Source organism: Meleagris gallopavo, chromosome 2 (assembly GCF_905368555.1).
Source record: "Meleagris gallopavo chromosome 2, MGAL_WU_HG_1.1, whole genome shotgun sequence".
In the NCBI taxonomy this organism is placed as follows: Eukaryota; Metazoa; Chordata; class Aves; order Galliformes; family Phasianidae; genus Meleagris; species Meleagris gallopavo.
Window position 1 is genome coordinate 9,586,150 of NC_139405.1, and position 55,875 is coordinate 9,642,024.

At 43.1% G+C, this 55,875-nt stretch overlaps 2 protein-coding genes across 2 annotated transcripts; one reads left to right on the forward strand and one right to left on the reverse strand.

Moving 5' to 3' along the window:
• Positions 1-262: 262 nt before the first annotated feature.
• On the reverse strand, positions 263-26,742 carry LOC100544747 (calpain-14). Its single transcript, XM_031552316.2, has 23 exons — positions 26,596-26,742; positions 24,768-24,975; positions 22,706-23,039; positions 20,248-20,317; positions 19,212-19,330; positions 18,481-18,617; positions 17,142-17,316; positions 16,370-16,435; positions 15,011-15,096; positions 13,767-13,841; positions 12,963-13,126; positions 12,063-12,226; positions 11,759-11,770; positions 9,232-9,437; positions 8,673-8,709; positions 7,766-7,828; positions 6,699-6,756; positions 5,161-5,225; positions 4,649-4,717; positions 4,458-4,536; positions 3,747-3,863; positions 3,024-3,079; positions 263-2,723 (listed from the first exon to the last, which is right to left on the reverse strand). The coding sequence occupies exons 3-23, from the start codon at positions 22,934-22,936 to the stop codon at positions 2,697-2,699; spliced, it is 2,076 nt and encodes a 691-aa protein (XP_031408176.2). The 5' UTR covers positions 22,937-23,039; positions 24,768-24,975; positions 26,596-26,742; the 3' UTR covers positions 263-2,696.
• Positions 26,743-30,451: 3,709 nt separating this feature from the next.
• Positions 30,452-55,046, forward strand: EHD3 (EH domain containing 3). Its single transcript, XM_010715515.3, has 6 exons — positions 30,452-31,002; positions 37,413-37,589; positions 42,435-42,532; positions 49,846-50,258; positions 51,381-51,545; positions 53,045-55,046. The coding sequence occupies exons 1-6, from the start codon at positions 30,776-30,778 to the stop codon at positions 53,570-53,572; spliced, it is 1,608 nt and encodes a 535-aa protein (XP_010713817.1). The 5' UTR covers positions 30,452-30,775; the 3' UTR covers positions 53,573-55,046.
• The last annotated feature ends 829 nt before the right edge of the window (positions 55,047-55,875 follow it).

Consider the following 55,875-nt stretch of genomic DNA (forward strand, 5'->3'; position numbering starts at 1 on the left):
TTTCACCCCCAGAAAAGCCTCTATTAGCAATACCAGTCCCAACTCACAGCCTCACTTTTCTTCTATTTCTGCTCGAGCAATGCCGCCCACTGCATAGCTCAGCATCTCTATAAATACAATGGTTACAAACGAATGCATCCTTCAGCAGCCTTTTAAACCACTCTTTCCTACAACGCACATTGTAAATGAAGAGTAATATATCTTCAGAATTGCCCAGCAAACGTTACTCTGTTAGCAATATAAAAGCCTCACAGTGTCTGAGTAGGTGCCATTGCCAAAAACATTTTTATTGTGAGCCAGATAATTCAGTTTGAATCGTACATGGTTTGGTATAATCATTCCAGTAAAGCATTCTTTATATTTCTGTAACAGCAAGTCACGTGGCTCAATAAAGTTTATTGCTGCAAGTGCTTAGTGATTCATGGCATGGCACAAATTCTGCTTCTTTCCCGGATCAAGTAATCAATAGCAAAATAATCTCCTTGCTCTGCATTAAATAGGTATGAAGCAAATAAATACGAAATCTTATATATATATAAAACAATATGTACAAAATTGAAATTAACTGCCACGTGGAACTGGGTGTCCTGCACCACAGTTCTGCACAAGGCTGGGGGCAGTGGCTACTGAAGCTTTGTCCAGCATCCTTCTGGCCTTGTAATGCTTCCTGCAGCACTGCCAACAGGCACTGTGTAGCAAACCCAGTTGGGACTGACAGATTTACTTCTCATCATGTCCAGCAGAGCACTGCTGAGAACTCTGCACACTGACACTCATGTCAGCCTAGGGCCCTCATTGGGACCATCTCCTTCAGAGCATGCCGAAAGAGCAAGACCTACGTTCTCTCCTACAACCTTTTTGGTTCTTCTAGTGCTGTTCCTACATGCAGTAAATCAGTGTTTATAACATCACCCACTGAGCTGAGTGCAAATTAAATCAGGCTTATTTAGTTTGCTCCATTGTGTTCAGCTGCAAGTCACAAAAGGGAACAGAGGCATGGCAACTGGGAGAGGGCACGTGCTTTGTAGTGGGGGCAGCTGAAATAGCCTCTTTGGGAGCCCTGCAGGATGACAGCATCATGACATCTGCTCGAGGGTCCTGGATGTCCCTGCTCCTTCTGACTTGTTACGCCCCACAGTTCTGAACCCTTGAGCTCCAGTGACACACAATAACACAGCACAATAACTGATAAATATGTCATGTTATAAACAGTGAAAAATACAGCTATTTATCTCGTTCTAACAGTTTACTCATCAAAAGAGCATGAAAATAATACTCTTAGGAACAGGTTGTTCTGGCGAATAAAGAACACACTGTGCTGTTTAATGCCTCCTGATTGAGAACACGTACACAGTGGAGTTTCTCTCTAAATACGCTTGTTGCACAGGCTTCAGTGCAGTAGAAAGTACATCCCTGGGCTCAGGTTCATGTATAGGCATAAGCCCATGCAAACTTGTTACAACTCCTTCCTACAAAGGCACTACAGTATCTTCCATAATATAATCATTCCTGGAACCCTGTTGCATTCAGTGGTCTAAGGAGACTGTGCACAAGAGAAAGAACAATTGTGCTGTCCTCTGGAATGCAAAAGCCAAAGCAGCAACCTGTACCAAGCACTTAGTGTGGAAATTTCCAGGCCAAACAACTAAATGGTAAGAAAATGAAGAAGGGTCCTAAAGAGAGATGCGTCAGCTAACTCCAACACAGAGTTTGGTGGGAATAGCCTCAAGTATGTTCTCTAACACTACAGCCTATATGCTCCTGAATCACTTAACAACTCACACATAAACATTCTCTCATTCTGCTTCTCAAAAAAAAAAAACCAACAAAAACCCAAATGGTTTACCAGTCTCTTTGCCAGACTGCTCCTGTATTATGCTACACTGAACATCTATTCCCTGCCAGTCTCCAGAGATTTAAAGATAACATTGGATTCATTTATTTCTCACTGTATTGTGCTTTGCAACTCGCGGAGAGAACCCTCTGCTCTGAACTAATCTGCAAGCATCACAATCTCCATCTCAACTAAGAGCTGGAGGCTTGGTCCACAAACTGGTCAGATCACCTTAGGTTCACTTCAGTAGAGCTATGCTGACGCATGAAAGCAAAAGAGATGGTCTGAATACTTGCAAATGATCTTTCCAAGTCATGGCCAAGGAAGAGTTCCCCAGCCCCTTGCCCCGACAACACATAGACTCCAGCTCTCTATCATGGGCCAAGCAACTGCTGAATTTGGATTTTCACTATTAGATGACAAGACACTTCAGGCAGGGGCAGTTTCTCTCCTAGATTCAGAGTTACTTGTCCCAATAAAGCTCCATCATCAGGCACAGCCTTTAGATACTGCCACAGCACGTGCCAATTATAACAGTAACAGAGTAACATTAGCATTAAATAGGTAATTCTAACAATTCAGCCTCTATGCTCCATGGTGCACCCATAGCAGTTGGCATCCAGCAGTTTCTTCTCAGAAGGGTTGTCTGAAGTGCAATAGGACTCAAAACAAATGTATTCATTAGAAAAATATCAGTGCAACAAGTCTGTAGCCAGTAGGTCAAGTCTGCTTGAGGGGGAAGACTTCTTATGAGGTAAACTGCAGGGAAGAGCCCAGACTCCAACGTACACAGCAAGTTGATAGAAAGCAGCCTTCCTTATTGCAGTACAGGTCTTGCTGTCCCCTCCTTTGCAGCACTCCTTCAAGAATACAGTGTCATCATCATCCACTGTAAAATAATGAGGAAAGTAGGATAAACTCACCCATTCCTAAGAGTGCCCTATGATATCCAGAACTGAACCAAACTATAGAATATTGGAGATTTTTTTTTTTTTTTTTTTTTTTTTGTCTTTAGAAGGAGTAGAAGCCACAGGGAGGCACAGGACTTAAGAGCCTGTGCTCCTTTTTGTTTCTGACCTACTCTTTAAGTGATCAGATAGAGATACCTTTTTTAAGGCTGGAGAACAAACCATACAGTGCTGCTTGCAATGAAAGAAGCTGCATTTGTCAGTCAGAGAACAGGCTTTACCTCAGATTCCCGTAGGTATATCCCTTTACCATCTTGTGTTAAGTTGCGAAAGGCCTCTGTGAAAAAAGGAAGTGAGGAGCATTAACCTGACAGCCAAGAGATCAGCACTACCTGTGACCCCTTGTCTTGAAAAGAACGAGTTTATAATCTATTCACAAATGCATGTAAGCCCCCATTCTCACTGGAAGGTCCCTGAGTACTGGGACACCAGGAATCCTGAATAAAGACAGGCACGTTACTTTCTGTCCATCTACTTGTCTCCTCAGATGCTGCTGTCGTATGTCCAAAAGCATGATGTCCCAAGCCTCACAAGCTTCAGTTTCAGACATGTGGGAGGTGTCCATAGCATGAGCTCACAGACAAAAGTATCACCTGTCTCACCATCACAATTAGTCCAACCAAAGGTATATGGAAAATAAGCAGCTTCCATCTGTAATTTTCCTGCCTCCTACAGAGACTGGTGCAGAGCTGCTCTCTGAGGGAGCTAAATCGCTCTGATACATACAGACTTGATTTCTGTAGAAAAAGACTGGCAAAAAGGTAAAAATATAGAGCTCCATTTCCTCTGTCCCTTGCTTTAAATGAATTCCTCCATGTATTCTGAGAAGAAACCCAACCCTTCTATTTTCACTTAGGTACAGCCAGCTGGAACAGTTGTGGAAGGGCCAGGGTTTAGCTGGGCAGCAGAGTTTTCCCTGGCCAGTTGCATAGCATGAGCCTCACCTCCCATGATCTCTACTCGAAGCATGAAACACATGAAGCTCTCAAAGCTGATCTTCAAGTCAGGGTCACCATATCTGATCGCCATCAAATTACAGACTTCATTGCTGAGTGAAATGCCTTCAGGAGAGGGGGAAAAAAAATAAAAACATGAAAAACATTACGAGAGGGCAACTCCCAGTTGTGGGCAGCTAAATGTGTATGCTTCTGGGTGTACATGACTCATTGATCTCAGTTCCTTTCCCAGTCGTTTGCTTTTTCAAACTTCCCCTACGTTTATCAAGTGCTAACGAGCCCAAACCAGCCCTTCAGGTGCAGACAGCTCTTTCAAACTCTAAAGGGGTCAAATCTGGTCACCTATACTCCTGTTCCTGCTAGAGCTGTAATAAAACACAAACGGGCATCATTCACTCATGAGTGAATGGAAGGCAGTAACAGCAGCTGTGTATAAGAGGGTAGGAGAGGAAACAAAAAAGACAATCCAGAGGAAGCTGATAAAGAAAGCATGTCAAGTAGCATTTGCAGGGAATTTGCTAGGAGTATTTCCTACTCATGGCCTGGCTAAAAAGGGAAGCATAGATGGCTAAGATCGTGCAGCTTATGATAATTCCCACTCTCTCTGGGCTCTGCCAACAAGTCAAGATTTTTTCCAGCTCAATTTTTCCCTTTTTGAGGAAGACGATGAGCCTCACCAAGATGTGCTGTGGCACACACCTGTCTCCTGTACAGCTGCACGCAGTTCTACCAGGTCTAGTTTTCCTGATCTGTTAGTGTCTCTTTTCTGGAAAACCTCCTGGTGGAAGCAAGCAAACAAACAAAAGTCAAATTTGTAAACAACAGCAGAGGACAACAAAGGCACTGTGAGTAGGAGAATATTGCAGTGGTACACAGAAATGATTACTTACCAGGTAGAAAAGCAGCCTTTTCCACAGGACTCGGAACTCCTGGATACTCAGTGTGCCAGTGGCATTCAGCTTCATGGAATAATTAAGGTCAGAATATCTTAAACATGAGAGAATGTACATTACATAAAACTAAATACAAATAATAATACAAAATAAGAAAAAAAAACACTGACTGAAAACTCATAGCTACTGTAATAGTCACGGCACAGTTCTAATATGAAGAAGATAACGACTTCTTAGCCAACAAACTTTAGCTCATAGATTTGATTCTCCTCCCATTAAAATCAATGGAAGCCTGGCTGCTGATATCAGAAGCTGCAGGAAATAACCCTTTCTCAAACCTATCCCATTCTGCTGTAACTGAAGTGTTATTATGGAAGATGAGAAGTTCGAAAAGCACAGCCATGTTCCAGTCATTAAGAAACCAAAATGACACTCAATCTGCCCTAAGAAATAATGCTCTGGTGAAGTATTAAATGAGCCAGAAGTATCATTCACGCTAAGGAGGATACATCCAGGAGTGCCAGGATATTCTGGCAGGCGTCCAGACTGAAATTCAGGTGAAAACTCCAAAAATCTGGAGAGGATAAAAAAAAGACTGTTTTGAGAGCACATTGAATATCACTAAGAAAAATGGACTCTGACAAAATTTGTTCTCATCTGAGATGGCTCGGGCCCCAAAGCCCTTGTGTAACTTTTAAGCCGCCTGAGAAGATGCATCATTTATGATGATTAAAATATGATGCAACAGGATGGATTCTACTAGTCTCACAAAACCCAACGTGAGCTCCCTGCAGGCATGTAATACAGAGTAAAACATAGCACACTGTCTCCAGCTATTAAAGGGAATGGAAGGAAAAGACTTCCAAACCTGTAATGCCAAACTGCAGGATCACGAGCAAAGTCATTTGACCTGAAGAGCTCTGGGGAGTTGTGCTGCACATTAATTGAAGCCCTTGCACTAAACATCTCTCTCTTGCTCTCCCTGCCTCATGCTAAGCATCCTTCCTTCCCTCTCTCGCAGAGGCACTGCCAGCTCTGTTAATATGATTAAAAGTACAGACATCACCAAAAAACATGATGCTGCATCTAAGCTTAGCATTCCTGGTTCATACATAAATTAAATGAAGAGTAGCAGAAAGAGACTCTAATCTCACTCCAAATTGTGACTTTAGATCATATGCAGACTTCCACGGAGCAAGAGACAGAACCATAACTCACCAGTGCCTTCTCTGCAGAAAGTGAAGATGTTTTAATCTTGTTAATAGTCCTGTTTATTAAATATGAATTAAGTACTGTAACATTTTTCATGTCTTAACCTTGATCACACACAAAAAAAAGACCGTTCAACACAGTCTTCTCATGGACAAGACAGGGCCTGATGGGTCACTTTGCCAAAACAGAAGAGCTATCTTAGTACACCTCTGCAGAAAAGAGGGCAGATCTAAGTGAAACTGTCACCATATCGGTCTCTTATTCATCTTGTTGCCCATAATGGCTGAATGGTGTATTTTTGTGTTGTGCATGGGTTGATACCACTGAAGAAACTGGGAAAGGAAACTGGATCCATCACTGTATCTGTAACACCATTACTGTTGCTCAGGGAAAGCAGCCACTGCTGAACTGCTACCGGCACAGAGCAGGTGTCACAGACCTCAGGACAAAGACAGCCCCAAACATGAGTAAGACAGGCTACCTGTCTCCCAAACACAAAGACAAACCAAGGAACAGTCCTGTGCACACATAGAAAGTAAGCAAGCATAGGAACAGCAGATATGAACCATGTCCATCAAGACAAAGATAAATTTCCTTGCACTGCACGGCTGCCTACAGACCAGGCTTACGTTCTAGCAGTGGCATTGCCAACGCTGTGGCAGCAGCACAGGATGAAATGAGAGATGGTTTCAGAATCAATGCTGAGGTCATGTTGGGTTTGGAGATCAGATTCAGAGTTTGAATCTGCTCACAATATCTTCATTTTCAGATATCGGAGCTGAAGATTTTCTCTAGAAAGGTTTGTTTCACAGAAAAATTATTTCTCAGCGCTTACGTCTCCAAGATACATTATTCAGGATCCTCTGGAGCTGAACAGCATTTATTTCAGGATTCTGTGATACAAAAGAGAATTACTTTAATCATTAAATCTCTTTTCTCCCTCTTTTGTCTTCCCAGCATGTCTCATCTTAAATCCCAATTTTCTGGCCCCACTCCCGTCACTGTGAAAATCAATAGGAAAGGCTTCCTTTGAATACGACAAGATTCTCAGCCTGCAGGAGCTACAGTCTGCTCCTGGCTAAGTTCTCTGGGGCACATCTGAAAGCCACACCACTCTCAGAATCAAAATTCTACACGTTCAAGAAGCAAAAGCATTTGCTTCTTGTTAGGAAAAGCTTCTGTCAAAATATTGCTAACAGAAATGCTAATATGTTTTGGAGAAAATGTGCTTGCTAAATGCAGGGTATGCTACCGAATAAATGCAACCATCCCTTCTGAAAGGAGAACTGTATTTCAGCTCTAAAAGCAAGGTAGCTGCTATCACCGTGGGATGAAGGAGTAGGAGACATGTTTCGGTTTCTCAGGGTGTGTTGTCTTCTAACAGGTGACTCGCCCCAGTGAGAGCAGAAATTCCCAACAGAGTAGGATTGGTTAACACATCCCACTGTTCTGTCCCTGATACTGGGGACAGGAGTTTATGCTTAAGGAGAGCATGCGAGTCTCATCAGCATCCACACTCTATTCTCATTTCCCTGGCACTCGTGGCTGTTGAAATAAAGATGTTAGAGGGTACATACATGCTTAGTCCTTCAGTATCTGTTTATGGATCTGCTCTCCATCAGTTTGCTAATGCCTTTGGAGCGTGCTGATACTGTCACATCCACAATGTCCCACAGTAGTAAGTTTCAGGAGTTTGCCTGTCTCAGTGTTAACATCTTCCTAAAGCTTTGTGGTCAAAACTGCTGCGTGAAATCAACACTGTACACATAGCCCAGCCTCTCACAGCCTCTCTCTGTCCCCCATACTTCTATATCTAAACATCCCTTGCACAGTTAGATGTTTTTGCTATCACAGAACTACATAATAACTCTGCTTCCCCTGGTGGCGCATGCACACACCTACCTGTTCAAAATGTTTCGTGAAGAAATCCTCCCAGATCTTGCCTTCATACCTATCAACAATTTCCTTCAGGATATTAAATAAAATAAATTAATTAAATAAAAACGCTTAAGGAAGAAAAATGTGGCCACTCAAGATACAGTTATTTGAAGAAGCTTTTCCAGAACTCTGCTCTCCTCCCATGTTCTCCCATCTTCCCCTCACCACTGCAATCAGTGTTACATCACTAATGCAACTCTCTGCTTAGATAGCTCCCTACCCCATAGGAATACTAATTCTTAGAAATCAAATTTCAGATAACACTCAGTGTAGAAAAACATTTCTCTTCCACTCCAAGCTGTGAAAGAAAAAAAAGGATAGGGTTCAATCCATGCCAAAGAGAGAATATATACATTTAGGAGAATGGAAGGGACAAAAGAAGGAATGGCCCTGTTTATGCCAAGGGAATGGACTATGCTATAAACCCTCCCTGCACAAGATACAGTCACACATATATGGCCACTGAGCCTAGCTCTTAAAACAACCTATGGATCACTGTATTGTGATAGTGGGATCACATTCTGATCCCACAGTGCCTTCAAGCCTGTCAAGGCATGAAAGAAGCCGGGAGGAATACAAGAAGTTTTCTAAAAGCTGTGAACAGCAAAGACTACAGAGTAAGATTGTGTCAATGAAAGAAAAAAAGAACAGCTGTGAAACAGTAACTAAAATGGTGTCTAAAAATTTGCCTCAATTGTTCACAAGGTCAAAGAATCTGCCTGTAAACCCAAGCTACAACTTGTAAAGTGTTGCAACATGAACACTCACATTCTCACTCTCCCGTTTCATAGTTCAGAACGACAGGAAAAAGCAAACATCCAAGAACTGAAAACAGAACCATGAGCCTTCTACTCCCCCTATATCCACTCACCTTGGAGAGGATGAAACTGGTGTTCCCACCCATTTCCCTGGGGATGTGAAAGAGAAGACATTAGGGAGATACTGCAGAGTTGTTTGTCTTGATCACAAGTGGCATCCCCCACCCCCAGGTACAGACCCCATGCCACTGCTGTGCCATATGTATTTTCCCCAGTGTTACAGATGCACTAGGGTAAGCCCACCATGTCTATATGGCTCTCCAGTGGCTGCTGGCATTCAAAGTCTCCAAAGCATGATACAACACCTCCACCATTATGAGCAGAGACCCCTGGCAAATCTACGGTGCATTTAAGTGTTGTGCTTCTCCACTCCTAAACATAAGCATGCTTTAAGCATCATTTTTGTGGGCCTAGCTCAATGCTTCTCAAAAGGATAAGACCAAAAAGCAATACTTCAGGCACTGAGCATCCTGAGCTGGGAGAGAATCAGGCTCTCCAAGAGGCAGCGTGCTGCATGCTTCAGTTCTTATGATGCCCCACTAGACTAGAAAGTCCAGATTGTCCCACCAAGCAAGAGAACTGGGTGCTGACAGAGGGGCAGCAGCACCTCACCGAAGGATGTGCTTCCTGGAAAAGACACGTAGAATGAATTCAGACTCCTGCTGAGGCTCCAGAGTGGATGGCACAATCACATAGACACCAGGCTCCAGGTGGAAGTCACAAGTCACTTCCCGTTCATCAAGGAACACCTGGCGCTTGTTCACAGGCTGGTGCCGGGTGAAGAATGCTGGAGGCAGCTTTTGATTGATTTCCTCTTGCTAGGGAAGAAATACAGGATAAATGTGTTCTGTACCAGCTGAACAATGGAACAAATGACACACAGGGAATTCAAAGGCATGGCACAGAGGCTTCAGATCTCAGATATCTCTACTGCAAAAGTAGCTAAGAGAATCCATAAGACTGTCTCCATCCAACCTGCCCAATATTAAAATGACAAAGAATGGAGCTTCCTACAACCTTATCAACATTATAATACTACTTACAAGAAACAGAGCAAGGACTGGGAAAAGATGTGGCTTCTGCCACTTTAAGTTACTGCTGAAGTAATTTGCATACTGGCAGAAAAGACTGCAGGCAGGAAATGCTCTAGAGACTGCTCCTCACAATCCAGAGAGCTCCCCTTATCTCATAAGTACCATGCACTCTGTCCTCAGTTTGTTCTTTGCACTAGGTATCTAGTAGCAGAGCACCTGGGATCTGAATGTACTGCAAGAGCAACCTAATCCCTAGCCTGTGTCAATGAACTACTTGTCATTCTTGGCTCTTACAGACATTTCACTCCACAGGCACTTTTCTACAAAAGAAGGATGGATAAAGTGTTTATCTAGGCAACATTATAAATGAGATTAATAATACTGGGGGCCTAGTGGAATGCCAAGTAAATATCCCCGCCACAAAGACCACTGTCACCTTTCAGTCTTGGCTGTTCTTTACAGTTAGCCATTTTACTCCCCCACTTAGTAATGGAGATGCCATTCCTCTTCTTTGACCAGGGCACATTTTCACAGGGCACCTTTCCTAGCTGGCTCACTCATAACTTGTAAGAACTTATTTTCAACATGCTCTTAGGGATTTCCCAGACTCGCTGGTCACAATAGTCTCAGTTTATGTCCGGGAAGTTCAAGTCTCCCTAAGGACAAGGGCAATTGATTCCAGGATTTCCCCTACGTGTCTATAGAACAGCTCATTCGTGCCACCATCCTGGGTGGGTGTACGGTAAGTGGACATCCAGAATGATAGCAGGTTTGCCATCCATCCCCTTCATCCTCACCCAGAGACTCTCTACCATGTCATCCCTAAAGGCATGGGCTGTATGCCTAATCTCTCCCTTACGTACAGAGCAACATCACCACCCCTCCTGCCCTGCCTACCCTACTGAAGAGCTGGTAGCCCTCCCTCCCAGCACTTGAGATGTGGGATTCAGCCCACCAAGTCTCACTGATACCAAGCATATCATAGCCCTGGGAAAGGACTGAAGCATCCATTGCCTCCTGCATGCACTGATATACAAGCATTTCAGATGTGCTCCAGAATTCACAATGTTCCTTGGAGTGTCCTTAGATGCTCTCAGTTTGCAGTCTCTCTATATTGATCTTGGCAACCACTACAAATTTGAAATTAAACACCTGGCTGCCACCAGCTCCCTCTGGGTACAGCACAGCCGCATGCTAGGGCTATGCTCAGGCTCCCTCTGCCAGGAAATTTAATTCACTTGTAACCCTGAGAGTGCCCAAAACATTTAAGTCAGAAAGGAGTGGATTCTTACCTCATGATTACCATGCTAGAAATAGAGTAACTTGGAATACAACTGCACTGCTCTGATCGTAGCCCAACTAATACTATGCCAGCTCAAATTCAAAGAAATTCTAACTTAAGTGGTATTCTGAGTAGTATTTAGGGGAAAGTGTGCCTTTTCAAGATAGAAGACACTAAGCCTTTCTGTGTTTTGAATAATCCTCTGAGATTTCGTTAAAAACTGGGACATACAACAGAGTTTACCTTCCAAAACTTTTTCTTAGATCAAAAAAGATCCTTTTAAGAGAAAATACTGGAAATACAGCTGGTCTGACAAAGCAGCAAACACCTGCAGTGTCAGCTCCAGAGCATCCTCAGCCAGGAAGGAAGCTGAGCTACCCTACAAGATCCCTGGCCTATATGGGACACAGGCTCAGTTCCTGCCTCAAAGACCGGGAGGCAGCAAAAAGGTGATACTGGCTCCTCTGAAACTTACAGCAAGCCCAGCTCAAACACAGCCAAGGACTGGAATAACAACCCACAATGGTGGGAGGGATACTGCTGATCCAATAAACACTGATGCCACTTTCAACACCTTCAAAGATCTAGTGCAGATACTACGCAATTAACGACCCTTTTCAAGACCACTGAGACCTCCTGACATGACTACTCTTCAAAAGAGTAGGTTGATAGTTCTGCATTAATAGTGACTTACTGTAATGCCCCAGTGAGCTTGAATATACTGCCACTAGCTGTCAGCCAAAAAAACAAAGGCAAACACAACACCTTCAGTGCTGTCAGAACAGGTCTCTCAGCAATCCAGTAGTGGTGACAAAACACTCACCTGTAGGGCCACCTGCAGGGAGAAAATAAACAGAGAACGTGTCAGATAGGGACGTCTTAGTCACACATACAACAAGGCTGTATCTGTGGTGGGGAGCAGCTATGCAGGTGCAGCTGGGGCCTTTGCCTTTACAAACCTCAATCTTTCCCCATGGTCAGTAACTTCAACCTCTAGCTCCACTCAAAGTAAGAGGGGAGTTCTGCAAGACCCTCAGATAAGCAGAGAATTGGTTGGGGAAACTCTCACTTCTCCTAGTGACAGCCACTTATTCCTGGATATATAGGGAACCTGCTATACTTCACACCTTGTAGAGTGAAAAGCCAATGAAGAGGTGAGGAGCTCGATTCCGGTGTTTGCTGCTGTGTTTCTGCATCAGGGATATAACCACATTGCAGGAACCCAGGTTTCTCTTACTGTCTTCACTGGCTAAAACATTCAACCAGTACTGGGGGTTCATCCAAAACATGCCTAAGAAGTAAAAAAGAAAAACACTTAGACATTATTTTCCATCTCAAGATTGATTGCTAGCTTCCCATTTGATGCTTGGGCTCAGACTGAATGAATCCCAAGTTGTCTGGGCCTCCAGAACTCACTGGGATTTGATCTTAGGGTGCAGTTTACAAGTTTACTGGTAAAATTCCTATAAAACTGAAGGAAAGGTTAGGACCAAGGAGCTTCATTTCTGCCTAACTGCTGTTAAAAATTATTTTGTTTATAAATGTCTGATTATTCCTCTATCATATACTATATAAATATATTATATACTATATACTATATACTATGTACTATATACTATATAATATAAAACTGACTTCAGAACTTACCTAACCTGCTTCCAGAAGGCTTCTGAGCCTCTGTGTCTCCTAATCACTTTACTTAAAATACTGCATCCTCATGCTCTCCAAATTTTAACAGACAAGTCTAATGCTCCAAAGAAGGTGGCTGGCAACTGATCCTAAGACTCCTGCAGCTTATTTCATACCATAACCAGTCTACTGCCCTATGTTTGCAAGCAATGCAGCTTCTGTGATGGCAGAAAGTAGACAGTGTTCTTTAGCTGCTTATTTCTGATGCTCGTGTGTTAAGAAATAAGAGAACGTTCTGTTGTCAAATTTGTGTTAAGGAGTACAAGGGTGCTAATAATTGAGTCAATAAAGAAGAGTCACACCACAGAGCACCCAAAAGACTGCTAAGCACCCCTCACCCTTGGAGAATCCCAGACTTCCTCCTGCTGTGCTTCCTTTAACCCATCTCCCATTCTTCAGTGAAAACATCCACTTTTTCCCATCTTCCTGGCTCACCAGGTCTGGAGTTAATTTACAGATCACAACGTCTACAAAATGAATCTTAAAATCTTGCAGAGACATCCTGGGAAAAAGAGTGCCAAAAGACATCTTGTCAGCAGCTTAGTTTAGTCCATATGGCTCACTAAAAGAAAAGGAAAGGGAGCAGGGAACTTCAAAGCCACGCCATTCTGTGTTACATATGGTAATGCTCAAATTTTATTACGTAGTAAAGAAGCAAGCATCTGCTCCAGCAGCAGCATCTATCAGTAGCAAACGCACGACTCAAGTTTCTGCAAAACACAGCGGCAGAGATTGAAGTAATATTGCCACCAAAGGGAACGCAGTGAAAGTACACGAGTGACAACATTGCCACCTCGTGGCACAAGCTGTAGAGAAACGACAAGCAAAACAAGCAGGAGCTTCCTAAAGTTACCTTAAAAAGAAGAGGTAAGACAACAGCTCTTGAAAGTTGCCGTGTCTCCCAGCAGCCCTAGGAGATCTGGCAGTGCCCAACTTCTCCCTCACTCCTGCCTTTTTTAAGAACAGCACTGCCTCTCACATAATCAAGCAGAGATGGAGAGCAAGCAAGCCAGGTCTGTTAGAAAACAGGTCACATATACCATGAATTAGCTGGCATAAGGAGAAAACAAAGTACTGCTTTGTCTGCAGACACAGCCCCAGAGCTACCATCAGAGAGAGGATAGGCAAGACAGAACTGTTACCAGAACTCTCCATCTTCCTTCTTTTTCCTCAGCAAAATTTTCTCCTTTGGGCTCAGCAACTCCCACTTGTAAGAGCTGAGGGCAAAAAGTATGGAGTGACTAAGCAAATGCAGCCTGAAATTCAATACAGAAAACATAGGTCCCCTCTATAAAAGGATGCCAAAACCCTTGTCCCCACAGATCTCCATGTTTAACCCTTGCTGAGCATAGGCCCCCTATGCCTTCAGCCGTTTCAGTCTCTCCACAAGTATACAGGGTGTATGAGATAGCTAAACAGCTCCACTTCTCTCCAGTAGAAAGGCTCCACTTCCACTAGCTGTTCCATTCACTTGCACACACAGACTCCTAGTAGTTAAAATAAAAATATCTAGACCTCCGGTTAATTTTCTGTCAAAAGAGACATAATAGGAAGAGTGCTTGGCATAACGAATGAAAAGGACAGCAAAAAAGGCAGCTGGGAGTAATTTAAAAGGCAAGCCTATGGTATGCTGTTCATTATACTCTCATACCAGCAACAGCTGGTATGTTGTCATTATGCGGCAGACACGCAGAGAAAGTACGGCTCTGCAGACAAGGTGAAAGTCACTCATATTCCCAACACCTCTCTGTGCTCATCTCCCTCCTCCCCATCCCCAAGCTTCAGCAAATGGGGCCTGTGCAGCAAATGAAAAAAAAAGTTGGGACAGAAGGAACATACTCTCATTCATAGAGAATTGGTCTAGAAGTCTACAGTTGCTCACGGTCTGGAATATAAACCACCGTCTTTCACATCAAAAAAATCAAGGCAAATTAAATATATGGCCCATTTGCCTCAATAGTTACATGCTTCCCCAAGCAGCCAGGATGAAGGACTCCTTTAGTCACCCAACTCCAACACTTTGCAGCACATGGAGGTCTTGGCCTGGTCCCACTTGGGATAAAGGGCTGAGTGGCCTTAAATATCCTGTTTAAAGCCTCCTGAATTGTTAAGCTATAACCTGTCACTTTACACACCATCTAGATCACAGCAACACACACAGCATCTGATTTTCAAGTATGTTTCCTCTGGCACTTCAAAGAATTGAAAAGCAGAATCAAGTCTTATTGAAGCTGCATGTGTGAAGTGAGGCCATCTACACAAGCACTGAACGTTGGAGAAACGTAAATCTCTCAAATTGTTATTTTGAGTCTGAAGATGGCAGCATCCTTCCTTTAAGAAACTTTCCCTTATATAGAGCATCAAACCTTCCATTTTTCAACCTCACCTGTCACTCCAGTCTCCATTCCATTCAATTTTCCCCCATGGATTTCTCAGTCTCACTAGGTTTTCTGGTCCATATTGGCAGGTCACCTGCAGAACATACAACAACACTATGCTTGCCAACATCTCAGCAGTTGTCATCTTTTTCATATCACAGATGCTAACAAGCATGATAATAAAAACTACAAACATACAACTCTGAATGCAAGCATGAAGAAACTAAGATGCTTTATCTTAACTTTTCTAGGTGAAACCAGAGATCTCACAGATTCCTAACTTGGAGGCTTGATCCTCCTTTCCAACATCTGTTCATTTCGTGGTTTCATGGAAGCAGAACTGTACTACTGTGAAGCTAAATCCTATACAGTGCAATGGAAGACTATACCTATGGGGTGGCCATATAGAGCACTGCCTCCTGAACTTAAATGCTGTGGTGGGAGAAGGGGGAGGCAGGTTTACTAGGAGTTACATTGGCAGCACACAGCAGAAAGGCTGACTTCAGATCATACCAACAAGCTCAGCTGGTCTCTAACTCCTGCCTGTCCCTTCATCCCATGAGCACAGCTAGCCAAACTGACAGACACATCAATAATGAAGCCTTGTACTTAAAACTTTCCTGCTCTATCTGGGAGACACAGGCATGCAGCATCCAGCTCATTTCGTACAGCTTTCCAAGCACCTATTGAAGAAATGCTAAACATTGCCTTCCCCCACATCCATACCACTGTCCAAAGTCTCAGAAAATCCTTGCCAATCTGTTTTTGAAGCTGGACAAGAGGAGTCTGCCAAGAATCCAGCAGGAGAAAGCTTGAGCTGGGCTCCTTAGGATCTATTATTTTACTGTCCCATTCCATTAGGCAGATATCTTTAGGGCATTCCCCACGACACTTATACAAATCAGTGGGGTTCATCTGCTACTTTGTACAGGAGCCCTGTTTGGTTCCCTTCTCTCAGGCACATCTCCTTTTCCAGCTTTTCATGTTTTGGCCCTTGTGTTCAATTACCTTTTCTTCTCTATGGGTCCTGTACTGACTGCAGAAGAAGGCTTTTTACTCTGAGCAGGTTTCAGCTCATCCTCCCAGCATACACAAATGCCATTTGTAAGTGATGCACTCAGTGAAGCCCTGTGACTCATTCCCACTCATAGAGATATGCTGATCCATAACCACTGCGAAGGTCACATACTAAACTAGACAAACTTGAAAATGAATCTTTACTAAGTCCCACCTCTTTTAACCTTAGACTAAGAGAAAAATATTAAGAAGATATTACAGCTGCCATGAGGGAGGGCTTAACCTAAGTTTGCAACAAAAATTCTGAAATCCAAAGAAGTCTTGACCCAGGATATCAGGGCTATTCTTACCTTTCTAATACCAGTTACTGTGTAAGCATGGCCAGCAACAAGTCCATTTTTCAAGACCTTTGTTGCCTGTATACAGGGAAGAGAAACAGAAGGAAAATAAGCCTTTTATTTCAAACCTACCTACACAGCAGGCTTATACCAATACCAGAAACATACACCTGTATAAGCAGTGACTCTCAAAAGCAAATGGAGATGGTTCTAGTTCAGAACACGAGTTCAAATCGCGGCTCCCAAACCTCATGCTAATACTTCAGCTGTTGGAAAACCCTACTGTTCTGCAAATGAAAACCTAACTTGGACTTTTTAGAAGTGAGAGTGAACTGTGGATCTAGCCAATGATCCACAGTTTATGAGGGAACTTGGGTGATCATGCTCCCAATTCCAAACATACAGCAAAGTATGGCTGTTAGGAAAAATGTGGCTATTAGGAGCTCAGATTTATATTTTTCCCCTTTCAAACCATTTTCCATTTGCTTTCAAGAGTCACCATCTGCAAAAATGGAATAATTGTTTAATAAAAATTGAAAAATGAGAGGTCCCTATTCAACAGAGACTTTTTGATAGATAAAGCATAATAGGGAGGATCCTAAACTCAATAGGGAGCTGAAGAGCAGCAGGGAGGGAAGAAATCCATGTGCGATCTTTAAGCTTAAGAACATGATTTCTACAGCAAGTCATATGTGCCAGCTTGCTTTCTAGGAATCGCAGCATCTAACTGAGCAGAGGAAAACTTGACTGGAAAGACTTGTAGCTGTGAAACCGTTAGTCTCACCCCTAACTGTGTCTGACAGCACATGAGAGATCTGCTGTAGGTTGCTCTTGTCAGGATATCCCACAGATCAGGAGGAGCTGCTGGAAGCTTGATCCTTATATTAACACCACCTGTGAAATCCACCAAGGCTTCTGAAACTTGCCCAATCTGTAGATCTTCATAGGAGCCGTAAAGTCTAGCAAAAAAAGACATCAGTACACAGTACACAGACAATAGGTTGAGAGGTATGTGCCAATGAAAGCATACAATAAGGGGTATGAAGGTTTGGGTTTGTTGTTGGTTTTTTTGTTTGTTCATTTTTTTAAGTATGGTGTAATTCATGTTTAATGTTAGGGAAATATTTGGCATGTAGAAAGAAGAGTATCTAGCACATTGAGTCCAAGACTGGCAATAGGCTGAAAAGAACTGCTTCACCCATTATTGATCTCCTCACTAAGCAGTACCAAGAACATGCCCATCACTGCTTTTTTGATAACTCTGCCTTAGCAAATTTTGCCTGAATATCTCACCAGACAATGTACCATATCTGATACTCCTTAACAGTTCAGCCTCCAATCTGATTTTCTTCACTACTGAAGAGTAACTTTCTCTTTTTGTTCTAGTGCTACCACCAAATGAATATAGCTGAGCTTTCTCTCCTTCTGGATGATCTTTCTCTCAATACTAGCTAGATTTTTTCCTGCTCTGCTTATTTTTCCCAGCTCAGATTATTTTAACCCAAGAATAACAAACTCCATCAGTTATGACTTGTTGCTTTCTTCTTAGTCCCAATAAACCACCCTAGACAAAACAACCCAAAGAAAGAAGCCAATATTTTCAGTATGCCATGTGACTTGTCTAATGCTTTAACAAGTTGAAGGCTTTGTAATATCTCAGAGCAGGAACCTTTATCAAGACGAAAGTAGAACTCATCAACAAACTCCCAAAATGAAACTCCTTGGAGGTTTCTCAAACTGGTAATAGATGAAGACGGGCATCAGCAATCATTCACCTTTGAAAATCTCTATCTTTGGCCTTCCATTCCTCTGCAGTGTTTGCAAAGAAGCCATCATCTTGGCCAACCCACTATATAAGGAACCACTTAGGGAATAATCCCCTAGAATACGTTTGTTTTCATTTCATATCCTAAACCTTTGGATTTATACTCAGGGGCCTGAATTGGCAAGAGCTACTGCAATGGAAGATTTTACTCTTTAAAAATAGAAAGATGAGAACCATTTACTACACTCCAAATGTGGCAAGGCCTAGGAGATGCATTTATAAACAAGTACAAACTGCACAGGCACAAGCCAACATGTTTCAGAGAGACTATTTTAATAACTTAGAATGAGTCACTTACTTAGCATACGCCTTCTCCAAAAGGGCTCCCCAGAACACATTCTTATAGACTGAAGAAACAAAGACCAGCTCCCCCGCCTCGTTCACCGGCAGGCGATCATCAACCACCACGTCAACCCATTCACCAAAGTGCCAGAACTGTCAGGGGAAAGGAATGAACTGATATTTTCCTCAGAAGGAACCTCCCTTCAAAGCAAGGCGGGATTGCTTAGCTGCGGGATCAGGATGAGCTGCCTTGGGTTATGCACTGTACTAGATCAGTGCGAGGTGCTGATTCACCCAAAGATTTAACTCATCAGCTTTACCCAGACAAAGGAGAAAACAAAGTATGTGTCAGGTGTAAAAGAGGGATTAAATAGGGAAATGAGGAACAGTTGAGCTTTCGGGGAAGGCTTTCCCAATTGCAGGGTGGCAGAGCTGCAGCAAGAGCAGAGTAAAAACTCAGGGCCTTTATGACTGCTGCTGCTATGTTAAGACATCTGTCTTGATTAAAATATTGGATAGGGCCCAGCTGGGGAGAAGGAGAAGGGACAAACTGAGGTAGATCCTCAGACAGGTTAACCCCCTTCCTGCATTGCTTTGTGGAAGTAGTGATGGGCTGCCTTCCAGGCCAGGACACCCCCTGGCCGCTTGCCCTTGGTCAAGGAAACCTTATAGAAATTATCCAAGGATTTGACATAAAACACGACAGGATTTCTGAAGACCTCCCTTGCTCCTGTGGAGCAAACATACCCGGAAGTGGAAAATGCCAGCATATTTCCTCTCAAAGCTCTGGTTTTGTGGCACGACTGCAGCTAAGATGTCCTGGTGGAATGTTAAGGCTTGCAGAGCAGCCAGGAACCAGCAGTTCCCTGTGCCAAGACAAACGGACACATGTGGTTGGCTGAAAAACAAGACTTGTCAGCCAAGTTCAGGAGCTCTATGAAGATCCTAGAAGAAGAGCTGTTGTGCTAATGTCTTTAAAATTATAATGAACAATACACAGACAATTAGACCAGATGTGTGCTTTATTTAACTAAACTGTGACTGTTTTATAATTGTTCTCCCAAGATCTTTTCCTTTAGATATTGTTTGGTTCAATGACAAATTTAACAAGAAATAGCTGTCAGTGTAAACATTCTGTTTTTTACTGGCATTACACATTTTTGTACAAACACTATTACAAAACCTTTCCCTTTTTCTTTGAAAACACTTTTTCAGAAGAGGAAAATGATTTCCAGTGGATCTCCCAGGCAAAGCTGTACCTTGTGTTTAAGAGCTTACAGCATTTAATAAAAATTAATCCTGCCCTGTTTTGCAGATGCTAATATATCCTTCTACCTCAGGTAACGCGGTACAAAAATGATTTTTTCAACTTCAAAGCTGAGAAGAGAATGCATTCTCTTCAGCTCTTAGGCATGGAGATAGCAGAAGTCTCAAATTTTCCTGCTTCTGTGGTCTCTTGCTCAGTTGTCAAGCAGCACCGCTAAAGACCACTAAGTGCATACAGTAATTTCCCATTGCAACAGCAGCAGGCACAAAAGCAACAAAGTGAACAGCAATTTCAGCTTGTGGAGATAACTGTCACGCTTCAAATTCCACCCTGACACTTGCCAGGTTTTTACTGAGCCTGTTCCACCTTAATGATTGCTTAAACCACACCATGCTAAGTGAAGCAACATAGGCATGTACACCTATTCTGTCCCAATTTGATTCAGTCAAAATCCCATATAAAATGTTATTCTGTATAAAGCCACTTACATATTTATACAAAGGAATTTTTCCTTACCCACTAATCCTTGGCAGAGGTCAAGTTGCTTTCTGTTTGCAGCATAAAATACTGGAGTTCTGTGCAAAGCCTGGGAAGCACATGGCCAAAGAGAAGAGGAAGACAGCCAAGTTACTAACATGAGCTATTTCAGCTTGAAGTCAAGAACTTTGTCTGCAGAGCTGCAATCTCATGAGATGAGAGATGCAGTGAGTTCATCGTTTGGAATGTAAAAAACTCATGGATATATGACAAAAACACTCCGTCTGCCTGATTTCAGAATAATTAAGTTAGCTTACTCTAGTTCAGATGTAATGCCAGTATTGTCAGGTACCCAGGCTACTCTGACACATGCCTAGGCACACCAAATTTTGCCTACACCAAATACAGACCCAGAGATAAACTAGCAGTGCTCAGACTCATCGGTATGGTTATTCACTAGTATCTCTGTAAGGAGACAACCCTTCAGACCTGCCAGTCCACCTCCTCTATAATTGCTGACAAGTTTCAGCAAAAGAGGCTACAGTGGCAGAAGTAGAACTGTTAACTTTCAGCTAATACAGCTGATGTCACCGTGATTTGACTGACAATCAAGCTACTAACTGATATCTGCTAAGGAATTTTCTGGTAATGTGACAAGAACATGATTCTTGACTAACCATCCAGAAAGAAATTATGCTGTTAGTCTTTTCTTCTCACAAATGCTTCTGGGCATAACTCAGTAACTTAAGTGCCAAACTTTCGTTTCACTCTTATGACCCACAAATTGCTCAAGTTTATTTTCACACTGCTGGCTATCCCTTCAGGCAGTTGCAGAGAAATGGCAAATCCTGAAAAGGCTGTTACAGTAATTAGACATCAGCTCCCATCCATGGTGAATTTGGACGTTCATCATTTTGCAGGCCATCAGGCATAGATACAGCAAGGCTACAAGGCTGAAGTCCAAATAGCACAATCTCAGCATTTCTTCTGCAGCCAAGGGACTGAAGGATACACAGCATCCTTCATCAGAGAGTCTTTGCTGAGCTAAGTTTGGCATCAGAGCAAATGGTAGTCTTCTTCTTCAGGAAGCTTTAAAGTAGCTTTAGAGTGGACTGAGAGAAAGATGAAGTTTCAATGCCGTTCCGCTGGAGCGGAGAGAAAGAATTACAGACCTGAAGAGCTTTGTAGAGACCAGGACTTATATCACCTACCCTTTCAAATACATCTATGCTGATAGAGCTGTCTCACCCTCAGAGGCCAGCTCAGGCCCCTAAGCATGGCATTTGTGCTCTGCCAGATCCTGACAATACAGACTATCTGCGATGGAATTACGTATGAAACCCCAAGAACCAGGGCTGCTATTTCCAAGGCCTCCTGCTTGTTTTTGAAAAGTGCCTCTACTTTCCTGCTGATTTTCTTGAGTTTTGCAGAAACGTGGCCCTTCTAAGAAATTGGTTAAATTTAACAAAATCTGATGGCTAGAAAATAACTTCACTAGGAGATGCTATGTGCTATTACCTGCAGACCTCCAAGGAGACTGAATCTCCCAGATGACTGCTTTTAGGAAGATCAGAGTATCAATGTGCTCCTCGATGACTCAGTAAGAACAGAATTGCCACTGCTAGTAAAAGGCTAGAGCTAATAGGGTTTCTCTAACTGTGCCAGAACCCTGTCTTGGCCAGCAAGACTTGTTATCAATTTGTTATGGGAACCTGCTCTGGGATCACAGCTTGGTCCTAGGAGTCTTGTTCATTCCATTTAAGCGTGGGGTAGCAAGCAGCAAGGACCTTGGAAATATGAGCACAAGTAAAATGCAGAGGCTTCAGAACTGAAAACAACCCACTGCTGATCAGTTACTGGTCATAGCAGAAACTCAACCTTGAAAGCTGGGAAACAGTGCACAGATACAGTAGAGAATAGACTAAACAGCTAAGATGGGGAAAAGCAAAAAAAAAAAAAAAAAAAAAGCACAGACAAGCAAGAGGATAAGGCACCTGCCACTGCCTAGGAAAGTAACAGCTTTCAGCATCACAACAGTATGTGGTCCATGGGATGGAGGCCAAAGGCTAAGAATGGTCTGAAAATTCAGAAATTTTCTAAAACATTAAGATTCTCAATTTTGAGGAGAGAGGCTGTCACCACAAGAACTGACATCACAGAATCCCTACAGAATCATCACATCTGCCAATATGCTACTTATTCCAAGGACATCAGCTTCCACTCATTCCCTTCATTTGCTTTCCCTGCCTGCTCTAAGTGTTATTGGATATAAACTGAATAAAGTTGGTTATGATTTCTGGCAATAAATGCTTTAAAGGCAATTATGAAACTATATGTACACAGGCTTCTGAAATGACAGCTGCTACAGTAAGTATCACTTCTGAAGGCATTAAGGCACACAAAGTCAAAGAGTAAGTCCACTTGATGTTATCGCTACTTGCTGTCTATCAACTCCAATCATTCTCTTACATGAGAATATTCACTAAAAATCACTTACATGTGGCCTCTTCCACTGTACATTTCGAGGGAGTTTTTTCAGTATTGCTCCCATTCCAATAGAGCTGATGTCAGCAGGGAAACTCTCATCACTGAACAGTTGTTTATTCCTCAAGCACATCTCCAGCAAGGCCTGGTAGTTCTGCTGGACAGGTGGGTTGTGTTTTTGAAAGATACTCCTTCCCAAAGACCCCGGCGACTTCTTTTTTTTCAGGCATGGCAACAAAGGCATGGCAATAATCTTCCTCCGAGGAGCTTACAGGGATCTTGCCCTGCCCAGTCCTGTTAGAAATTCCTTGTATACTGGGATGAGGTATGTCTTCTCCTGAAGAGTTCTGGATCATTAAAATAAATGTAAACAGTAACCTGAATCTCGGCTTTTAACATTTTTCTTTAACCAGCAGAGGGGGACGGCACTCACAGGAGGAGTGGGCCCACCTCTGATTCTAATCTGATATCTGTCACTGTGTTTTCAAGGCTTTACATTCTGCAAATTTATGTCAAACTGAGTTACCAATTGACTTTTACCTGGGCTTCAAAGCTATATACACAGCTATTCCGAGTGCCTCTCTAGACTATTCTAGGCTCTCCAGGGTGTTTTCATAATATGCTAGAACATGAATGACAGTCTTTTCATAACATGCTAAAACATGAATGACATTCTGGCATGTGGATATTTCCCCTCCCTAAGCAGGAAAAAAGCTAACAAAACATGGAATGCATTAAGCGTTACAAAGCCATTACTCAAAACCCTCCAACAGACATTGCCCTCTTTGCTCCACTCTGAAAAACGATACAATCATCCCCAAGAGATCACATTCCATCTTGCTGATGACCATAGATTCACACATGAAATTGCATACTGAGATTTTTTTTTCTTGGAACATTCAAGACAGATGTTCCTCATCCTCCCATTGAAAAAAGCAAAAAGTGACCTCACAACCCGTTTTTCATGCCTCATACATGTATGTTAGTAGTTAAGCTAAATATTAGCAGCCATCACCTTTTGCTACAAGTGGTGAGCATCTTTTGCATGGAGAAAGAAAAAAAGATTAAGAAACTCAGATGACAAATCATGCCCATAAACAGTAACAAGGTTGACTGAAAAAATTTATCATGCTACTAAGTTCAATAAATGATTCCCATGTTGAAACGACAGTATTTGGAAGCCTTCCCTTCTCTTCTGAGACTGCAAGTCACTGCCTCAGGCACACTAGGAAACTGATCTGAATTAGGAACCACTGACTGTTACTCTCATTAAAGTTGTAGGTCACCAGCATTCCCTGTGAGAAACCAAACAAACACAGATTACACTGTCCTCCACACAGAGCCCTCCTTAGTTGTTTTAAAACTGCTCTGCAATTGATGTACAAGGCTTGCTTATCAAGGGCAAATGAAAGAAAAATCTTCAAACGATAGCCTTGGAAACAAAAATTCAATTTCCCACTGGACATTATCATGGTACATTTCAAACCTACGATATAAGTGCCTAATAACTTCTCTACTTTTTCTCCAGATGAAAAATATCGTCTCTCCCTCCAAACCTTGTCTTTTTTGCAGTCATTGACCTTCACAGCTACAAGAATATGAACAATGGACAGATACATATATTTAATGTAAAAAATGGTTTGGAGACCCAACTGTGTTCAGTCTTCACGTATGAAGCAGAAATTCTCATTTTGCTGCTCCACAGGAGAAGAACTGGTCAGCATACTCAGAGCAATGCTGAAAAGCAAATATCTGAGAACTGATTATTGTGTGTGCTGAACTTCCTTAATACTTGATCAAATTATTGTAAGCCTTGCACCAGTTCACACCTACCTGATTTTCATTTGAAAAACACCTAAACCTTTTAAATAGGCTTTGAAACTAAAAAACAGTATGAAAAAGAAAATGCTTTCAAAACTGGGGGTTTAAATCTCCTGAACATATAACCTTATTCCCAAGAAGCTGAGTCAGTAGCCATAACTGTAACACTATGTTGAGAGTTGGTGGGGCAGTTTGAAAACCTCCCATCTGACTCTACCTGTAGCTGTATTGTTTTAAACTCTTTTCCAAATTACCTGGAAATCTTGTTCCACCTTCTGCCTGCTGTTTACCTCAGTCCTGTGTATGAGCAGGAGCCAGATACAGCTGTATATGACAATACATCACCTGTACTCCACTCAGCAAAGTTACTGAATTAGACTGTCAGCAATCAGTGCGTCCCACTGTGTCTTCTGGTGTGGATGGAGAGTAGCCCGTGCATGTCTCTTCCAATCGTTATGATTTCTATTGGAAAGGAGCCAAGCACAGCAGACAAGTTAAAAGCTGTAGATGGAAGCTGTGAACGTGCAAGCCGGATGGATTTGATTCTTTATTCTTTGCACGTTACCCTTGCCAGCATGTTTGCCATCTGATGTACCTCTTTCCACTAAATTAGCATCCTGTGCTCTCCTGCTCATCATGTTAGATGCCATGAAGTGGCCTGGTTCCTCAGTCTTAAAATTAAAGTCTGAAGAAGCCACAGAAAATTCCCCAGTTTCAGTACAAGTAACTGGACCATCAAAGGATTCCCTGGGAGCCTCTTTCCCTAAGAGAGGATTAATCTTGGACAACATTGTCCAGCTCCCCTGATTTCATGAGCGCGTATCTATATGGAGCTACTCCTGTGTGGAATAAAACAAATGTTTGCATGCAAAATAGTACATTTTAGGGTGAGCAGAACAAATGACGCCACGCCATCTTTCACAGCCATTCTTGTAATACAAAGAAGTAGACAAATAAACAGTCAAAATGAACAAGTGACTGTATCCCAACACTGTTAATGTTTGTTAGTCTCTTAACATATGTTATAAAAACTGCACTTGCAGGTACAACCTTGGGTCTTTAATTAAACACCATAGTATATTTCAGAAATAAAAACTCAACGCTGATTCCTGTTTTTCTCGTGGGTGCTTTAGCAAACAACAATATCCTGAAAAGAAGTACGTACGTGTGTTTTCTCACAAAATAAATGAAAGTACTGTTAGGTGGAGAGCCTTGCCCTGAATTTCCAGTGCTTAGATTCTTGGCCCAAAAGGTCATGAACATCTTCCGGCACTGAGATTTTCAAGGCCATGCAGGGATCCTGCCCCAGAGTCTCCCACTGAAGTTAACAATAAGCCTATAGGGAATATGCCTGGACGGCATTCAGAGCTTCAGCCAATACCTCCCTGAATAAACACTTTTAAAGACTCTGGCTGAGAATTTAAAAGATATATTCTTTACTCTGAAGAAAGTCCAAGCTCTGTAAAAATCAGTGGAAACACGAATTTCCCATTTACTTGGGATTTGTCCTTTAGCACTTAAGGTTAAAACATCCACATTCATAATCATCCTAACTATCAGAGATCCTGACCGCCCACAACTTCAGCTGAACCTCACAAGAAACTTCTAACTTCTGTTGCCAAATATCAGCAAAATCTTCTGTAAACAGCAAAGCTGAGAGCAGAAAGGTGAACAAAATCTTGGTTAGCTGCAATACCAGCCAGTGTTTCCAACCATTTGGCAGGCAGAAGCTTTGGAACTGTAACATGCAGAGCAGCTGACCCAGCTCATCTGGTTGCTTTATATCGCACCCATTATTCTCATGTTTGCTGACATGGACTTTCTGCCTTTGCCTCTAACACTGTCATAGAAAAGTACAGCAGCAGCTGTTATTCAGCATGGCTAGCGGCATCGTGTAACTAATATACTCTTTTGATCCTAGAGGACAGCTTCCTCTCAGCGCCATGCCTCTGGCAAGGGGTGACAGAGTTCTACTCCTTTCAACCCTTTGGAACATCCTAACTCTGTGCCACCCACATGGACACTGGTTAATAAAGCTACTACCAAAACTCTAGACGTAGCACTTGGCATTTGGTATCCTACCTTCTCCAGGTGTGTCCTCACAGCAAAGGATAAATGATCCACTGGTAGTGATAAACTCTGCTTATAAACAGCTTATATGTTATCCTTACTTCCAAATATATCGGTGTGCGCATGTGTGTATATATATGCCTTGCCTACGTAACACCGAGGGCTAGTACTCACCCAACGAGCACTGCAGTAGAAGGTGGGGAAAAAAACATATTGAGTAATGCCAGAACATTTCTGAGAACCCTAGTGTAAAATATCTCACATAAGACATAAAATAAAAGGTCAGCCCATCTAATGTTTGACTCATCCCCTCAAGTAGAAGGCAGCTTCCTTGTTTAGTACGCTGTTTGATTATTCAACGCACAAAACTTTGCAACACTCCACGCATCACTGGCAAAGCAGAACAGGAGAATGCATTCAACTGTGTCTGAATACATTTAAACGTAATTTCTGCTCAGGTAGGGAAATGTTCAGAAAGGAAATACCCTCAAAAAATACATATTCTCAGAACAGCTGGGGCCATGAGCATCTCTCCACTTAATCCATCAATATCAGAACAATTTTTATAAAGAATATGCACGTTAGTTCAAATGAACTGTACGTCCTATGGCAGAGTCAGTCAAAACCATCAAAGAGTTATATGAGAAATCTCCAAGATTCTGCACTGTAAGGATGGCTAAATATGGAGAAGGGCTTGGGATTTTTCATTCTGCCACAATATATTACAGGTATCATACAGATCCCTTAGGTAGCCTACAACACGCTTTCTTTGCTTTACATCTGTAGAGTGAACCATCTTGAAGCAAAGATGCTTCCCATTAACATACATTATCCAAGCCCGTATTTCCCAATTCTGGTGGCACTTCTGGGTACCAGCACTTGATTCCACGCCAAGCAATGAGGGGATAAAAGCTGTTTGCACAGGGCAGGACAAAGGACAGCATAGATGTACCCATTCATTTGAGAACAACAGCAGGAAAAAAACATCATGAGAAGTATTTCAGAAGAATATGGAAGAGCAGTGAGGGTAGGAAAGGAAGTCAGCAGCTTTCTCGGTTGTAAAGACAAAGCATTGAGTAGCAAAGGGACAGACCACCCTGGAGACAATACGAAGGCCACATGACAGCAGAAAGCAGTTGAGAAATCTGATCATGCTGAACCAGAGGAAAGTCTCCTTCCCTTACCAAATTTTAGTGGTTTTGGTTTAATTCTGGGCTGCTGCACATCCTTCTCCCCTTGTGTCTTTCACACAAACTCTGCTGTTCACTCTTGCACCCATAATTAACTGAACTTTTGACACTGCTTTTTGGGTTTCAGACTTGGTGATAAACAAACAGTGACAACAACTGCCGTGGCAGGAAGTGAATTTTACTGAACAACACTGTTCTCACAACCTTCTTCAAACTGTCAAAAGTTTCACAGCGCTGACTGAGTCACAACCTCTTTTCAAACACAGAGATTTGCCCATCTCCCCATTCTCAGATGATCTTCACAGGAAGCAAACCTGTCCAGTCTAAGGCGGGGCGATAAGCAAACACACATTACGGTAATGATTTAATGTGAAGCAAGTTTCAGTTACACAGCACCGTATTTTGCCCCCAGACATTAGGTTTCGTTTTGAAGTCAAACACAACGTGACTTCAGTCTAGTCCCATTCAATTCCAGCAGCATCTTCTCTAGCAAAGTCTCTCTGTTGGAAAAGGAGAACACCCAGTTCTGTCTACATGTCACCAGCAAGAAAAACCCTAAAAAATTCATTGCTTTAGTTCCTTTTCTGCTTTCAAAATTCTTAAGCATATATATATGGAATTAAAAAAAAACATTGCGTTGTGAGACCAATCTGTTTCCAACAGAAAACTCTACATTAAGACACACCTGTATAAGAAATAAAAAGGAATAAATAAACAGATCAAAATTTTCAGTTTGAAACCAGGAAAAGAAGAAATAAAAACTGATTATACTCTAAACTTCCTTTCCTAATTTTACTTTCCATTGTTTTTGACACGCTCTACACATCTAAGGTAAGGAGAGCCCCTGAGGAAGTCAGCCTCTCTGAGAGAATCAGCTAAGAAAACAGACCAAAAAATTGTGCAACTTGTGTGAGTCACCTAAAGAAAGTCTATAAAAACTGTGAAGTCTGTTATAATCTGCCATGGTAATAATGAATGCAAATGGAAAGGACTGTCTTCAGAGACTGTGAGGATATGTTTTTTGGCCTTTTGGCATAAATACTTACAATAAACACAGCTTAATCAGTAATATTTATCTTCATCTTGTAAATGTGGAATAACACTACTTCTGCTGTACCTGCAGCAATTAGTTCCCAGAAGTTGCACAACACAAGGCTTACTCATGTTTCTCTCCCATTCGTGGCACTCAGGAAGGGTATCAAGGTGGTCTGGGGAGATTTGCCATCAAAGACTTCCTGGCCTGACCTTTACTCAGCCCTGAGACTATCACAAGGAACCACCGAGGAGTAGCAGGCTCCATATATAGCCAGAGAAATACCAGAATGGCCTCTGAGGAGCGCAGTCCTTAAATGGACAGCTATCTAGAAGATGAAAGCGAGTTTTTCTTACAAAACAAGGAATTCTTGCCAAACTTTGTTGATTTCTACAGGGTCCTTCTTTTTTCGGGATTTTTTACTGGAAATAATTAATTCTTAGAGCCAAAATCTCAGTCTATTTATAAAACTAAAGCAACAAGGGAAATTAATCTTAAAAAGGTTTAAAAACATCAGTTCCCATTTCGGACCAGCTTTAGGCATTGGCAGCAAAGTAGGGGAGCCTGACTTTCAGAACATACAGTCAACTTGTTATTTCCTTCCAGAAAAACAAAGCCAGTCCCTGGACTCATTGCTTCCACCTCTTGGTCAGGCTGCACGGAAAAGCTGTCTGTGCAAACACACGCAATTGCAGAATCAGGAAAATTTATCCACAGTCAAATACATAGAAAATGATCCCCGAATCCTCCCAGTGTGTTCCCAGGAGAGTCTCTGGCTGCCAACAAAGGCAAAACACAGTAAGTGGAAACAACTTTATTATTCTTTGTACTCATTCAACAGTAAGATCCAGGCACCTGGGACCACGTGCACCTCGGTCTTCCCCTGGGAAATCAACTGCTTTCACTGCATCTTCTTCTGCAACAAATCTAATTTCTCCAGCCTGAAATAGTGCTGGACACAGACGGCTGGGAAAGGGCAGGCACCCACGACACAACGGGACCTCTTCCAAGACTGCTTCTTGCCACATTTCTTGGTGAAGAAAGTCAAACGAAAAAGCTGTTTAGAGATATTTAAGGAAATGCTCGGTCCGAGCCACTCAGCTGCACTTAGCAGACCGGCAGGGTGGCATTACAGGCAGGCCTGGCCATAGATGGGCACTGCCAACCCCTGCTCTCCATCCCTCCTGCTGCCCAAACTGTGAAAGGAATAAAAGCACAGCCAACGACTAAGTTAAACGGTAAATCACTCCAGGCACAAGCTGCTGTGCTCGGATAGCAGTGACTGAATGTGACTCGCAGCCGAGCCACCCCGGCGAGTTTTGTGCCTCATCACCAAGCCTCGCACTGAGGAAGCTGCTGTGGTGCAGAGCTGCAGGCTGACAGGGCTCCCAAATCAGCCATTAGCTTTGGGATACTGCAGTCATGATACGGAGCGGTATCATGCAGAAGGAGCCCGGTTCCGTGCCACGCTCGCACACACAGTTTGTTTCAGCGCGGGATAAAATGGCGGCAGGGCTGCAGGACCCCGCCGCGCCATGCAGCCGCAGCCCCTCTCTGTCTCCGCACATTCTGCACACTCCAACATGGCCCCGCCCGGCACGGCTTCATTCGCCGGGCAGAACGGGCGGCGCTGCCAGGAGTTCCGACTTCCGGCGCCTGCCCATTTCCTGCAGGGCCAACCCTTAAACACCTCCCGTCGCGCTCTGAGGGCGCTGCCGCCTCCGCCCGCCCCTCGCGCCGTTTCACCGCGGTATGCCCGCGCCGGCAGCCGGCGGCGCGAAGGGAAGCGGCGTCTCCCGGCGCCGGTTGGCCGCGAGGAGCGTGTGCTGACCGAAACCGCCGGTGCCGATCGCGCGGCGGACAGCGGTCCCGAAGGGAGCATGCGGGGGTAGCCCCGGCCGCAGCCCCTCGCACCGCCCCTCTCCCGACCTCGGCGCTCGCGGCGGAGCTGGCTTCGGGCGGCCCGAAGATGTTCAGCTGGCTGGGCACCGACGACCGCCGGAGGAAGGACCCCGAGGTGTTCCAGACGGTCAGCGAGGGTCTGAAGAAGCTCTACAAAACCAAACTGCTGCCCCTGGAGGAGCACTACAAGTTCCACGAGTTCCACTCGCCCGCCCTGGAGGATGCCGACTTCGACAACAAGCCCATGGTGCTGCTGGTGGGGCAGTACTCCACCGGGAAGACCACTTTCATCAGGTAAAACGGGGCCGCCCAGCCCCTCGGTGGCCGTGCGGGTGCCAGGGAGTGCCCCTGCCCTGGAGTCTTTTGTACCCGTGTGCCGTCCGCACCCAGCTCCCATCTCGGTGTCCCTGGTGCCGGGCAGCAGCTCTTAGGCTGAACTCCAGCAGCACGGTACAGCTGGGATAGCTGGTAGAACACCAACGTGGCGAATAGAGCTGAGGGCAGGGCATTAGCAGGGAGCGGTGAGTCATTTGTAGCCTTCTTGCTCGGTCAAAGCGCAGAGAGCACGGAAAGCCTCGCAGAGGTACCCCTGTGACTGCTCAGGTTGCATCTTTCTGTGATGGGACTCATTCTTTCTGTCTTGTCGTAGTGCTTGGGTGGTAGGGCAGCCACGGGCCTAGGTGAAGTTAGGGTGGGTTCTTGGGTTTGTAATGCTCTGTGCCTCACCTTGGTGTTGTTCTGTGCTGTGCCCAGAGGCAACATGCAGAGCCTAGCATGTGTTTAGGTGTGTGCATGCGCGAAAGACCTACCAGTCATAGGGGCTCTGAAATCTAGTCCTGTTACAGTGCAGCCTGCTGCAGTGCCTGAAGCACGTTCATTCCTGACTGCAGAGGAGAGCAATTGCCAGCAGCAGACTCGATATGAAGCCTGCACGGAGAGGGTTACATTTTTCCAGCTGGACTTTGTTGCAGAGATCTCTGTTCAGACACTGCTAGTTCAGCTTGCAGCAGCCTTTCTCTTGGGATCATAGCTGAAGCTGTGCTGTCTGCATTTCCTACGTGATTCATGAGCTTAGCATTAAATTCCAGCATTACTCTGGTGTGGCTGTGTTGAAATCTGTGGAATTACCCCAGTGTATATCTGGACACAGGCCACAAGCAGCCAGGCCTTTGTTCTACCGGTATGAATTGGTGGAGGAGGGAGCTGTGCATAGTAGAGAGAAGTGAATCAAATTGGCTGTGCCTCTCCAGGAGTGACCTTGAGGAATGCAGGGTGTTTGTGTGTTGTAGTATTCCTGCTAGTAATGCAGGAGCCAAGAACAGAATGTATTGTCAGGCATGCACCTGACAAGTAAAATTTAACAGTGGAAAAAGCCTTTCTCACTGTGAGTAGGTCAGGTAGATGATGAAGGGATGTGAATGACCCTGAGAAGCATTTGGCATGTGGTTGGAATGGGTGTTGCTCTTCTGAAAAATGAGAGGCTGACTTGTATAGGACAACTGTCCGATTCCACCCCGGATCTTTGTTCTGTGACTTCATACCAAATGCATTTGAGAGGCTCTTTCTACCTTCCCAGTTACTGATGTCTCAGAGCAGAACTTTCCTGAAATGTGAGGATGCTGCTGGCTATAAAACTAGAGCATCTCTTCCTAATGCTTATCTGGATCACCAGCATCAGCTTTTCTCTGCAGTCACACTTGGGTGCTGTGGTTGGCAGTCATTCCTGCCTTTGCTCAATTGTGTTCCTTTTTCTGTAAGCTTGAGCTCCTTCTGTGCAAGTCTTCATGCTTAAAGCATGTTCCAGGCAAAAGGAAGAGATGAGCCTTCTCTTCTGTGGGAAGGCAAGAAATCCCTTAGGTCAGCAAGGTGATCTGAACCTTTCTTCAACCAGCGCATTTCATGCTTGTGTCTTCTTCTCACAGCCCTCTTTGCACAAGTCTGGGATGAGCTAGAAAGCCGAAGTTTCTCTATTTAAAATTGCATGAGAAGGTGAAAGTTGAACTGTTGAAGAACCTGTGGGTCTCTTGCAGTGAGAGAACTCCAGTATGCTTCCAACCAAACAAAGGCAGGAGGTGCCAGGAAACTGTGCTGCTTGTAGTAGGCTTCCAACATGAGCTTGCAGGCACTAGTAGTTAGAGAACTGGGACAAGCACTGGATTAGCTTCCAGTTATTATGGGAAGGTGAGTGGGAGCTAGCAACAGAGAGCAGGGCAGAATTAAATGGGAGGGAGAAGTAGAAAGTGAAACCACTATTATGTCTCAGTGTTAGCATGAAACAAGATGTGTCCAAAAACATTTGTTCACCTACCTTATAGATGAATTTGTCTCCTTTTCTTTGTTCCCATTGAGGTAAGCAAAGAAGAAATGAAAAGCTCTGAAGGGGGGAAAAAAAAAAAAATCTGAAGAGAGCACCCAGTGTCTTGAAGTGAAACTGCTTTCTTATCAGTAGGCAAAAGCAAGGCAGTCAAGGTCACAGAAATTCCTGGAGGAGGAGTGAGGTGAACTGTGTGGGTCAAAGTCAGCAAAGCAAGACCAAAGTGCTGGCTAAATCATGCTTTTCTCTCTCTTGCTTTCAGAAATGTAGAGAACTGAACACTTTTTTTGCTATGCAAAAAAAAATAATAAATGCAGCATCATCAAGTGATTTCTATATTCCTGCTTCCTATTTCATCTTCTTTCCTCCCTCCAGTTTATCTGCATCCATTTGTTTTTCTGCAGAGCTGGGATCTGAAAGGCCTGAATGTTGGAGGCAAGGCATCTCCTCTACCTGTGACCAACAGCCAGAGCAGATAACTTCCTTAGGACAGGAGGATGCTGCTGAAGCCTGCATCTAATGTTATTGCTTTTAATGTTTCCTGTAAGAGGATGGGAATGCAAGATAGAACATTACTCTCCTAATTAACTTAGATTCTGTGGTCTTTTCTAAAAATAATCCTGGCTTTTGTGTAGCTATCCTGTTAATAAAATAAACAAGCTAGCCAGAGCCCTACTGACTGTCAGCATGGCTTGCTTTTCTGGTGTACCCAGTCTTAACAGCTAATCATTTACATGTTCTGGCCTCTCTGGACCACTTGTCACAAGCTATGCCAGGCAGCCCTTCTGTGACCTCCCCATGTGGCCCTGAACCTTTCATCTCTGCTTCCACCAGGCAGTTCTCACCATTTCCTCCTACTGCCCTCCTTCCCTTTCCTCATCCTCTCCAGCCTGCATCACCTCTGCTGCCACAGCATCCTGCAGGGCTCCTGCATGACTCATCACTAGCAAATGGCTCCCTCCCCCACATCCTGTGAGGCATTCCTGCCTGGAGAGCCTGGGATCTCCTTGCCTGGCTTCTATGCCACACCATACCTGGTCAGGCCAGCTCTGCCCTTGTGCAGTTTTTCTGCCCATGCCTCATCATCTTCACTAGGTACAAGGACAGCTCTGAAAGGCAGCAGGCAACGCAACGCTCTTAACCAGATACCAACTCCAGACACTTCTCCAAGAAGTGGATAGGCTAGAAATAAATGTGCAGCTCTTGCCTGGTGCTTTCTGCAGGCTTCCCAACCTAGTATGAGGTCACTCCCCAGGCCCTGGAAGGTGTCCAGTAGCTCAGCACACTGTTCTCACAGGGGAAATAGCCTTACAGCTGCTGCTTCCTAGCAGTTGGTGTCTCCCACAGCCATTGTTTGCTGTCCTCTTTCAGAGAGCCCCACAGATTTAACAATTGCATGTGTTCATCTTTCCTCTGTTAGCAGAGGCAGCTTGTGTCACTGCCTAGCAAAAGCCTCCTCCCACCCCCAGACAAGTGTCAATAAATCCTCTTGTATTTGTCCTGTGTGCAGTGAAATCAGTAATGCAGACACCCTGCTGCACAATGTATCCAAATCTTCCAGAGAAGCTTTACTTAGAATACAGCGCAAATCATCATCTCTGCTCTCACACTGCTTGCTGCACATTAAGTCAATTAACATCATCTCATAATTTCTTCTCCATGAGAGGGCTTTTGTTGAGATTTTTGTTGTCTTTTACAAGAAATAAATCAGAAGTGCTTTGAAACTTTAGTTCAGTGGAGCTGTGATAAAAAGCTGTGCTTCTTTCAAGCAGCCTGGCAGGATGGGGAGTGCTGTTATAATGTACAGGACTTTTGCTTAGACTTTGTCAGAAGTCTTGCCTATAAACAACAAACAAAAAGCCCTTTTTTTGTGTGTGTGTTCCCTTGGCACTTTGAGCGCCATCATATTGCATGCACACCTCAAACCAGTATAAAAGAAGCAAGTTATTGTCTCAGCAAAGCTGAGATCTAGCATGTGGGGTAAGGTCAGCTTCTTAATGCACCTCATTTGTTGCACTTGGCTATTAATATTACAGTTTCTTTTATCTCTAGCATTTGCAAGGGGAGAACTCAAGGATTTATTGCTGTATATGCAGTGAAGCCTGTTTTTGTATCACTCTTAAATATTTAATGTCAGAACAAAAGCAAAGTACAAAGCCTAAGCAGAAGAAAGCCAGTAGCAGTGACTAACATGGCAGAGATGTCCATCAGGTAGTAACACTTTGTTCTACCATCCAAGAGACCTAAGCTTAGTTTCCAGCGTCTGGCTAAATGGCTTCTGACCTAGCAAACAGTTGTTTCAAGTGTGAAGAGTTTTCCAGGGAACTCAGCCGAGCACATTCGCATCACAATCTACAATGCCCTTAGTTGCAGGGAGGGGGAGAGAAAGGGGAAGTGTCTTCTCCTTCAAACTAGAGTGGTTACAACAGCTGCCAGGAAGGCATATTGTGATTATCAGTAAGGGAGTTGGCACTCTGCAGCATCAGCTGCCAACTGACTCTTAAGCAATGACCTACTTACATAGGAAAGTTTGAAGAACCCCTAGGTAGGCTTTATATAGGGCCTACCCTCCCCAGTGTAAGGAGGTAGAAGGGCTGTTTCCTTCCCTTCCTTAAGTATTTCAGTTTTATGGGAACAAACAGCTTCTGTTTCACCTCAGAGTTGATTTCATTAGAAGTTGTTATTTCTGGGGACAATATGGTAAGCACAGTACTTGGAAACTACTTTGGGAAGGTAAGACGACATAACGTGTCAAGAAAGAGATGGTCAACTACTGAGGGTATCACATCATTGCTCCAGTTGTTCTTGCTGCAGCCATTCTCTTCATTAATGCACATCAAGTCAGAGATGACTTGCAATTTATCTTGATCATACACTTGCTTATTTTATCTTTAGATCCATTTGCTGTAGCCTTGCTCATTGGAAATAAAGATGTATTTACTGACATAGTGTCAGTAAATAGCTCTGCTGGATGAGCACAAAAAGCTTTTGTTGTTCCTAAAGCACTGGACTGAGAACCTCTTTTGAAGTGATGGTTAAAGCAGGAACCCCCCAGAAAGTGATCGCAGGCCTTCATGCTAGTGGTGCTGTAGTGCTTCACATAAGAACTTATTCTCTCAAGACTTACTTACTCACTCATGACTCACTTGAGTGAACTAGTGCTAGTTCTTATCTCAGACATTAGAAGTCCCCACCTCTTCCTTCCTCTTCTTTTTTTCCATCCCATGAATCTATTTTTAACATTACTGCGGTTCTGTATTTATCTTTTAGTTTCATCATAAAAGCTAGATTAAAGCAACCGAAGAGGAAGTGCCAGCATCTACTGTCAATAAGCAACACAATACTGTACTAACTTCCATAGTCTGACAGTTATATATTCCTCATATAACAGCCCAAAGCTTGTCACCAGGCCAGGTGGGCCAATGTCATCCCATACAGAGGGCTGAACTAGTTCTAGCTCCCTCTTGCAAGTGATGCAGACAAAACAGTCTCAGTTCTTGGCACAGAGAGACATGTTTTCTGCACCTGCACAAAAAAGGCAGCCTTGCTCCCAGTGATGGCATTTGGCTCCTTTATAAACCAAAGGAAACTATCTCATGCACACACCTTTGACCTATTATGAATTTGCAAGTGAAGTCAGAATGTTCTGCCAGGCTCCTGTTCAAAGTCCTATGAGCCTACAGGTGACTTATCTTTCCCTGAAGCTTGCTAAACTGTACAGAGAGGCTGTCAGAAGCTCAAGAAATAATAAGGAATGCTGTGCTTATTGTTTCATTTAGCTTGGTATCAAATACTGAGATATGCTCTGCCATGCACGTGCTTAGTGCTCAATATGCTTGAATGGTTTATATAGCAAACTTGTTACTGCACTGCAGAAGCACACGGGAAGGGAGACTGAAGACTTCAACAGCCAAGTACAGAAGAAGCTGGCATTTAAGTGACTGATTTGGACTGGGGGCTAAGCACATTAGTTGGATGAGCCTGCTGAAATGAGCTGCAGTGAAGTAATTGATATTGGCACCAAAGGCCAGTAAGGTTTCAGGATTAACTCTGTGATAGCAGTGTGCTGCTGTTTTCTCTTTGCTGTGCTAAATCTGTTCCAAATGTCTTAAGGATTGAAATATACAAAATGATCAAAATATGATAAAAATCTCTTGCTTGCTGTACAACCTTCTCATTTTTTTTAAATCCACCTGAAATGCAGAGGCCTTAAATGTGGAGATCCCAAGTAGAAAAATTACTGCAACATTAATCGAATGATACAGTGACAGTACTAAAAATAGTCTTGGAAGGACTCATACTCTCGAGCTACGTAATTTCTCTGGGATCTCAGCACTTAGGACTTAGGCAGCTCATGTCTCATGCCTGCACCCTGTTTTTTCACCTATAGGTACCTGCTGGAGCAGGATTTCCCGGGAATGAGGATTGGACCAGAGCCTACAACTGACTCCTTTATAGCTGTTATGCAAGGAGATGTGGAAGGAATTGTTCCTGGAAATGCACTGGTGGTGGATCCCAAAAAACCGTTCAGGAAACTTAATGCCTTTGGCAATGCCTTTTTGAACAGGTCAGTACTCAAGAACTTATTTGCTCTGGAGTATAAAGCGAGAATGTAATGAGCAGCATAGCTAGCAATTTAAAAGGATAAGGCTCTTCTGTCCTTCCTCACCACTCCCATCCACATGGCTGATGCAAAGCCATTCCAGTCCTACCACATATACATCAATCACTCACTGAAGGGATTAATAAAATCAGGTAGGTCAAACCTTAATTTTACTTGAACAAACAAAACAAAGAACAAAGCGCAGCCTGTCATACTCATGCTGTAGGAGTCCAGACATAAATTATCATTATACTTCACTTTCCCTTGCATTAATATTCCTTGCTACTTCTGAGCAGTCAGCTCAGTTCTCTGAAGATAAGTATTCCGATCAGATGCAACCCCTGAAGTCACTAGGGCAGAACTGGCATAATATCCCTATCTCTGCTTTCTTGCCCAGCTGCCCCCCTCCATTTTTTTTTTTTTTAAACATTACTTGGATGTCCCTCCATGAGGCCTTATACATACAGCCTCACATACTAACAAAAAACAGCTGAGAAGATACTACGTTACCATACAAAACTGCCTTGAGGTGGGAGGGGGCTTTATACAGCAGCTCTGGGACACCAGGACTGTAACCTTTCCATTCCCTAAATGTACTCCAATCGTCCTGAGTTTTGGATTTAGGCCTTGCAGGAAGCTAGCAGCACACACCCATATCCTAGATGAGCACAAACTGTACTCCACCAGGCAGATGGGAACAAACTGTCCAACTACACCCATCCATGTTAACACAGTGTGGAAGACATTGCAAACATGGCAGCTACTCAGCCAAACAACCAGGAAAGATGGACTTACTCCATTTTTGACTTCCAGGCTTTGAGAATTACAAATTGTAGACTGTGGCATCTCCTATCAGCACTGTCCATAGATATGCTGGTGTAGACTGAAGTGAGACAGGCAAGGGAAGGAGAAGCATGGGAATAAGCTTGATTAGGTTCTTCTCTCGTCATTGCTTATTCAGAGAACCTCACAGTGGTAGCAATATCTGTTCAGAACACAAGCTCACATACAGCAGTGTGGTCCTCTGTTAGACAGACTTGATATGTTTCAAAATCTTGCAGAGCCCAGAACATCCATACCTAGCTGACAAGTCCAGTAGCTGCCCACACCCTGCATGGGAAGGTGCAACAAGCTTCCTGTTTAAAGAACAGAGATGGTAAATGTGGAGAATGTCATCCAAAAGAGCTCTGCTAATAGCCAGTAGCAGCCACAACTGGCTAACAGTCCGCTGCTGGAGAGAAGCAACAGTAAGAGTAGCAAAGCCAGGCATAGAGGGCAAAAAGCAAGTTCAGCTGAACTGACTGATATGTTACAAATACAATTTGCTTTTATTACAGCAAGGTATCTCTGCTATTGCTAAGTATCCATTAGCCTAGTTCACTGCATCATGCTGTGGTATTACTCTCTCCTCCCGCTCTTCCCTTGGGAAGAAGGCATCAAGCGTTTGCCTGTGTGGACAGGAGGGCAGAGAGACACAGCAGTGATTCAGCAGCAGCTGAGATGCAGTACTGCTGGCAGTGCAGAGAGTAGTCAGGATAGCTAATTAACCTTCTTCGTGAAAACACATTTTAAAAAAAGATTTCTGGACTGGTAGAAGATGACACACTAAAAGGGAATAGCTCAACAGTATGAGCATCACAGTGCTGAAGATGCAGATGGTAATGCCCAGCCAGTTAGGAAACTGAGCTTAAACAAGAAATAACTCAGAGAGGGCTGGAAGTGTAGCTGATGTAAGTGTACAGCCACTGAGCTTAATCGAGTCACCCGTGCTTATTCATGTTGTAGACCCATCTTCTCTGCAAGAGACAGTGCAAAGATGTCTCTGCCTTGATGCTGCTGTGTGAGTGCTAAGGCACTTCCCTCAGGTAGGAAGTTGTGAGCTGGAAATTTAGAGATGGGAAGTGACCTCCAGCAGCCACTCTTCTGAACTGAGATGAGAGAGCAACCACGGGCAGGTCGTTTCACCTCTGGGTGAAAAAACCAGTGGAAAGCAACAGAGCAGCACAAGGCAGCAGTGTTTGCACAGACCATGCTCATCTCATATGAGAGGTGGCAGCCTGCAGCACTGCGTCCAGCGTGGTGCAGAGCCTGCTACTCCTGGTGAGCTAAATAGGGATGCAAAAGCAGTAAGCATCCTGCCTCAGCTGGTGCACTCCTCCCAGGAGGGACTAGGATCTGCCACCTTCAGGAAGCAAGGAAAGAGTCAGGATTTGTCTGGGAAACAACTAATCTTGCTGCTCAGAGCCTCTCTCCGTTCTCCTTTTCCAAGAGATGGAGTGCCTATGCATACCTTCCTGGTTAAGGCAGGAGGTGGGGCTGACAACCTGTCCTGGACTGAAAGGAGAAGGCAGCTCTGCACTACTCTGCTCAGAACTTGTTTCTTTTCCCACTCTCCTTGTATCAGGTACTTCTTGAGTATCAAAGTGGGGCTTGTTTTCCTCTCTCCAACTCTGCTGGCAGTACCCCAGCTTTGGAGGGATCCCAGCAGAGAGATTACAGGCAGCACCTCAGAGGGCTTATTTGGCACCAAGAGCCTGGCATAAAATCAAGAATCTCAGCCATTACTTTCGTATCACTTTGGCTTGATCGATGATTGCAAGATTCCTCCTACCCCCTCAGATCTGTCTTGGAAAGCTTAAGGTAGAGGTGCCTTTTTGTTATAAACAGAAGACATCACAAATAGTAGGTTCCATTTTCAAACCCATGCTCTACCCTTAAAGGTAGTAAAAGTCCGGTTTGGCATCACACTTTTTCCTTTGTGTGGTTCAGGACGGAACTAAATAGTGCTCCCTGAGATACTGCAGTTCTGCTGCGACAACAGGAAGGCAGCATCCTTAACAACTTGCCACAGAGCCAGAAAGCACTTATTCAGGTTGGCCCCTAACCTTCTATCTAAAATTTCCTGTGGAGTACTTTCCTTGGAGAAACTGATGGAAAATCCCCTTGCCTGAGCCATTTAAATGTCAGACTGCAAGATATGCTTAGGGCCGTAACAATGGAGAACAAACCTGGGCTGGCAGGAAAGGGAATAACATGACCTCCTGAGCATTTGTTCTCTGTTGCTATGCCTGGCACACATCAGGAGAGCCAAGCTAGCTCCCCTCTTCTGCGTGAGGCGTTATGCATTCATTCAAAAATGCTTCTTTTGCCACCTACCAGGCTGTGGATAGAGGAAAGAGGCAGAAATATTGGGCTGAAATATCTGACAGCTTAGGCATGAAGATGCTTATCTAACCCATAATGATTTACTCATCAGAAGAAAAAAAAGAGAATAAGGCTATAGCATACTCTGCAGGAGTTCGTAGCTGTGGGACTTCATCACAATCAGCTATTCATCAGAGGCCCTATCTGCCTTCAGTGCATGCAGTGGCCTTTGTGGCAGCTCGGTCCTTTATGTGGTTCTGCTTCTTCCCACAGTAACATTTTTTTAATGCATCAACATCTTACCACCCTATTAATACACATACGTAGGCACACATTTAAAGCTGCCTGGAATACCATCAGAAAAAGACTATCCATGAAATGCAACCAGGAACCGTGTAAACAGATAGGATTTTATGCTGTGCTTTGCTGTTATCAGCAACTGAAACTGAAGATCTGCATCCCTCTAAGAACGGGCAGAAGGTACTCTTGTTAGCTAGTGATTTGTGTAGATGGTGAACAACTAAGTGCAGAGGAATTACACAGAAATCAAGCTGTGGAGGGGAGTGGAGTGAATGAATTACAAACCTAGTGTCAATCAGCAGTGTCACATTGCTAGGAAAAAAGCAAACTTCTTCCTTAAGGATATAAACAGTACTGTCACGTGTAAGGTACAAATCCATCCACCTGTTCATCACTGACAAGGTTGTGGCTGGAAAACCACATCATTTTGGGGCGTTATGCCTGGAGAAATATGTAGAACAATTTGAAAGGAATTGAAAGGAAAACTGAAAAGGTCTTTGGTAACTTAGAAAATGAACTAGAACAGCAGCTGGAAAGAATGAAAGATATTTGAAAAAACCTGGCTTTCTTTAGAGGAAACACCGAGGGGAGATACAATAACAACAGAGGGTCTTCTGTCAGAATTGAGAGAATATAAACCATTTTCCATGCCTACTGTATTTTAGACTAAAAAGCATTGTAGCATGGGAGATTTAGATAAGACATTAAGAAAAAGTTTTTGCTTCAAGAATAAGTAGACTCTCAGCAAAATTCTGAGAATGTTGAATGTACATCCTTACAGGTTTGAAGAACACTTCAGATAAACATCTGATTGATCCTGCCTTAATGCAGGAGGAGACTAAGTCAATTCTTGAGATCTCATGTTGCTCAGACATAGGATTTCCACGGTGGAAGAACAGCACAGATAGCACGTTTTCTGCTTAAGACTAGATGTAAAAATAGATAAAGAGCTTACAACATTGTTGATTTATTGAAGTTATTTCTATTCACTTGAGTTCAGGTTCCTGCAGGGGAATGCTCAAATGACAAAAAAGAAATACCACTTCTCACTAAAATCTGAATAGCAAATAAAAACATTTGGATTTCTACATTGTTTTTCATTAATAATTTGCAATATAGGAGCCACAGAAAAAAAAGACCGACATCATAGGTCATAACTGAAACTCGTGTTCTGAAAAAGCTATATCAGAGAAAGTGCTCAATTCTGGCCACTTTTTCATTTCTTTAAATGAGGAGTAGCTCCAAACCTCAACTGAAAATTTGTTTTAAGGGAGATCAGAGCCCTTACTTTCCCATGCTGCCTGTAATGTTCAATGCATCACAAGAATCTTTCAGTTTTATTTTAAACATTTATTTTTTGCACAGGTTTGTATGTGCCCAGCTGCCTAATCCTGTATTAGAGAGCATCAGTGTCATTGATACACCAGGAATCCTTTCTGGAGAAAAGCAGAGAATTAGCAGAGGTAAGTGCCAGGTTCAGTTCTCTTCCAAATGATAATAATTAAAACCAAATGGATTGCATGAGTTTCCTCTTAAGCTGTACGCATTCTAGACAGAAAGACTAGCAGGGGCCTCTCAGAGATGCTGCACAACTACTGAAACCCCTTCAGCTTGATTTGCTATTTGCTAAAGAGAATTTAAATACTATTGGGGAAGGTTGCTGACAGTGTCAATAATGTCTTTATCAGTCCAGTATTCCCCAGCAGAGCAGATTTCCATCAGAAAGTGTCAGTCAACCATCTGTCTGTATTGCACAAACAATTGCTTCCAGGCTTCCTAAATCTAGGCTGGACTGGATGAGGTGTGAGAAACACAGACATACACAATTTTTTGGCATATCTGGATACTAAATAGATCTGATGAATACACAAAGTCTCTTAGCGAGCTTCTTAGTATCTCAGGATGACCCCATGAATTCCTTTCAAGCAGTCTACAAACGATAGCAAAATGCACACACCTTCATCAGGTTAAAAAAAACTTGCTGTGCCAGCGTTCCTCCCTTCAGCAGAAAGTGCTTTAGAGTAGAGTTAAACGAAAGCTTAAATTACGTAAATGTTTTTCAGCCAAAAAAAAAAGCCAACAACAAAACAACACTGAAAGTACTCAGTTTTCTTCTGGAACAATCAGTGTGATGAACATTTGCTTAGGATAAAACATTTTTGTTCTTTAAAAAAAATAATAAAATATGAGTTAAAATTGAACCTCTTTAAGGCACAAAAAAGCTTTCCCATATCTCTCTCCTCATCACTTCAAGTCCTGACGTATATTGCAAGATCTCTTTCTGTTACTAAAAATATCCTTCTGCAAAATGTACTGGCACTTCTTGCTCCTTGTTTTGCAGATTTTCTCCATCAGCCTCCCAGTGGACTTGGTGTCCCAATCCTTTAGCTGGGCTAGTGTATGCCAACAGTGCCAGAGCACACAATGCAATGCTATTAGGAAAGTCACTGGTGCACTTTGCCCCAAGCCAGCAAACACCTCCCCAAACATCTGGGAGAAACCAAAAGTACAGATTGTTTGAGATCTCACTACATAGTCACGTAGACCCAGGACAGCTGATCACATGAGCCACACCAGTTTGCTTGTCAATAGCTACAGGACAAGCACCTCATCCAGTTTAGATCAACATAGCTTTGTTGATGTTGGAAGAGCTTCAGTGATTTCTGTCTGCAGGGTACCCAGCCCAGGGAGCAAAAAGAGTCAGAAGAGAGCTGAAGTGCTTATGTTTAAGAAGAGCTGCTCCAGGCATTGGCTTATGGGAAGCCAATGTTTGAAAGGGAGTGCTCACCTCCTGGCTCTCGTGGCAGAGAAATAGGAAAAAGTGGTGAGGCTGGTGCCTTTGCTACCAAGCTTGCAAGCCAGCTGCCATGATTAGCAGGTTGGTTTTGGAGGCAGACAGAGCAACGATGCAGTTTCTAGGCAAAAAAACATGACAGTGCCAAAACTGCTTATACAACAAAATACTTCTGTCTTTCTGTACTTTTCCAGCTCGCTCAGCTTTCACTTGGGAATGAAGCAAAAGCTGGGAGAGGTTTCCCCAGAGAATTTCCAGTTCTTTAACTGCTGAAACAGGGTAGCTCTGCTTACCACCAGTGCCAGCTTAGCTCATCATGTGTACTGTTATACTTCAGGGACCAGTAGCAAGGAAACTGCCTTTTGAGGAATGATTCAGAAGCCCAAGACCAAGTTCTGAAGCTTCTCATCTGTCTGAATTCTTAAATTCACTGCCTGGTGAAGTAGGCCTGTCGAGCAGGAAAGGTTGATGTAGTCTGTCATATCTGAAGACCGCATCCCCTAGGCATGCAGTGAAATCACCAGCACTTGGTACAGCTGCTGCTACATTTAGACTCTTGTTAAAAATAAATAAAATAGTAATTATAGTCTGCACTGATCTGTCGTACTGAGCAACTCTGACTTGTGGACTCCTCCATGGCAGGTGGTATCGCAGGTATGTGGTAACTTGGTGCCCAGGATATACAGGTTTCATTTAAAAGGCTAATGAGAAGTATTCCCAAAGCATCCTGCCCACTATTTTCCTACTGTTCTTACTTGGAAAACAGCCATTTCTCCTCTGGTCTTTTTCCTAACTGTCATGTGTGAAGAATTATTCATCACACTGCTCCATCCCTCACTCTGCATCTTTTTTTTTTTTACATTATCAGTTTTTATTTATTGTCTCCAGCTATGCATCATACAGCAACAGACTGCTGTATTTGTACCATAGCAGCACAGTGTCAGCTGCTTTAACAGTTTGATATCAATATGGATGCTATCCATTTGCAAAGCACTGTGCACGTGTCACATGACAGTCCAGCACCTGCAACAAGGGAAGATGAGAAAAGGTGGAACTGTAGTGAAATAACCAGGAACAAAGGGGAGAACCACAGATCAGGTCATGTAGTAAAGCAGAGCCAAGATAGAAGCTAGAACTTACTCATAATTTATCATTTGGTGTAGTCTGCTTTTACCACCTAGTAGCAACTCATATACTTCAGTAGCAGTGCATCCCTGGACAATGAGCCTTACACACTCCACTAGCTATTGGTCTCAACCTACACATGCACAGAACAGACCTAAGCAAATCCAAATCTGCCAAGTTCAGCAATGCTATGGCCAAGTAGCATTTGACCCCTATTTCAGGGTCATGCTTCCTGAATACATGCTGAACACTTGCTTCATCTTCATCTGATGTATGTCACCTCCTCCCTTTCCTCTTTAGCAATGAACACAAGGTCATAGCAAGGAGATGAGGATTGGCAGTATCGTTCCCCATCAGCTTTTTTTCCAGTACACGCTATTCCAGTCTTCCACCCCATTCTATTCAGCTGGCTGCAGTGCAGCCCAGGCTTCCCCTAGTCAAGGGAAAAACATGCTAGCCTTGCTTGCTATTCTGGGAAGGGAAGGAGAAGCAAGGACCAGTGACCAGAAGCTTCAGTATTTCAAACTGATAGTTACCCTGAAAGTGAAAGAAAAAATGATAGGAGGTATTAGTCTTAGGCAACTGCAGAGCTCTGACTGAATTTCAAACAGCTGTGTTTGGAAGAGAAAGGCAAATACCAAGAGAATCAATATTCCTCCCTTCATTAAATGTTTAGGGTACAATAGCAATAAGAAAACAGCTTTTTCCAGAGTTTTGTCACATGTTTTGACAACAATATGGCACACCCTCTAAGCATCTAAAAAGGAGACATTTTGTACACCTGCTGTAAAACAGTTCCCTGCAATTGTGTTTGCTTGCATTTTGTATTTCACACCACCTGAGAGGTCTGAAGGGCAACAGTTAATCGTGGCTTCCCATTTCACTACCATTACTGCAGTGCAATAGCCACTCTGCCAAGCTTCCTCTAAGAACAAAGCGAAAGAGCAGAAAACCTGCACAATTTAAGCCCCTTTTATTTGTAGAAATATTTGATGTCATGAGCCTGGCTAACTCTTCTGACCTGAAAGCAGAATGCAAACAACAAGAACAACAAAAAAAAAAAGATCAAGTTTATGGGTTTTTTGTTTGTTTTTAGAGAAGGGGGATGGATTTTTTTTTCTTTTTTTTTCCTGTTAATATATGGCAAGAACTTAATTTTTGTTACCGAACAAGTTTGATTTCTTTTACAACTGTTACATTTATACATTCTGTTGTCTGTCCTCTGCACTCCATAAGTTTCATACTTATCTCCTACATATCTTCTACGTATCTCCTTCATTAAGGAAGGACATCCATGGCCATCAGTATCTCAGTTTGCATAATTTATACACGCTGTATACTCTTTTGGTGTCCTGAGTAAAGATGGGGAAGGACTGTGTTTCCCGGTCCTGGCAGCAGCTGTCTGCTACCTGGAGATTCTTAATTCTCATGGCCATTACAGGTCTGATTCTCAAGCATCAACTCTCTCAAAATTCTCCTATCCAAGGCTGGATGGGGCTTTGAACCACCTGGTCTAGAGGGAAGTGTCCCTGTCTATAGCAGGGGGTTGGAACTACATCTTAAAGGTTCCTTCCAACCCAAACCATTCTATGGTTCTGTGATTCAAACTACATTTACTGGAAGAGCTCAGTTTGTGTTTGGACACTATATGAAAAACCTCTTGGGACTTCTGTCCGTGCATCAGCACTGCTCTGAAAAACTTGGCCTGGATTCAGATACCTTCTGAAGTATCAAAGTCTGACTATGGACTGTTTTGAGGATTGGCCAAGTTACCAGGAAATACTCAGTCCATCTGTCACAAATGACAAAGATATAAACATGTAACAAGTAGAAAGGAAAAACTCCACTGTGTGTAAGTAGAAGCTGAGCAGGCTTTTGTAAGGAGACTTGGCTCTGGACAATACTTTCATCAGTTTTACTTCACCTGAACTGAACTTGTCTAGAGAGATCTCCCTTTGTTTCCAGTGAGGTGAAGTAAGAACTCTGTCAGGCTCCCAGTCTCTTCCCAACCATGAAACCATTGCACTAAACAACATGAAAGCAAAAAGCCATGGTGTGCCTCTCCAGGTGCTCATTCATGTCTATGTTAGCATTACAAATCTGACACCAGCCTGTCTTTCCTAGCTGAGAACACTATGCAGATTTGCTGTAGAGTTCAGTCCCTTTACCTGTGCTTTGGAAACCTTTAAGTTTCCAAAACCCATGTAACATTTCCGTGTTACTTTTCCTTCCTTTACAGCCATTTGCCAGACTCAATGGCACTTGTCCCCCCCTCCTGCTACATTCTTCTTCTCTAGTGTAGATTGCTTGCTGGTTTAGACTGTTTGGGATCTTCCCTGAAGTGCTTTCAGAAGGGCATTGCTGTCACTCATTTAGAATTAGCCTTCAAACTCTCTTTTTCACTTTAAAAATGCAGATTAAGTAATCATCTGTCTGGAATAGGCACTCATCTGCCAGAGCTGGTCCCTCTGTAGGTAGCCAGTGTTTGCTGTTTCTAGCTACCTCGTCTTCTGCTGATGGTGTCTTCAGGCACTTGACACACTATGCCAACCTCTCACTTGACAGATAGGGATGGACTGTGATCCTAGTAGGTTTTTGTTCTGTAGATTACACTGGCTTTAACAGGATGGTGTGAAGAGAGCTCCCAGTGGCTAAAACTGAGCAAGAAGGAGGTGAAGAACAAAAAGCAGTTGCCCAGTGTAAAATGTTTCTAACAGCAAGCTGTAAGATAACTGCTATAAAGGAGGAGCTTTGTGTCCCACCTGATTGCAAGCACAGGGTCTGTGGCCACAGTTCCCCAAGATGAGAAATCCAGTAGAACATGCTCACTATCAGACAGAAGCAAACAAACCAGAAACAAAAAACAACCAGTATAGCTAGATGGTGAGACATGCTGAACCACTGCGTGCACCCTCACTGACATTACAGTCAGGCAGATTTTATGCCGTGACAGGTATCATCCATCTTCCCACAGTCAGCATAAAGACTGTGTCATTCTTGGTCTGGCTTGACAAAAAGTAATTGCATAATCCTGCCATATCTTAACTAAACATGTGCTGCCAGGTATACTGGGAGCTCACAGATAAGTATTCATTAAGCTACAGCCTGCCTTAGGGAGTTTGGATGGCAAGATGTTTGCAAGATCATTTCCTCCATGGAAATGAATTTAGTGACAACCCTGCTAGCTTGTCAGCTTTGTGTTAAATCTGTCAAATGCTTTTCATGCTATCAGAACAAAATCTGACCCCATGAAAAAAAAAGTCTAATAGAAGGAAATTTTTATCGTATTCATCTTGGCTATTTTCTTAAAGTACTGTATAGTTGAGATTCATTTTCTGTCCATGTTCTGATCTGTTCTTCTTTCACAACCTTATCTGGAAGTTGTGAAAGAATCCACATCAGTCATAGCAAACTGTTTAAAATAGGCATGTTTTTCAATAGAAACACAGCCAGGAATCACTGGAGAGAAAATGTTCCCCTTCACATTTGTCTGAACGTCCCTGTAATAATGGTTTTATTGTATGCAGCTTTGGCAGATGGCTTTGCAAATGCTCTGTAGCTTTACAATAAACTGTGCTACAATATGTGGATAGCTTCACTCATCAGTGAAACACTGCCAAATCTGGCTGCTTTTGTGAGAGCTCTTAGCAACCGTCCACAACACTAAGATTGGGTGTAAAGAAACAACACATTACCGTGGAATGAGCAAGGAGGACACTTCAGACCGAGAACACCTAATTTGAGAGTAGGTCAAAATCAGTTTTGGATGTAATCTCACATTGAAATAAAGTGGCAGAAGAACCTGCGAGATAAAAACTAGGTAAAAAGAATGTTGAAGTAAGGCTGAATTTAATTATGGAATAAAATTTGTATGTTTTCAGGTGTGGAACACCTCCAGCTCTGGCTGAAGTTAGACAAAGCATCCTGAGTTCTCTACACTATAGAAAAGTCCTCTAAAAATGAGCTCTGAATTAAACATTTAAATATTAATTTCATCTTACTTCTTTTAATATCTACGCTAATAGCTTTCCCTCAAGAATTCTGTACCCTGTTGCTCTGCTATTCAAATGCTTTAATATAGTAATCTACTCTTTTATATGCTAAAAGCAAAACTAAAAAGTCAACCCTGTGAATTTTCTGTGTGGGAATTCTCTGGGCATGTGTGTGGGAAAACACCATCACAGAGCTCTGTCAATGATTCCAAGTCAACAGCTGTCAACAGAGGTCTGTCCCATGTGCCCTTTCCACATGTCACACTATAAGTTTAGGGAAAGTACACTCAATATTTTTCCTCTTCTCCTCTAAATAATTCTGTCGCTTAAAAACATAAACCTTAGTTTTCCTGCTACTTCCATACAGGAAAGTAAGGACAGGTGTAATCAGCAGTTGGTAGAACTGCACACAGAAATATTTCTCAGCACATGCAGAAAAGGTCTCACACATTCTCCTAATAGACCCAATGAGTGGCGTATAAGAGGAGCATGTGGATCAGGGTGTTGTCTCAGCACAGGATGTAATCCAGCCCATGTTGTTGTGAGTGCTCTGAAACATCACCAAGTGTTATTCCAGGGCTTTGTTTTCTCTTTGGTGAAGGACAGCCGTCAGTAGATTATCTCCCAACACACAAAGAAGCTGGGAAAGACAGACACTGCTAATCGATCTGTAGATGTAATGAAATCCACAGGGATGTTTTAAACACGTGGTACATTACCATAGCAGCAAGGAGTGTATCAAGATCCCAGCAGATATTAATTCCCTTTTCCTGTTGGGTAGGGCAACTTTTTTGACTATGAATAGGAAATAGAAACAACAGCCAGGCTTGCTTGTACATCTCTGCTCTTCTTCCATCTCTTGCAGGTTATGACTTTGCTGCTGTGTTGGAGTGGTTTGCAGAGCGGGTTGACCGCATCATTCTCCTTTTTGATGCGCACAAGCTGGACATCTCTGATGAATTCTCGGAGGTCATCAAGGCCCTGAAGAACCACGAGGACAAGATGAGAGTTGTTCTCAACAAAGCTGACCAGATAGAGACCCAGCAACTGATGAGGGTGTATGGTGCTCTCATGTGGTCCCTGGGAAAGATTGTCAACACTCCAGAGGTCATCAGAGTCTATATTGGCTCCTTCTGGTCCCACCCGTTGCTCATCCCTGATAACCGCAAGTTGTTTGAGGCAGAGGAGCAGGACCTGTTCAGGGATATCCAGAGCCTCCCCCGCAACGCAGCCCTAAGGAAGCTGAATGATCTTATCAAGCGGGCACGGCTGGCCAAGGTGAGTGTTGGCATAAAGGAGCCCAGGCATTCAGTTTGGGCCTTCCACAGTATGCACAATATGGGGAAGTGGTTTTGGCTGGTCTAGCTCACGTAGCTGGTGGATCCTGCCTCTTTTTTTTTTCCCCTCCTCTTATTTCACTCAGAGGCCCAGCATATTTATTCTATGCACTTTGAGGAAGAGCCAACTGCCTCTGCTTGGTGCATCAGTTGTAACAGGCCTGAATGAAGAGTTGTCACAGGTCAAAGAAGGTAGCTCTTGGGGAGATGTGGAAAGCAGCTAGACTGTGCTAGCAAATTGAGAATTCAGACAAATACAGTATGTCAGAATCATGTACCAAGGAAAGTAGGAGTCTGTAGGTCTTTTGCCTTAAGGAGATAAATCTGATGGATGCGGAAGAGGTGGAGACTGACAAGAATGGCAGATAAGCCTGCCACAAGCATGGGAAAAGTAACTATTACAGGCACTGCCAGAAGTTCCATCTCTTATTATTTAAAAGAAGCTGAACGAAGTTCTTCAGAATGCTATGAGGGAAAAAACTTTTTACACCATTCAAAAAAAAAAAAAAAAAAGCAAGAATATTTCATTTAAAATACACTGCCATTAATCACTTCTTTTGGGGAAAGTGGAAAAGATTCTGCCTTCTGGAATGACCAGTGCCAACAAGAAACATTACACAAACTTAGTTTTATGAAAATAGTTGTTCTAGATCTGTACATTCCTCACATACAAAGTACACAATATCATAGTGTCGTGCAAGTCAAAGACTCATTCATGGTAAAACATTAAACAGAGTTTAGAGAGCTTCAAAACCTGTATGTTTGGTTTGGACTGGGAAGTGGCTATTCCCTGAAAGGCCTGCGCAGTAGAAGGAAAACACATCCCCAGAAAGTGGCTGTATTACTCTCTGCATACTCAGGACTCCTACACTGCCCTCACCTTGTCTCTGCATAGCCCTCAGCGCTGGAGTGATAAACAGCAGATAGATGCAAACTGAGGAGCTAAATTTCTTCAGGATGGGGTGATGTGAGTTGACTCTTAGGCATATAGATTGTCCACTGGGAAAGAAAACTTGTGTCTTTAATATGTCTTCTTCATTCTGTGTCATTTAATGCCTTTCAGGTCCATGCCTACATCATCAGTTCCTTAAAGAAGGAAATGCCCTCAGTGTTTGGGAAAGACAATAAAAAGAAAGAGCTTATTAACAACTTGGGAGACATTTATGCCCGCATTGAACGAGAGCATCAGATCTCACCAGGAGACTTCCCTAATCTGAGAAAGATGCAGGTAAGTAGTGGCATCTTGTCCCGAGCATCAGACACACAAGGAAAAAGCGTTAGAGTAACTGCAGGAAATAGGACAGAAGCCACAATGCAGACCTTGATTATTGTTGCCTATGCAAAAGGCCTGTTGCAGTCTTGAAGCAAGCCTTAAACTGTGTGCAGGCTGTGTTTGAGCGTAAACACTTTTTGCACATCAATCTCACATGAAGTTACTGCTACCTTAGTTTCTGAAGACTTTGCCTAAGTAACCCTTAAGAAAATGAATGAAATCCTATGTTGTCAGTTTTTAATTCCGTGTTCCATTTTCAGAATCTCCAGGCTGAAGAATAGTGCTAATTTATTTTTAAAAGAAAGGTACATCTCCCAGAAAGCCTACATATATACCTCTCCTCGGGAGCTGTATTTTTTTTTTCCTCTACTTCACTCTGGTTCTAGCAAGAACCAGAAGGGAGCAGTGAAAACTTAAAGCCCCTTATGTATTTTAAGCAATGAAGCAAGTTTGCTGAGCTGCAGAGCTAAGACCTGACCCAATGTTCATCCAAGTCAAAGACTTGAAGGACCTTGGATCAGAGCCTTGTATTGTATAATTGAACAATGCAGGGCATGGCTACGTTGGTGTGTGGCTTCAATCCAAGCAGAAGCCTCTTCACAGTTACTAGCTGTTGAAGTCATTATCGGCTCCCTGTGGAAGACACAGCATCTGCTCATCTTTTTTGTAGAACAATGTATTTTCCGTAAGTTCTTGAGAATGAGATCTATAGAGTATACCCAATAGAAGATCCCATTCACTGCTTCTTAAAGTATACAATTAAATGTTCAAGAATAGCTATGCCACTGCAGTAGGAGTCAATACACTGGATTTAATGAGTAGCAGGTAAAAGATAAAGCTTATGTTGTTTTTCATTCTTATGAGATTTCTGCAGTCCCTGCTCAAATCACTTTTGCTTGGCTGTGAAAATTACCAAAATTGGGCTATGCTGTGAAGATCTAGCATCTTTGTGGCATCTGAGAGACGCACAGTATGATAACAAAGGATTTATCAGTGAAATAGTCTTTTGCTAAAGTGACAACTCCTTATCAGAGTGCAGAAGGAGAGGGAATGCAGAGCACCAGCTAGAAGACATAGCAAGTACTGCACAAACAGTTTGCCCTGAGCAGTTTGGTCCTCAAGCAGAGGATTTCAACTTAGTTTGGAAAGGCTTACTGCCATCATCTAGGCTTTTGGGTAAAACCCCAATCTTCTCTGTACCATATCAGTCCCTCTGTTAGCTAGGTAGACTATTCTCTCCAGGGCTTAAAAAGGATGTGAGAGCAAGACCAGCCAGGGAAACCCTATCACGTGCCAAGGAGCAGGACTGTTGGAGGAAAGAGTGCTATTCTTCCTGCTCTTCCTCTACACAAGGAGTTTTTGAGCCAAACTGCAGATAGGGAGTGGACTCTGCACTGTTACTGCCCTGAACACAGCCATGTCACTCACCTCTTGCTCCATTGTCCTGCTTTAAGGATCAGTTGCAGGCCCAGGATTTTAGCAAGTTCCAGCCTCTGAAGAGCAAGCTGCTGGAGACTGTGGAAGACATGCTGGCTAATGACATCGCCCAGCTCATGGTGCTTGTACGCCAGGAGGAATCACAGCGGCCTACCCAGATGGTGAAGGGAGGAGCCTTTGAGGGCACCCTGCATGGTCCATTTGGCCACGGCTATGGTGAAGGCGCTGGCGAAGGGATCGATGATGCTGAGTGGGTGGTGGCCAGAGACAAGCCCATGTATGATGAGATCTTCTACACACTGTCACCTGTCGATGGTAAAATAACTGGTGCCAATGCAAAGAAGGAGATGGTAAGGTCTAAGCTGCCTAACACGGTGCTGGGCAAGATCTGGAAACTGGCTGACATCGACAAAGATGGCATGCTGGATGATGAGGAGTTTGCCTTGGCAAATCATCTCATTAAAGTCAAGTTGGAGGGTCACGAGCTGCCAAACGAGCTCCCTTCCCATCTCCTCCCTCCATCCAAAAGGAAAATAACAGAATGAAAGGAAGGTTACAGGGGACAGGGAAATGGAGGGGAGAAAGATCTAGAGAAATGTTTACTTAAATTATACCTTTAGATGTGAGATTGCCTTTCAATGTATACCTATTCTGCTGTATGAAGAAAAAAACTAAAGCAGAGCAAAAGTCCAAATCTTCATGATAATATGCAATTAATTCTTCAGTGTAATGTCCCCGATTTCTAATGTGTAGTCTGTAAACATGGAGGTAAAGAAAGGATCTTGAGATTAGGAGAAATTGAGTAGCAAAAATAGAAGGAAAACTCAAGAGGGCTGCATCTTCTCAGAGTAAGCGCTAATAGAAATCTGCTAGCTACCAGTGCCACTCCTGAGCTTTGGCCACACATTGTGTTCTTTACTGGTTTTGCAAACCTCAGGAGGCTGAGATTCTTGACAGTGAAGAAGAAATCACAGAAAGATCTCCAAGCTGTCGACCAAATTAAGGAATACCTCCTAATAATAAGAAATACCAAATTCTAAGTCCCTCGGTTAAAAGTTTTAGGAATCTGGTTCATTGTTAGATGCAAGTCCTTAAAATAACAATAAAAAAAAGAAACAGCTCTGAACTGTGCATCTGGAGTTCCTCATTATTGACTGTGGAATAGGCACTAAGAATTCCCAAGCACCTCTGCCTCCTATTCATTCTCCAGGGGAGGTCAGTTTTTTCCCCAGTATGGCCAAGGAAACAACCATCCCAAAGGAAACAGAAGGAAGGGGCACTAGAGACAGACTTTAGGTGGGCTGGAAAGGAAGAATACGCAGGCTCTCTGATCATTTCAGAAGTGGATTGCTTTTTCTCTTTCAAACACCTTTAAACAGTGGTGGTATTCATCATTCCTGTGAAGCGATACGTTTACTGTCATTGTGTGCAGTGAAAGTTACTAGGTCCCATTCTTAGTGTAAAGTCAAGAATGCAGCACTATCACATAGATGGTCGATCGAAAGAGCAGAGAACACGGAGCAGAGCTTGTTCTGCTATCTGTGCCCCCACAAATACAACCCAGATGTTGACAGCCTTCACCTACCCTCCTCTTCACCACACAATAATACTCAAAGCCCTCCAGAACCTCTACCCTGAGTCTAGAGACCTTCCTCTTTTTCATACTTCATAAAATTTCTGTTTTCTAGACTTGATTTTGACAGAAATCCCTTAATTTCCTATTTTATCCCTCCCCCCCACACACAGTCACTCACACATGCACTCTTTTGGTTTTTGTTGTTGCTTTAACGCAGCATTTTGTTCCAATTCCTGTTGTCACTTTATATAAGCTGAGTTCCTACTGTGATAAAAAAACCAAGACAAGTATAACTTATTTTATATCTGTGTTCATATTATATAGAGAAATATATTGTGTATGTAGGATGTGCTTATTGCATTGCATTTATCACTTGTCTTAAAAATGAATGCATTAACCTTTTTTGTACCCTGGTCCTAAAACATTATTAAAAAGAAAGGCTAGATCTGTCTATTTCTTTACACGGCAAACTTAAATATAGAAATCAGTTTTGTCTTTGCAGCTATATGCAACAACAGAATGAGTAAATCACAACATTCCCAAACGTTCACGTGCAGATCTGCCATGCTGGACTCGTGCACTGCTGAATGACTGACTAACATCTGTAGCAGTCTCTCTTTTCTGGCAGTCTGATTGCAACTGTGCACTGCACTCGCTGAAGCTAGTAGAATCATACCCAAGATTCATCTTGTTCAGAGGTGGAGGGGTAACATTCCAGTAAGTACTTCAGTAGGAAGAGAAATACAGTGAAACAGTTTCCTCCTGCTAGTCACTCATGAAAATGCTGCAGATTCATCAAGACCTAGAATCAACACCAAGATGACAAACAAATCTTGCTGGCTCTCATCTTACTTCTGTCTTCATTACTCTTTCTTGACATGTTTATTACAGTGGTCATTATCCCCAGTTTAGGACACTGAGGTGCACTGAGTATGAGAGAGCAGTTGAGATAGTCCTGGGGAAACACTTAGAAAAAGAGCATGAGCAGTACTGATTGGCAAAATTTCCATTCAATGTTTATACAGGATGAGAGGGAGGAAATCGTAGGGTGGAGAGCCAGAAGCAAACAAACAGACTTAGTCTGCCAGTTTCACTCAATCTTCTCAATCCACTTCAACTACCCAGTGGCCAACTGTTATTACAGCATGCATATCTGGAAGCACTAGTCCAAGTTTTTCTGTGGGATTTGTATCCATCTGAGTCCAGATTGAAGGACAAGAACAGCTGAAAGACCTCAGATCAGTCCTAGCTGGTTTTCTAGTAACCACTCAA

Coding starts and splice junctions, on each gene's coding strand:
- LOC100544747 (XM_031552316.2), bottom strand. CDS start 22,936: ATGCCTTTGTTGCCATGCCTGAAAAAAAAGAAGTCGCCGGGGTCTTTG. Junction 15,097..16,369: donor CAGTAACTGGTATTAGAAAG/GTAAGAATAGCC, acceptor TATGTTCTGCAG/GTGACCTGCCAATATGGACC. Junction 4,537..4,648: donor AAAGGCTGCTTTTCTACCTG/GTAAGTAATCAT, acceptor TGCTTCCACCAG/GAGGTTTTCCAGAAAAGAGA.
- EHD3 (XM_010715515.3), top strand. CDS start 30,776: ATGTTCAGCTGGCTGGGCACCGACGACCGCCGGAGGAAGGACCCCGAG. Junction 31,003..37,412: donor GGGAAGACCACTTTCATCAG/GTAAAACGGGGC, acceptor TTTCACCTATAG/GTACCTGCTGGAGCAGGATT. Junction 42,533..49,845: donor AAAGCAGAGAATTAGCAGAG/GTAAGTGCCAGG, acceptor CATCTCTTGCAG/GTTATGACTTTGCTGCTGTG.